The 58,171-nt window shown below is 35.1% G+C and overlaps 3 protein-coding genes and 1 pseudogene across 4 annotated transcripts; 3 read left to right on the forward strand and 1 right to left on the reverse strand.

Moving 5' to 3' along the window:
- Positions 1-27,451: 27,451 nt before the first annotated feature.
- On the forward strand, positions 27,452-42,106 carry LOC120155017 (acyl carrier protein 1, chloroplastic-like). Of its 2 annotated transcripts, XM_039166608.1 has the most exons (5): positions 27,452-27,566; positions 32,178-32,288; positions 32,736-32,858; positions 33,033-33,179; positions 42,095-42,106. In XM_039166608.1, the coding sequence occupies exons 1-4, from the start codon at positions 27,516-27,518 to the stop codon at positions 33,159-33,161; spliced, it is 414 nt and encodes a 137-aa protein (XP_039022539.1). In that variant the 5' UTR covers positions 27,452-27,515; the 3' UTR covers positions 33,162-33,179; positions 42,095-42,106. The 2 variants fall into 2 exon arrangements, with proteins under 2 accessions (XP_039022539.1, XP_039022538.1); XM_039166607.1 differs by lacking the exon at positions 42,095-42,106 and having other exon boundaries at positions 33,033-33,447.
- On the reverse strand, positions 37,285-39,216 carry LOC120155016 (beta-hexosaminidase 2-like). The gene is made up of 2 exons (XM_039166606.1): positions 38,436-39,216; positions 37,285-38,365 (listed from the first exon to the last, which is right to left on the reverse strand). The coding sequence occupies exons 1-2, from the start codon at positions 39,214-39,216 to the stop codon at positions 37,416-37,418; spliced, it is 1,731 nt and encodes a 576-aa protein (XP_039022537.1). The 3' UTR covers positions 37,285-37,415.
- On the forward strand, positions 41,829-43,890 carry LOC120155015 (annotated as a pseudogene).
- A 4,756-nt stretch (positions 43,891-48,646) lies between these two features.
- Positions 48,647-49,920, forward strand: LOC120155001. The gene is made up of 4 exons (XM_039166595.1): positions 48,647-48,807; positions 49,088-49,145; positions 49,351-49,491; positions 49,777-49,920. The coding sequence occupies exons 1-4, from the start codon at positions 48,647-48,649 to the stop codon at positions 49,918-49,920; spliced, it is 504 nt and encodes a 167-aa protein (XP_039022526.1).
- Positions 49,921-58,171: the final 8,251 nt, after the last annotated feature.

The raw sequence follows: 58,171 nt of genomic DNA on the forward strand, positions 1-58,171 counted from the left end.
GACTTATTACATGCCAACACTCTATACACGCCAAAATATATACTTGTTGATTACTTCTGATCTGATCTTCAAGTAATAATAATGTCCTTGCTACTTTTATTCTTGCTCTTCACGTTTCTTGGTACCTACGTGTAAATCACTTACACGCTAAGTCATAGACTTAGTGAGGCAATAAATAAACATTTAACAATAAATTCATGAATGTGCATTCATATCATTTGATCACGACATTTCAACATGCATGTATCTATTACATGATAACATATATAAGCATGTCATGCACATGTAACACTTACCTTCTTGTGCCACTTTCACTTTAATTTATCTTTCAATTGTACTGCCCATGTATATTATTGAGAATAGAGGTATGTGAGTACATTGAGGTTGTGCACTAATGCTGTCACCACAGCTCGTATAAATTCCCTCATGGGGCACCGAACATTTGTTCAGTATTCGTCCCGAAGGACTGCTATATATGTCCCGTAGGACCATTACGTCCCGAAGGACTACGTCCCGAAGGACTACAGAACCCTCGACTCTTGGCATGCCAACTATACCTATAGCTCTCGTATCATATACTATGGGCATTTATGATGAATACATTTCTCATCACTTGTTCTTTCTCTTCTGTCACATACCACATGTATGTGTAACCATGTATTTCATATCATATCACATGTATCACATATTGCATATTCATACGTCATTTCATATATTCTCATAACTTTTCTCATTTCACATGGTCATGTCTCATAACATAATCATGTATGCATGTATATCATGTAACATTTATAAAAATCATGAAATCAAATAACAATTTAGGAGTCACTTCTTACCGTAGTAACTCCATCACTGGCTCATCGCAAGCCAATGTTCGTTCAATAATATAAGTACAATAAAAATTGCACTCACCTTAGCCTTGTTTGATTTGAATCGATTCTAATCCTTTGATTATTCCAGAACTTGTTTAGGCTCAATATCTACATAAATATAACATTTCAAAACAACTATCAGAAGCCTAAACCTTAAACTTGATGTTAACAACTTAAGCCAGATTATTGAACCTAATTTCATTTTTCCTTTAGGGGGAATCGATTCCCTTCATAGGGTATCGGTTCCCTCTAATCAGAATTGGTATTTTAACCCCGAAAATCATCAATTCTTCACTTAATTTTTCTATTTTAAACCCCTATCATGTCATTAAATTCAACTATCATCACTTAAATCAACTTATATCCATGAAAATCATCTATAACTTCAAAATCCTATCCTTCAGATGAAATTCAAGAATCATACTCAAATTTCAATATGTTCTAAATACAATTCTAACACTTCATATTCCTTAATTAGGATGATGACAAGTCAAATTTAACTTTAAATTCTACTTATCAACTCTTTTCCATAATTTCATATAAAAACTCATTTTCTTTAATCTCTTATAACTTCTTCATCTTTTGATTATAAGACAACTTAAGCTTTCCTTAAGCTTAGTTATCATCTAATGATCAAAACCTAATCTTTAATTTAACAAATAACCAACAATTTAGAAAACCTTACCTTTGCCCTGCACGTTGGAGAAGAAGAGAAAAGAAGAAGAAAGAGTTTTCAGAAACTCTTTCCTCAACTCACGTTTATCTCTTAATAAAGAGATAAAAAATATCTTTCATGCTAAATGACCATTTTGCCCTTTAATTCCTTTGATAATTACTAATAACTTTCAGGAAATATTTCCGAACAAATCATTGGACTGTACAAATATCCTACTTAAATCACCAAACTCTGAAATTTTACAATTTAGTCATTAACCCGTATTTTGGGATGTTACATTGGGGGCAAGAAGAAGAAATAAGAATTCACTCGAAATAATTATATCATGCATTAATTACACTGTTTTCATGTGAATAAAATTAATCCTGAAAATCTATCCCCCTGGGATACCTCTTCTGTGAAAGCTTCCATGTATGAAATGATGAACGACTTTCTTTCTTTACCCCTTCACAATAGGAGAAAATATATATCCCTTGTGTCCCCTTTTGAGCCTATAGTATTTTTCTTCTGATTCAACCCTAACCAAGGATCACCCTCCACACTGGGGGGTAAGGTGGAGAAAATCTGCTCGCATGAGTGAAGACATTGATTCAGATGAGATACCGAAAGGTAAACCAAATGCCAAGTGCGAAGATCCAATCAAGAACAAAAAGAAAAAAAAATAGAAAAAAACAAAGAGAAAAATAAAAAGAGAAAAAACAAAGGAAAATTGAAGAAAAAAGAAGACAAGATGCATATACAAAGATTCTCTCAATTCAAACGACGCATCGAGATTCAAACTATGAGATTGATCAAGCACAATCATTTCTGAATCACTCCACTCGAAGATCATAGAGCATCAAGAGAGAGACACATACGAGCAGATTCAAATTGAGCAAGATATGATTGAAGACATCAAAATGAATTGATCCTTGGTTCAATCACCATTAAACACTTGTTTAAGCCTTTTATCCCTTTCTTTCATAACCATGAACCATGACCTACGTTACGTGCCTTAAAAGTCCCTTCTAATCATACATGGATTTCTAAACAGAATAGACTATCTTCAGATTTCATCCCTCCCATCAGGATTAATCTTTATTTGTAAAAAACAATGTAATTAATGTATGATAGAGAAAAAATAACAAGGGGATTCAAGACGTAAATTACGAATGACGTTTTGAAACCAAATGAGGATTCGAGTTGAAAACCTGAAAAGATAGCTCGAATACAAAAATTGGGCAGCTGAGGCGATCGCACAAATTCATTGATAAGGCATCGCACAATCCGAGCGTGACCATGAAAGCTGGGAATCAGAGACCACTTCCAATAGAGGAGCATACAAGCTACCCCATCAAACCTTTGAGAATCAAATAAACAAAAATGTCAAACCTTTGACCAAACAAAATAACCTGAGACTTTTTTATCATTTCCTTACTTAACCATTTCCCAAAAATATATTTGATCTTGGCACGTGTCAAATAACTATAATTTATTGAAGGATTAACAATGTAATTAATTCTTTGATAACCAACGACCTCTAGTTTTATGATTTGTCTCAATTGTAAAACCGTGAAAGGGGCAATAGTTTCAAAACTTTTGATTAAACATTTTTCGAAACTCTTTTTTGATATTTTCAGGACTTTAAAAATAAAAGTGAAAGAAAAACATTTTTTTTTCAAAACAAGACAATCTCTCTAGAGTGGATATTGTTAAATGACATGTGACTCTCAAACACAAAGCTCATGCTTAGAATCAATGCTGAAGCAAGAAATGAGGAATAATGAAGGCATCTTTGAAGATTCAACATCAGATATTGGGGCATTTTTTGAGATTTAACATCAAATGTTGGGGTATTTTTTGAGATTCAACATCGGATATTGGGGCATATTTGGGAATTCAATATCATGATGTGAATTATCAGATCTTTCGAAGGTCTTTCCTCCACGTGCAGGAACCAACAGGCAAAAAATGAGATTCTGTCCGATGAATAAAATAAGAACTAATTCATTATGCATGCATTGTAGAGCATCATTTTTTCACATGCATAATTTTTGCAGCTTTAGAGTCAAGTTTCAACTTCAAGACGTAAGATACTCGATTTAAAGCACATTCAGAAATTGATGGTGGTTGCTCAACTTCACAGCGAAGGGGCAACTGTCTGTCGACAAATAACTTTCCAATTTCATTCAGAGTCAATTTCAACTTCACAGCGAAGGATATTGGACTCAAAGAGACACAATTTGCTCGAGAGTAGATTTCAACTTAATGACAAATGATATCTAGCTCGAAGCCAAACTTCACAATAAAGTGGTCATCCACGGTTTCAACTTCACGACGAAGGGAATCGTGTCCACCTGCAACATACAATACTTGGATTTCAACTTCACGACGAAGGATATCCAAGTCAAGGCTCAACTTCAAAACGAAGGGGCCATCCGCGATTTCAACTCCACGACGGAGGATATCGTACTCACACATCCACGATTTCAACTCCACGACGGAGGATATCGTGCCATTTTGAGGCTCAACTTCACGACGAAGAGGCTTCCCAGTTTCAGAGCCAATTTTAACTTCACAGTGAAGGATATTGGACTCGAGACAACACAAGTTCAACTTCACAACGAAGGGACGGCTGGTTGTCAACAAACAATTTCCCAGTTTCAGAGCCAATTTCAACTTCACGGTGGAGGATATTGGACTCGGAACAATACAACTTACTTATATTTCAACTTCACGACGAAGGATATCCAATTCCTGGCTCAACTTCACGACGAAGGGAATCATACACACAAGCAGCATCCATCTCCATATTGGATTTCAACTTTACGGCGGAGGATATCCAACTTGGAGAAGGAGTGTATGTCAACAAACTTTCCAGTTTTGAAGTCAATTTCAACTTCACAGCGAAGGATATTGGCCTCGAAATAGCATACTGGATTTCAACTTCATGACGAAGGATATTATCCTGAATATTATCCTGATGCACCCAAATTTCCAATTGATCCTGGAGTACTAATTCCTAAATGTCTGAATCGATTCGTTAGTAATCGAACTCTTTTAATAGGGGTATCATTTTCATAGTCTGGTCAATTTAAAAAAGTTCGTGTTTCTCTTCCTGATAATTATTGTGTGCCTTCAAAAATATCTAAATCCTCTAGTGTGTTCTTATCTTCTCTGTTTTGAAAAATACGACTCTGATTTTTAAAACAAAAATATGATCTTTGTTTTCTGATACAAAATACATCTGGCTCCTCCTTTTTGATATTACATATAACATGTTTTTACTGAAAAATATGTTTGATTAATGTGTTATGGAATTACTGTTACTGTCTGATCTGTTGGGATATTGTCTGGGTAGGTGTATGGAGTTTTGAGGTTCAGTTAGCTGGTAATTCCTTTCTATTTTTTATATTGGGTACTGCATATTAGTGTTCGATTGGAGGGCACGATCTCTGAACTTTGTTTTTTTATTTACAAAAATATTTACCTCTTAATTTCTACCATTACTGGTTACTGTTAAACTAATTTATGGTAGGGTATTGATTGGGTAGGATTCTGGAGTTATGAGGTTCAACTAGCTAGTAATTCATTTCTGTCATGTATATTGGGTAATACATATGGAGTGTTCAGGTGGAGGGTATTATAGTGATTTTAAAAACCTGTTTTACTGAAATAAACTATTACTATTTTAAACTATGATTACATTTTATTTTGGTTTTGAGGAGCACCTAGATATCCTATTTTGATCTTATGAATATGTTCCTCTGAACGTTTCTTCTCAGTTGTACGTTTCTTGACTGATACATGAAGAATTAATTATGAAACCTCAAATTCATCACTAGAAATTGAGTATTCTTGAATAACTAAAGAAATTTTATGCTTTTCCATTTATCTACATGTCATTCAGCATCATTTAGTAGTTATGTATTACTGAGCTTTTTCAAATCTCACTCTGTTACTCACCATTTCAAGTTTTAAGGAGTTGATATTGTGATGTGTTGACATTAGTAATGAGAGTTCCCTCGATGTTGCTCGTGAGTACGGTACCAATATAATTAGGGGGCATGTATGTCATATTTGTTTTTATACTGAGTCTGAAACTTGTAAGATATTGGGTATGATTAAAATTTTGATTTTAATATTTGAATGATTTCTGAACTTGTATTTTTTTTATAACGTTGTTTTACGGTTTTACATATTTTAATAAAAAAATTTAAATTTTTCGTATTTTTATTGTGGACCTCTCTGGTGGCCCTATTGTGACACCTTGAATAGGTTCGGGCCACCCGTATCAGTTTGAGGGTGTTACATACATATTTGCTAAATTTAAATATGAAGTTATAACATTATTTATTTAAAGTTAAAATGGTTTTTAAACTTTTAATTAATAATATAACGTTTTATCTTTTCGGTTATCGTTAATATGAGAGTTTAATATCGGTTATAATGGAAAAACCATTGAAATTTTCATTTACAATGGTTTTAAAACTATTTATAAATGTGATATAAATGGTTATTAAAGGTTTTAATAGCTAAGCATCATTAAGTGGCTATTGTTCGACATTGAAACGATAGATCTATATTAAAGTCATAAAATTATATATTTACCTTTATATTTTATAGACTTCAAGATGTTCTCATAATTGAATATTAAAAGTATATTCAATGTCTTGTAGAATAACTATCTCTCTCTGATATGAATATGTGTTTACATGTTAATATGTGTGCATAATGAAGTATTAGAAAGTATACAAATTTTGCATGTAAACATATAACAAATGTATAGGTTTTTGTTGAAATTGATTATAATGTTATGAAAATTGGTTAACAGTTTATAGAGATGATGTTTGTATGATAGTTGATATGCGGAGATATACAACCATTTATTTTTCATGTGGGGTAATTTATTTAGCTTGGAAGTCTAAGGTAGAAATAATTGTGGTTTTCGTACTAATAATTTCTTTTGATAAATTTATAAAGATAATTAGGGGTGTAAACAAACCGAGTCGAGCTCGAGTATTGCTGAGCTCGACTCGACTTGAAAACTCTGAAATAGAACTCGACTCGAAAACTCGCGAACTTAAAATTTTCAAGCTCAACTGTAACTCAAAATCCCTGAACTGAAGCTCATGACCAGCTCGAAAAGGGTCGAAATGAAAAAAAAAATTCTTAAACTTAACTCGATTGAAGTGTCAAACTCGAACATGAACCTTAACTACATGAAAATATTACTATATATATATTTTTAAAATCAACACATAAATAATTTATTTAAAAATAAATAAAATCTTAATATATTATATTTTTGAGCTGCTCACGAGCTTTTTTGAGTCGAATATCAAGTAGCTCGTTTCTGCTCATTGAGAATTCGACTGGAGCTCGAGTCGAGTCGAGTCCATTCGATTCGAGTATTTATCGAGCCTTGATCGAGTCGATATTTGAGTAGTTCGTGATCCGTTTCGTCTCATTTATAACCTTAAAGATAATAGGATAGTTGCAATTTTGGAAAGAGTGAAACTGACCATTCTGACTTGAGAAAACTCTCAAAATCAAGTAGTTTTCAAATTATGGTTGATTTAAGCAACCTCTTGAAGATAAGGATTTTTTTACTATTAGTATTTTTTAATGAAAATTTATTATTGTTAGTATATTTTAAAGACTAATATTATTGAATTTATTCTAATTCGGTCGATAGATTTCGAAGTCATTTTGGTTAAAGATGATGATGCAAATGTTGAAGTTGCAGGCGTGGTAAGAAAGAACAAGTTTGTTTGAGAATTATGATTCTACCTGTGAGGTTAGACTATTAAATCTTAGTGGAAATATTATGAAATGAGATAAACCACTAGTAAAGACTAAGGTAGTGAAGGATAACTAAGGCTAAGACAATAGTGAGCCCAAAATGTGTATGCTTAATAAAATAATGTTGCGAATAAAAGTATCAAGCATAATTCTTTAAGAGACCTTAAGAAAGAGAAAATCCATAAAATGATTTATTGGAAAGTAGTGTGATAAGTATGAAAGTGCATGTCTAGGATTGTTTCTATAAAGACCTGGTACTTAAGCATGCCTAATGCATTACCTCTCTTTCATAGAAATCTATCTGGTGTACTGTTCATTGTTATGCACATTATTCCAATTTTATAAAATATTATGACGAGTTATGATCTCTTTAAACCTAGTACAGAAGTTAAAAGAGTATAATTTAATTTGGTTGAGTAGAATACCAAATTCAGATCATAGTAAATAAAGTATGTGAATGAGAATATGATAGACATTATTGCTACTAAAAGATTGATTTTAACTATTAAATATTTTTGAGTAGTTTTTCCTAAAGTAGAGAAAAGAAAAGAGATTGTCTATCTCATGAGTTATGCTGAAATCTCTTAGTTTAAAATTGAAATAATTTTTCCTATTGTTAGGAAGATTTGAAACTCCTCTTAAATTATATTCCTATACATTTCTTATAAATAAATAGGAAAAAACTAAAACTCCTTTCGAGATATAAGAAATTTCATGATCATTCGAGATTATGAATACAAATCTTAATGATTAGTAACTTCTCAAAAGTTTGAGAATATAAATCATGTGTAGACAAGATTTGAGTTTGTTAAAGCATAGTTTTACTATTAAAACTCATAACAAAATTTACTCTAGTATGAAAAATGTGCAAGATAATTTGGTTACACGTTGTTCAAGATACTTGTAAGTTTATTTCTATCCTAAAAATGTTAGAAATGTGAGGGTGTCTTAAATGATGATTAAAGTTGGAGAGGAACCTAGTTGATCCGCTTACCAAATATTAAAGTAGGAAATGGTTCTTGATTCGTCGAGAGGGATGAGTCTAAAGCCCGTTAGTTGAAGAATTCATGGTGGATACCCAACGTAGTTATCTTAGTTCAACTTAGTTTTCTATGACGACTAATGTACATACAATGGATGAGTTAAATTGCTCTTCAAAAATTCATAGCCTGGGCTTTGGGTGGCCATAGTGAGAAAAATTTGATGAATTTACTGATTTTGGTTGAATGTCTACTCTTAATAAGTTCATAACCCAGTGTTGAGTGGGTAGTTCTATTTCAAAGGACTATATGAAATTACCGCTAAAGAGTATGACTTTTCTTAAACTCTTAATGAATTCAATCTCAAGAGTTTGAGTGATCCTATTTGAGAAAGACTTATTGAATTCACCGATAAAGAGGTTGAGTGTTTATTCATAATGATTTCTTATCCTAGAGTTTGGTGGTTCATTTAAGAAGAATTTGAAGAAATTCACCTTACTTATTATGAGGTTGAGCTTAATTATTTCATAGCCCAGTTTTGGGTAGTTTATGTTGAGGTAAACTTGATGAAATAACCTACGTAAGTGAGAAGAACTAGCCACCTTCTATAAAAAATGTTGGGCCATTTTTCTAGAACACTTACTAGAATCTTGCGAAAAGAGGGCTATATATATACTTTGTAAACACACGGCAGGCTTAGGTGAATGAATGAGTTAGTTGTTTGTTATGAGTTTATACTAATCTTGGAAAGTTCAAGATTTGCTCACTTATCTAAGAGAAGAATTACTCATCATCATTATGCACTAATTCCATATATGTTCACAAGTGCTTAAGCAATCAATCTCGATATTGCTCTTCTCACGTTTTAAAATTCAAAATTATCTTTTTGATTTTCAAAAGAATTCTTTCGAATTAGTGGGGGAATGTTGATAATGCTTAATTGTGTATGACCACATATCTCGCATTAAGAAAGTACTTAAGAGTACCCTTACCCTTCCTTAATGAATGTGAGAAGTTATTTAGTATTTGAATTTTATAGACTAGGAAAATAATTTGAAACATAAAGAATGTTGTTATAGTTAATTTATTTGTTGTAATTGACAAGTAATTTTTAGAGAGTTGTCTGGCTATTTCTAGTAAGGATGTACATGGATGATTTTACAGTCTTGTACGATTATTTATTACAGTTGTTACATACCCTTAATTCCAACCACTTATCTGCTATTGAATAGTTATTGCAACAACTATATTTTATGGAAGAATTTGGACAGATATGAGGTCTGGTTCATCCAATTGTAACAAATTAATTATAGAAATTAATTAGCGGTTTTTACGAAAATTAAATCAGAATTCATTACTGATTTTGGTTAAATCACATTTTTAATCTCGTTTTCATCTTATAAATAACTGATCATTTTCATCTTTTTAAATCATCTCAATCATCTCCTCATTTGCTTAAAAAAATTCTTTCCTCCCAAAATTTTCTTAAAAAAACTTTGTATCATTCTTCCAGTGCTAAGAGAAGAGCATTATCACAGCTAGTCAATTTCGGTTTCGGGTACAAATCTTCGGAGAGACCATGTTAATATCGGAGGATGTTCGCCTATTGCAGCGTTTATACACATCAAGATAAATTCATTTTTAAGACGGTAATTAATACCATGACACAATTATTGTTCTATTTAATTATTTTATTTAATATTTTTTGATCAATATTAATGTCTCGTTTTGCAATATTCTATTTTCTAATAAATTTTTTGGTAACAAGGGAGCAGCAATTTATCATATCAAATCGTGGAAGAGTTCGACATTATTAAAATTCTATTTATGAATCAATTCTAAAAAGGTTAGGAATTTTGAGAGATTCCAAAACATAGTGCATAAAAAGAACAAAAAAGGTCGCCACTAACATACACGAGTTACCAACATCTTTTTTTTAATTAAAACAATATATATAATTTATTAAAAATGATTAAACAATATCTTATTGATTTCTTTTGCATGCTCAATGAATTTTTTTTAATAATTACACAATCACCATGTCTTATATTATCCACAAATATTTAAGTCGACGTATTTTGTCGGTGAAGCAAAGCAAATATTTAATAGAACTTATTTTATCAATTTTAAAAAGGTTGACCACTTACTTCTTTTATATTGCACGTGTCATATTGGATTTAATTATTAATCTTTGGGGAGCTAGCTAGTCTTGGCATAAAAATGAAGTGTAAATTACATATTTTGTATATAAATTATCAGTTTTAGTATTTAAATTTTTAATTTTTAAAAATTATATATAAAGTTTATTATTTGTTTTATTTTAGTACTTCTCTTTTAAATTTAACATGAATTTTTTTAAAAAAATAAAAGTTTAGGTACTAAAACGGATTAAAATTAATAGTTTAGGTACTAGATATGTTAAATTTTTAACGGTGAGTACTAAAAAATAAAAATTAAATATTAGGTATAGTTTTAAAAAAAATACAAAAATATAGATATAAAAATGAGCCAAAATTAATAATTTAAATATTAAATGTGTAATTTATCATAGAATAAATGAGGGATTCTACGTGGAAAAGTATGCCAAAAAGCCAAAGTTCCCCATAGCTTTGATTGCAAATAGTGGAACAGAGAAGAAAAATAATACTAATGCCTTATGCCCCACAAAAGATCTACTTCTCAAAATAATATGATATATTACAAATTAAGTCAAACATTGATCAAAATAGCACATTAATTATGACCAACTATAACAAAATATATTAAAAATAAAAAAATTTGTATTAATTGAACATTAATTATTATGAATGTTTAAATACAACTATTTTCTGTTTACTCTCTATTTTAAATATATTTATTAAAATTTTAAATGTGTTTATGGAATTAATTCTTTCAATGCATTAAATAATATTTTATTTGTCAATAAGTGTTGTCACAAGCGGTTTGAATATAAGAATTTGAGCTTGTAAGGTCAAGTTCGAATCCCACCAACGTAACTCTTTGTGGGCAATCTGTAAAGTCTCATGTAAATCTCAATTGGGTCTTAATCATATATTATTGACAAACATATACTATATTTTTCATCTGATGAAAATTTATTTCTTAATGTGTAAAATGAATGAATCACTGGATTTGAGAATTGGCTTATTTAATAAACTGATAATTTTAAATGATGAAAATTAAAGTATTAAAATTTAAATTTAAATTATAGACTAGGTAATAAACTATTGATTTTATTTTATTTTGATCATTAAATTAAAATATTATCAATTAAATCATTAAATTTTAACTCAATTTTAATCAAGTCATCAATAAAATAACATAATGACTGATATGGCAATGAAAAAAATTATAAAATAATATTTAAATCTTTATTATTTATATATTCTATTAGTTTAATCATAATTAATATAATAATATATTTACTTTTTTATACTTAAATATGTATTCATTTTAAGTTTAATTTTTGAAATAATTTAAAAAGTTAGATTCTTTTAGAATATTAAAATTTTATATATATTTTTCAAATGAAAGGAAATTAAGAATAAGATACGTATTATTAATAAATTTCCCTCTGTGTTAGGGTTTTGCTCAGCCGTTTTGTACGTCTATCCCTCTGCTCGTTGTGGCAGTTTCCTGAGATTTCGTAGTTTTTCTAGTTCTGATAGTGGTGGTTTCTGGGTTGACCTTTTCAGAATGGGTGATATAGAAAGGGAATACAAGATCTAAGGATAGAAGATGAGGATGATAAGGGTTTGGCCTGGTGAATACGGAACAAAAGGCACAAATTTCATATGCTTTCTGTTTCATTGGTAAGTTCTTGACTACAAGCCAAATCAATTTTCCGACGATAAGGACGACTCTGGAAAATGTATGGTACCCGATTGAATGTATATCGATCACTAATTTAGGCGAGAATATGTACCTTTTCGTTTATACAATGAGATTGATTTTTCCCGAATTGTTTTGGGGGCATGGTATTTTAATTCACATTTCTTAGTTTTTCATTGTCTGGAGAGGAGGAGAATTCGATGCATGTTTCGCTGAATTAGGTTGATTTTTGGGATCTTGCTCTTGATTTACCGGTTGGATTCATATTGAAACATGTTGCGAAGTAATTGGGTGACTTTGTGGGAACATTGGAGTATGATGCTTTGATAATCTCTTTGGATTACAGGGAATATATTCGAGTCTGAGTGAAAATTGATGTTCGTAGGGCGTCGAAACGAAGGAAGAATCTTGTTACTCCATTTAGTGAGTCAGTTTATGCCCGGTTTCAATACAAAAAATTAAAGTTGTTCTATTTTCTTTGTGGAAAACTTGGGCATGGGAGAGTTATTGTCTATTGCAAGAAAATAAGGAAGTGGTAGCACAGTGGGATGTATCCTTGCTTGTACCTCTCAGACGTGAGCAGTTACGAGTAGCCCATGGTTGAGAGAATATTCATTGGAATAGGAGGTGGAGAAAGGAGAAGGTAGGGAGTCGGGTGTAGAAAAATATGGGCAAGAGAACATTGTTAAAAATAGTCAGAGGTGGATAATACGAAAAACAGTTGTGAAGGAGGGAGTAATCTGAAATTCAAACATTGTTATGACTTCGGCAGAAGAGAATAACACGCTGACAAAGATGGTTTGGTCGAAGAGGCAGTGGAATGGGTAATAGTGCGAACCTAGTATTCTTGCTCTAGTGGATAAAACAAACAATTTATCGGCATGCCTAAATTCACAGGCCAGTCGGAAGCAATGAGGCTCTTAATCTGGAACGTTCAGGGTTTGGGTATACCCCAGACGGTACGCCATCTCCAGTTCATACTGAGAGACGTAAACCCATCTGTGGTCTTTCTGATGGGGACCAAGTTACATAATGTGAGTATGGAGAAGGTTCGTAAATATTGGGGTTATACAAATGAAATTAATATGGACCTCAAGGTACTCAGGGAGGTCTTTGTTTGGTATGAAAGAAAAATTATAGATTTATTTTTGTTCTTTTTCTTTGTCACATATTGATGTTATTGTTTTAGATGATGTAGATGGCCCTGGAGATTCACGGGTTTCAATGGTGCTCCTGAGGGAGGTAAGCGTTAGGAGTCTTGGGATTTGTTGTGTAGTTTAAATGACTGTGTGGACATGTCGTGGTTATTGATAGGGAATTTCAATGAAATCATGTATGCTTATGAGAAAGAATGTGGTGTAGTTCGGATGGAGAGACATATGCTGATATTTTGAGCTACAGTTGACGCCTGTAACTTACAGGATGTTGGATATAGTGGAGTGTGGTACACTTGGGAGAGAGGGAGGAAGGCGACAAATAATGTCAGAGAACTGCTTGATAGGGGTTTAGCTAATGAAGCATGTTTGTCTCTTTTTCCTTGTTATTCCCTTCGTTATCTTCAGCATTTAATCTCTGATCACTGCCCCCTTTTAATGTATATTGTTATTGCAAACCCGACAGCCCGTCGTTGGCATTTTAAATTTAAAGCTTCTTGGTTGCTTGAGGAGTCGTGTGAGGAGGAGGTTAGTTGCTTATGGAACAGTAGGTCAAGTACGGTGTTGGGGAAGTTGCATGGCGTAAGTCTAGGGCTAGATCAGTGGTTCAAAACTTTATGCCATTCTAAGCACTTAACGATAAGAGATTTACATTGGAAATTGGTGCATTTAACCGAATGAGCCCCTTCTAATGAGGTGTTAGGGGAGATCGTTGATGTCAAACTACAGCTAAATCTGGAAATAGATAAATCGAAACTGTAATGAGAGCAACATACTAGAGTAAATTGGCTCTGACATGGTGATAATAACACTGCTTTCTTCCATAGGTACGCCACTTCCCAAAAGTGAAAGAATAAAATTTTTGGCCTCGAGCAGAATAATGGTTATTTAGTGTATTCCGAGATGGGCATAACTGAGCTTGTAAAAAGTTTTTTTTCCAATTTATTTGACTCTACTTCACCGATGATCAATAACGAGATATTGGAGGGTATTTCTAGTAGTGTTATGTTGATATAAATTCCCAGTTGAGTTATGTTTTCACAAGGGATGGGGTATTGAGGGCTGTTAAGGCAATGTCTCCTCTAAGGGCTTCAGGAGAGGAAGGTCCTGGTGCCCTTTTTTACCAACATTTTTGTCATATTGTTGGCCCAGAAGTAGCTAATTTCTGCATAGATTTGATCCATAGAAGGGCGAGCATGGGTGAAGTAAATCACACCTATATTGTATTAATTCCTAAAGTGGAAGCTCTAAACTCCTTACGTCAGTTCAGACCAATCAGTTTATGCAACGTTATTTATAAGATTATTGCGAAGGTGCTGGTTAATTGAATGCAGCCATGTTTAGATTCATACATTGATGAGGCACATAGTGCCTTTGTTCTAAGAAAAGAACGGGAAGAAAGGGTTTTTTTGCTTTAAAACTCAACATGAGCAAGGCTTATGATAGAGTGAAGTAGGACTTTGTATGGGCAATCATGGAAATTATGAGATTTGATTTAGGTTGGATTGAAATCTTAAAGGATTGTATGTGTTCGGTGACTTATTCTGTAATCATTAATGGAGTCGCAGGAGATCGTATCCAACCTAGTCGAGGTTTGTGCCAAGGAGATCCGCTCAATCCTTACCTTTTTCTTATTTGCAGTGAAGGGTTGTCATCTCTTATAAGGAGAGTTGTTTTTAGGAAGAGTTCGGGGAGTTAAGATTAATCAATATGCTCTGAAGATCTCTCATCTTTTTACTGATGATAGTCTCCTTTTTTATGAGGCTAATTGACGAGAATCTTTGAAAATTAAGGAACTTCTCATGGTGTATAGGGAGAGTTCGGGTTAAGAGATAAATTTTGACAAATCGGGGATTCTTCAGTACAAATGTAATTGAGGAGAATCATTGGGACGTTTGATGTATATTAGAGGTCTCTAATACTTCGAACCCAGAGAAGTACTTGGGTCTACCGACAATTACAATAAGAGGCACATTTACGTATATGAAAAATAAGTTCCACAGTCGAATCAGAGGATGGAGTGTTCGGGTTCTATCACATGGAGGTAAAGAGATTTTTATAAAGTCGTGTTGCAAGCTATTCCTCTTTATTCTATGAATTATTTTCTTATTCCACGAGCGTTTGCAATGAATTAAATAATATAATAGCCCGATTTTGGTGGTAAAAGTCTGTAGACAAGCGAGGAATTCACTGGTGCTCGTGAAGAATGTTTTGTCAGTTGAAAGATGATGGTAGTCTTGGGTTTTGTGATATGGCTAAATTTAATGTTGTTCTTCTGGAAAAACAAGGATAAAGATTATTTTTCCAATCCTACATCTCTGGTTAGTAGATTGATTCGAGCTAAGTACTCTCTCATTGTAACAACCCGACTATTTACAAAATAATATTAATTGAAATTGGAGGTAAATTGTGAAAATGGGTGAAATTAAGTGACTAAAGTATAATTTATGAAAACTTGTATGTCATTTTCAAAGTAAAGAAAATTCAGGGACCAAGTCCTGAATTTTCCCTAAAAGTGTCGGCAGGTTTGGTTATAACTAACGTGTTTTCTGATTTCAATCAAAAAACACAAGTTTTTCTTAAATTTTCACTCCTCCCGCACCTCGATTTTCAAGTCCGATTCCGACGCCGTTCGACATCCGATCGTCAAATTGAAACCACCATCGTGTTCGTTATCGAGTCAGGAACAATTCCCTTAAATTAATTGAAGCGAAACGCTGCTAAACGTCAGAAATTTCAAGTCAAAGCATCGACTTTTTTTTTATCTCTATCGTCGAGAAAATCTCAAATTCACCGCCGATCGTTGCTCAGTTTACGACACCTCCTGCACTATCGTGTTCCTTGTGTCGTTTCGAGTTCACTGGTGTCAACCTTGTCCGCCGTAGACGGCGGCGCGTGAGGAGGTGGTGCAGTCAAAGATTCGGCCGATTTGAAATCGAGCTCTCCACCGTTCAAAAATTTGAACCGATCGTTGTAAGTATCTCGAAATCGCTCAAAATAATTTTTAGAAATTTTTTCAGGATTTTTAGGGCCCCGGAGGACGCCTCACGCGCCACACGCGCCGCCGCAGGGCGAGTGGCTGCTGGAAACCGGTTTAACCGGTTTTCAACCGGTTCTGACCGGTCTGAACCGGTTTGACCGGTCTGACCCGACCGACCGACCCGACCCGACCGTTGACCCAACCCGACCGGACCGTTGACCGTTGACTTTCTTTGACCAAAACTTAAAATGGCTTTGACCGAGCATTAAACGACCGTTAATCTTTTCCGAGTATACCTATCCTGATAGTTTTCGACGTGCCAAATCCGTTTCCGCTGTCTGTTTTGTCAAATTCGAAACCGAAGGACTCCAAATCGACGGTCAAAGTAGTTGACTTTGACTTTGACTTTGACCAAGAATCTGAATTTTCGAAAAGTCATACTTTATGTTTTTCGACGTCCTGGTTCCGATTCCGCAATTCGTTTGGCCAAATTCAGACTCGAAATACCCTAAATTGATAGTCAAACCCGAAAAATGCTTATATACTTAAGAAGTCTAGTTTTGAACAATTAAATAGGATTTGAGACTGATAGATTATTATTGTTTGAAAGTACAAGAGACTCTCCGGATCGTTCGACAACTCGACCCAGCTCTTCTAGATCAGTTAAACCACGTGTGCCATTATTCACGCGTTCGAAAACTGTAGCAGAGCGTGGTGAAACCATCAATCAGTAGATTTGCTATTTGAACCTATTGTCGAGGTGTGTTCCCTACTTATTACTGAACTGTTTTATTGGTTTTAATATGTGGTACACCGAATTCATTGGTTATTATTTTATGGATGCACCAATTTAATGTGACAATTTATGGAATATGTCTGCTATCTAATTTTTGTTTTGAAATGGTATATGATTACCATGTTTTTGGATTTATGGAATTTATGTCACGGTGCAATTGAATTTTGGAATTGAATTACGATGGAATAGCTCTGATCAAGCTAAATGGGCCTAATGTGACTCTTGAGGGCCCCAAGATGTTTCATTAGGTCGGCTTTCCTTTGCTGTGTGCTTTGGGTAAGCTATATGGACTTATTGACTTGGGCTTAAGGATACAAGCTTCAGAGCCTATCCTTAAGTCGGCTTTCTTTTTGCTATGTGCATAAAGTAAGCTATATGGAAAATAATTTTGGGAACTACTGATGGTGTACCAGAAAAGGGTTTAAACTATGATTTTCAAAAGTTAAACTCTTTTACGAATTTGTGAGATTACTGGACTATGATTTGTACCTATTGACATTTTATGGAAATGTTGGGACACACTGAGCCTAGCTCACCTTTTGAAAATGTTTTCCCCCTTTCAGATACTGTTGGTTAGATACCTCGGTTCGAGCACTTGGAGGATAACATCTCTTGAAGTAAATCAGATTGTAATGTTTTTATCTTGCAAGTTGACTTTATTTTGGTGACATGGACCTTATTTAAATATCGGATTTATAATGATGACTTTTGCTATTACTGCTCGATTTATTGTGATTTTGAATTTGAAGACATGTTTTAAATTAAATTATTATTTATTGGTACTATATTTACGAGTTGGATTTTGATAGTATAATTTGTTTATAATTTCATGTTATTTATAATGTGATTTTATATTGATAGAATAACGATTTCGGAAAATGTCTTTAATAATCTAAAGGGTTACATTTATTGGTATCAGAGCTTTTGGTTTTTACCCTCGGATTGTGTATGAGTCCACATTGAAAATACAATTTTGAAATATTTTACAAAACGAGTTACTAAGGCCATGTCACAAAGTTATTAAGATTTTAACTATGTTCGAGACTCCAAGTGCTTATCTAACCTTAAGTTTATCTTATGTAGTAATCTCGAGATAGACCAAAATGAGTGCTAGACGTGGTCGTCGAACTGGTCGTGGACGAGGTCGAGTGGCTAGATTTACAGATCCGATTGATGAGATACGAGTAGATCCCCCACCTCCGATAGGTGATCCTGCTCCTACGACCCCAACGAATATGCCACCTACCGATGGTATTGGCATGACTACACCGATCATAGGAGCGACCGATATTGAGTCAGAGTCTACTGGAGTTGCATTGGATGAGAATTTTAGTAGACAGTTTCTGCAGTTAATACAGGGAGCAGTTAGAGCTACTGGTGTTATATCTGAGGTTCCTATTTCACAGACGTTGATTGCCAATGGAGTTAGAACTTTTGGGGGACAGATTGGTGGAGCTCCTACTGAAGCTGAGGATTGGCTCCAGGATACAGAGAGACGCATGGATCAGTTGGGTTTGGACTCAACTAAGAGATATCTGGGTGCTGTAGCAATGTTAGATGGTAATGCCTACACTTGGTGGGAGGTAGTGTTCCTACCGATCGTTTGACCTGGAATTTCTTTAAGGATCGCTTTCGGAGTCGTTTTCTGGAGAGCGCTACTTAGCTCAGAGACGACAACAGTTTCAAGACTTGGTTCAGGGAGACATGACTGTTTTTGAGTATGAGATCGAGTTCTTGAAGTTGCTGAAGTATGGATTCAGTATGGTACCTACTGAGAGAGATCGATGTCGTAAATTTGCCCTTGGACTCAGATACGAGCTGCGTAGGCAAGTTGTAACCCATCAGGATGAAATATTTGATGTGCTGGTGGGCAGAGCCAAAGATGCTGAAGAGGTGGAGGTTTTAGCTTCTGGTAGAGAGCGTGTTGATCAGGAACGATCTAAAAAATTTTCAGGCCCGATGGAGTCATCAGCACAGTCCGGGAAGAGGACTCGTACTTCAGCCCCTCAGAGAAGCAATACACGTTTCAGGCCTGCAGCATCCTCACCGTTAGTTGGCAGTCGAGGCGGTTACTCGTCGTATTATAATGGGCCCCTTTGTGAGTATTGTGGTAAACAGCACTCAGGAGAGTGTCGTAAGAAGATTGGTCTTTGCTATCAGTGTGGATCTAGTGGTCATTATCGGAGGGATTGTCCTCAGCTAGTTTCGTTTGAGCAGACCACTACCCAAACTCTTGTGCGTTCGCAGACTACAGTACAGACCCCAATTAGAGATCGTAGTTAAGGAAAGACTCGAGGATCAGCGTCCAGGACAGACAGTAGAGCCCGACCTCAACAAAATAGAGGGCCAACAGCTTCTGAGGCTAGACAGTCAGCTTTGGTTTATGCAACTAGACGTCGTGATGACAGAGATGAGCCTGAGGTTATTACAGGTACATTTACTATTTATTCTACCCCCATACTTTGCATTATTGGACAATGGCTCCACTCACTCCTATGTATCGAGCTCAGTATCTCGAAACTTTCAGATTCCAATCGAGAACACTGAAAATACTGTTACAGTTACAAGTCCAGTAGGACAAGCGGTATTAGTGAATAAAGTATTTCGGAGTTGTCCTCTCGAGGTTCAGGGAGAAATTTTTCTCGCTGATCTTATGGAACATCCTTTAAGGGAGTTCGATCTAATTCTTGGAATGGATTGGTTGAATAAACACATGGTAAAGCTGGATTGCGAATACAAGCGGGCTACTCTGAAGACTTCAGATGGTCGGACTGTTGTGTTAATTGGTGAACGACGTGGTTATCTCTCCAATATAGTTTCAGCGATGGAAATTGATCATATGATCCGGAAGGGATATGAGACCTTCATTGCTTGTATTTTGAACACCAAAGGTGCATTGTCCACGATCGAAGAGATTCGTACAGTTAGCGAGTTTCCTGATGTTTTTTCAGAGGAGTTGCCTGGGTTACCTCCTGATAGAGAGGTAGAGTTCGAGATTGAGACTTATCCGGGATCTTCACCTATTTCTATGGCACCTTATCGTATGGCTCCAAAGGAACTTAAGGAGTTGAAAGTCCAATTGCAAGAATTATTCGATCGAGGATTTATCCGACATAGTACTTCACCATGGGGAGCTCCAGTTCTATTCGTGAAAAAGAAGGATAGGTCGCTAAGATTATGTATTGACTATCGGAAATTGAACAAGATGACGGTCAAGAATAAATACCCATTACCCAGGATTGATGACTTATTTGATCAATTGCGAGGAGCTACTGTATTCTCTAAGATTGATCTTCGTTCGGGGTATTATCAATTGAAAGTTAAAGGATCTGATGTTACAAAAACGGCCATTCGCACTAGATATGGTCATTATGAATTTTTAGTGATGCCTTTTGGTTTGATGAACGCTCCTGCAGCTTTCATGGATTTGATGAATCGGGTGTTCCGACCATATTTGGATCAATTTGTGGTGGTCTTCATTGACGATATTCTGATCTATTCTCGTACTGAGGCAGAGCATGACTAGCATTTGAAGATCGTTCTGCGGACTTTGAGAGAGCATCGTCTATATGCCAAACTAAGCAACTGTGAGTTTTGGCTTCAAGAAGTGTCATTTCTGGGGCATATTATTTCTGCGCGAGGTGTTCAGGTTGATCCCAACAAGATATAGGCTATTATGAATTGGAAACGACCTAAGAACGTATCTGAAATCCGCAGTTTCTTGGGCTTGGCTGGTTATTATCGACGTTTTGTTGAGGGCTTCTCGATCATTGCTTCTCCTTTGACAAAGTTGTTAAGGAAGAATGTGCTGTTTGACTGGGGCGAGGCACAACAGGAGAGCTTTGAGAAATTAAAGGCGGTTTTGACTCAAGCACCGGTGTTGATTCAACCAGAGTCCGGAAAGGATTTTACAGTGTATAGTGATGCTTCACATTCAGGACTTGGTTGTGTTTTAATGCAGGAAAGTAAGGTGGTGGCTTATGCATCCCGTCAGCTGCGGCCGCATGAGAGTAACTATCCTACTCACGATTTAGAGTTGGCAGCAGTAATTTTTGCCTTGAAGATTTGGAGACACTATCTTTATGGAGAGAAGTGTTACATTTTCACAGATCATAAGAGCTTAACATATCTTCTGACCCAGAAGGAACTTAATTTGAGACAGCATCGCTGGTTAGAGCTTCTAAAGGATTATGATTGCATGATTGATTACCACCCTGGTAAAGCTAACATTGTAGCAGATGCTTTGAGTCGAAAGACGGTATCGGAGTTGAGGTCTTTAATGGCCAAGATGAATTTATATGACGATGGCACTTTGTTAGCAGAATTGCAAGTTAAGCCGACCTTGGTTGATGAGATCAAAGCTAAGCAGCCCCTTTATAGCTCCTTGCTTTCCATCTTTGAGCAAGTAGAGCAGGGGACAAACTCAGATTACGCAATTGATCAGGATGGAGTTTTATGCTTTAAAGGTAGATATTGTGTGCCTGATGATGTTGAGTTGAGGCAGACTATCCTTACTGAGGCTCATAGTAGTCCATATGCTATGCACCCCGGAGGAGATAAGATGTACCGGAATTTGAGAGAGATGTATTATTGGATTGGTATGAAGAAAGACATATCTGACTTTGTGGCTAGGTGTTTGACTTTTCAGCAAGTTAAGGCAGAACATCAACATCCACCAGGTTTGTTACAGCCTATCAAGATTCCTGAATGGAAATGGGAGCGTATTACTATGGATTTTGTTACTGGCTTGCCTATGACTCCTTCGAAAAAAGATTCAGTTTGGGTGATTGTTGACAGACTTACAAAGTCAGCTCACTTCATTCCTGTGCGAGTAAATTATACTTTAGATAAGTTGGCAAGATTGTATATTTCAGAGATTGTCAGATTGCATGGTGTCCCATTGTCTATTATTTATGATCGAGATCCGAGATTTACTTCGAGATTTTGGAAGGTGTTACATACGGCTTTGGGAACAAGATTGGATTATAGTACATCCTTTCATCCACAAACTGATGGTCAATCTGAGAGAGTAATTCAGATTCTGGAGGATATGTTGCGGGGTTGCGTAATCGATTTTCATGGTAGTTGGGAGAACTTTTTGTCGTTGGCTGAATTTGCTTACAATAACAGTTATCAAACCAGCATTCGTATGGCACCCTATGAAGCACTCTATGGGCGTAAATGTCGCACTCCGATCTGTTGGACTGAGTTGCGTGATAGGAAAACGTTGGGACCTGAGTTAGTGCGAGAGACGGAGGACACAGTCATATTAATCCGTGACCGTCTGAAAGAGGCATTTGATAGGCAGAAATCTTATGCAGATCAAAGAAGGAATGATTACAGTTTGAAGTGGGGATCAGGTCTTTTTGAAAGTTTCACCCTGGAAGAAAGTATTGAGATTCGGGCGTAAGGGTAAATTGAGTCCAAGATTTATTGGACCATTTCGTATCTTGAAGAGGGTAGGACCTGTTGCATATCAGCTTGAGTTGCCTTCTTAGCTAAGTCGTATTCATGATGTCTTTCATGTATCAATGTTTAGGAGATACCGTCCAGATCCAGGTCACATTATTCAGGTTGAAGAAGTAGAGCTGAGACCTGATTTGTCATATGAAGAGGAACCCATTCAGATCTTAGAGAGAGATGAACGAGTTCTTCGGAATAGGCGAATTCCAATGGTCAAAGTTCAGTAGAGTAATCGAGGCCCCTCAGAAGCTACTTGGGAGACATTGGAGTCAATGGAGGCTCAGTTTCCTCAACTATTCTCATAAGGTAAATTTCGAGGACGAAATTTCTTGTAGAGGGGGAGAATTGTAACAACCCGACTATTTACAAAATAATATTAATTGAAATTGGAGGTAAATTGTGAAAATGGGTGAAATTAAGTGACTAAAGTATAATTTATGAAAACTTGTATGCCATTTTCAAAGTAAAGGAAATTCAGGGACCAAGCCCTGAATTTCCCCTAAAAGTGTCGGCAGGTTTGGTTATAACTAACGTGTTTTCTGATTTCAATCAGAAAACACAAAAGCTTTTCTTAAATTTTCACTCCTCCCGCACCTCGACTTTCAAGTCCGATTCCGACGCCGTTCGACATCCGATCGTCAAATTGAAACCACCATCGTGTTCGTTATCGAGTCAGAAACAATCCCCCTTAAATTAATTGAAGCGAAAAGCTGCTAAACGTCGGGAATTTCAAGTCAAAGCATCGACGTTTTTTTAGCTCTATCGCCGAGAAAATCTCAAATTCACCGCCGATCGTTACTCAGTTTACGACACCTCCTGCACCATCGTGTTCCTTGTGTCGTTTCGAGTTCACCGGTGTCAACCTTGTCCGCCGTAGACGGCGGCACGTGAGGAGGTGGTGCAGTCAAAGATTCGGCCGATTTGAAATCGAGTTCTCCGCCATTCAAAAATTTGAACCGATCGTTGTAAGTATCTCGAAATCGCTCAAAATAATTTTTAGAAAATTTTTCGGGATTTTTAGGGCCCCGGAGGACGCCTCACGCGCCACACGCGCCGTAGGGCGAGTGGCTGCTGGAAACCGGTTCTGACCGGTTTGATCGGTTTCGACCGGTTTGACCGGTCTGAACCGATCTGACCCGACCGACCGACCCGACCCGACCGTTGACCCGACCTGACCTGACCGTTGACCGTTGACCGTTGACTTTCTTTGACCAAAACTTAAAATGGCTTTGATCGAGCATTTAAACGACCGTTAATCTTTTCCGAGTATACCTATCCTGATAGTTTTCGACATGCCGAATCCGTTTCCGCTGTCCGTTTTGTCAAATTCGAAACGGAAGGACTCCAAATCGACGGTCAAAGTAGTTGACTTTGACTTTGACCAAGAATCTGAATTTTCGAAAAGTCATACTTTATGTTTTTAAACGTCTTGATTCCGATTCCGCAATTCGTTTGGCCAAATTCAGACTCAAAATACCCCAAATTGATAGTCAAACCCGAAAAATGCTTATATACTTAAGAAGTCTAGTTTTGAACAATTAAATAGGATTTGGGACTGATAGATTATTATTGTTTGAAGGTACAAGAGACTCTCCGGATCGTTCGACAACTCGACCCAGCTCTTCTAGATCAGTTAAACCACGTGTGCCATTATTCACGCGTTCGAAAACTGTAGCAGAGCGTGGTGAAACCAGCAATCAGTAGATTTGCTATTTGAACCTATTGTCGAGGTGTGTTCCTTACTTATTACTGAACTGTTTTATTGGTTTTAATATGTGGTACACCGAATTCATTGGTTATTGTTTTATGGATGCACCAATTTAATGTGACAATTTATGGAATATGGCTGCTATCTAATTTTTGTTTTGAAATGGTATATGATTACCATGTTTTTGGATTTATGGAATTTATGTCACGGTGCAATTGAATTTTGGAATTGAATTACGATGGAATAGCTCTGATCAAGCTAAATGGGCCTAATGTGACTCTTGAGGGCACCAAGATGTTTCATTAGGTCGGTTTTCCTTTGCTGTGTGCTTTGGGTAAGCTATATGGACTTATTGACTTGGGCTTAAGGATACAAGCTTCAGAGCCTATCCTTAAGTCGGCTTTCTTTTTGCTATGTGCATAAAGTAAGCTATATGGAAAATAATTTTAGGAACTACTGATGGTGTACCAGAAAAGGGTTTAAATTATGATTTTCAAAAGTTAAACTCTTTTACGAATTTGTGAGATTACTGGACTATGATTTGTACCTATTGACATTTTATGGAAATGTTGGGACACACTGAGTCTAGCTCACCTTTTGAAAATGTTTTCCCCCTTTCAGATACTGTTGGTTAGATACCTCGGTTCGAGCACTTGGAGGATCAACATATCTCTTGAAGTAAATCAGATTGTAATGTTTTTATCTTGCAAGTTGACTTTATTTTGGTGACATGGACCTTATTTTAAATATCGGATTTTATAATGATGACTCTTTTGCTATTACTGCTCGGTTTATTGTGATTTTGAATTTGAAGACATGTTTTAAATTAAATTATTATTTATTGGTACTATATTTACGAGTTGGATTTTGATAGTATAATTTGTTTATAATTTCATGTTATTTATAATGTGATTTTATATTGATAGAATAACGATTTCGGAAAATGTCTTTAATAATCATAATGTGATCCACTAGACTTAGTCGAAACGCATAGGCCGGGTCTAGGGGGTTACACTCATGACTGATTTCGTGCGTTCGAAGCTTGGTTCTACCCCTCTTATATTTGGCACAATATTTGGAGTGTTAGGGGCCTTCTTGAGAAATGACTGCAATGGTAGGTCGGGAACGGGATTTCTATTTCAGTCTAAAATGTTTTTTTGGTTACCAAACAACCTTCACAGTCTTGTTAATTTTGACTGTGATGATGATGTTTTATTAGTTTTCGGTGTCATTGATGAAAGCATGAGATCGTGAAAATTTAATTTGGTTAATGGTTTTTTTCTCATGAGGAAGTGAATCAAATTTTAAGTATTTTGTTATCCAGATTTCCTCATGAAGACACATGGGTCTGGAGTGGTGAAAAAGGAGGGTTTGTTTAGTGTTCGGAGTGGATATCGTTTACTTACTATTTGAGACAATCTGATTTAGTTTGCTAATAGAGTCTATAGTAAGGTGTGGTCTTGTGCATGTCAAAGAAAGATTAAGTTGCAAATCTAGAAGTTCATTCATGATTTTATTCCAACTATGAAAAATTTATTCACTCGACGAATATCAAACAATCCATTTTGCTGGAGGTGTGAGGATGTGGTTGAGTCGGAGGTGTATGTGGCTAGGGATTATGGCATGAATAAGGAGGTTTGGGGTAAGTTAGGTTGTCAATGACCAACTCAAGTCTCTCTGTTAGATTTTTGAAGTTGATTAGATTGGTTAATCAATAACAATACAGTGAGTAATCATTCAAAAATTCTAACCACAATTTGGATGTTACGGTTTGCAAGAAATCGACAGTATCATCAATGTAATCAGATGAGGAATGAAGAATTGGTTACCTCGATTCGAGCCTGCCTCTTTAACTATTCCCGAGCAACTGAGAGAATTATTGGGCCTCCTTCCACGGCTCATATTTGATGGAAACCCCTCCTGGAACCACTATCAAAATCAATTTGGATGCCCAATATCTACAAAGTCAAGCAATTGCGTGGTTGGGGGTCATTGCGAGGAATAATGATGGACTACTAATGGGAGCTTACAGATGTTTGTAGTGAGGACATTACCTCGACATCTATGGCGGAGGCAATACACACGGTGGACATGGGGTTTTTGAATGTGATTGTTGAAGGCGATTCTAGGATGATTATTAGAAAACTAACTTCAACGGGCTTGGATCGTCTGGAAATAAGCTCTTACACTTGGAAAGCTTCCAAAGATCTACGTCGTTTCATGCATGTCGTTTTTCATTCACTCCCATGGCAGGAAATGTTAAGTTCATCTTCTAGCTTCCCAATCGGATTTGGGTTCCATCGACAGATACTGGGTGGAAGAAGCTCCTTCGGCAGTGGAACTTCAAGCAGCTGAAGACAGACGGTGGCTCGATCCTCCTTGAAGCTTCAGTGGTTGAGATGGTTCGTGGATCTTCAGGTTCCATTTTCTGTTCACAACTTCCTTGTTGGAGCGTTCATCGAAGACTTGTAGAGAACAAGGAAAGAGAAGGCTAACTTTGTCTTTTGGATTTCTTTTGTTTCTATTTCTTTTTTGTTGTTTTAGCTTTTTGTGGTGTGTGTTTTTATAGTTGTTTTCCTTAACCTTTTGTTTTTCGGGGGTTATACTTTGTGTTCTTTTTTTTTTAGTTTAATTAATGGGCTGACATTCATTGATTAAAAAAAATGAAATAATTTAAAATTTTTGTTCATTCAATTATATGATGATACTATTAAAGATTAATAATAATTTTCTAAGGCAATTGAACTTTACTCATTGTGTTCACTACAACAAAGTAGATCTTTAACTGCAGTTTTAGCGGCGTTTTAAAAATAAACGCTACTAATTTTTGTACATAACATGGCGTTTATGGGGAAAATGCCACAAAATAACAACATTAGTGGTGTTTTAAATAAACGCCGCTATATCTCGTACTTTAGTGGCAGTTTTGAAGAGAACTCTGCAATTTCACGTTACATTAGAGGTGTTTTGTAAAATCGCCACAATTTCATGTTATATTAGTGGCGTTTTTTAAAGAAAATGCCGCAATTTCACATAACATTAGTGGCATTTTTGAAGAAAACACGCAATTTCACGTTACATTAGCGGGGTTCGTTTAGGAAACGCCGCAGGTGTTCAAAACTTTTAACCTAATAGGTTCCAAATCCCATCCCTTTTTGTTTTGCCCTATTTTACTTCAAGTACCAATCTTCTTCACACTCCCTTCGTGCTCTCCCCCCTATTTTACTTCCCCTCCCATCCCTTGTTTTTCCTCCTTCAACACCACTCTCTAATGGCTTCCCTTGCTGGTTCTTCAATCTCCATGCAACCTCGCCATTCCCTCGTATTTCCTCTCTTTTATCTGTTTCCTTCTTCGGATTCAATTCCTCTTGTAGTCGATCTTGCTTCTATTTTGCCTTTTTTTTTAATCGTTTTCTAACCGTCCAGAATGAGGATTTAGAATTGATTTTGTTAGTTATACTCTTTCATTGCTGATTTTAAGTTTCGGTAATCTGAGATTTGAATTTTATTTTCGGATTTAAAGAGGTAAATGCTAAAATTGTTATTGTTTGAAGAACAAAATGCGTGGCCCGACTTTTATATCCCACAAGTATGTTGAAATTTTTTATCAATTATTATTTTTCTTAACTACTTTTTAGAGGTGAAGAGCAAGTAGATAATGTTTTAATATTCTTTTTCCTTTTCGTGTGAATTTAACTGAATTTACTTATAAAATACTCAATTTTTGGAGAGATCAAGATGTTAGACTCAAAGTTGGATATGAAGTGCTGGTGAAGGTAATACCATTTTAGAATGCCTTTTGCAAGATCTATTCCTAACTGAATATTTCCATGTATGATATGGTGTTTATCATGTATGTTTTTAGTGATTAGTTTCTTTATCTTGATCCACAAAACATAAAGTCCATTCATGCAATTAATCTTATAAATGCTTATTGTTTTCTTTACAATTTGTTGCAGCCGATGGCTTATATCCCAAACATAACAAACTACACGCAGCTCTGGTGGGACAGAAGCTGTTCATTTGGCATCTGGTCGAACTGTATGCAATGTAAATTGCCACTAGAAGAACGTTTTTTATTTTATTTTATTCAACAATATTTTTTTTAATTGAAAGAGAGAACATACACAAAATTTTAGTGAACAATGTTGAACTATTTTACATTTCTTTTTAATTTTATAAATTTTGATTTATTTGTCTACATAATATGTATCGTAATTATATTTTAAGTTTATTTATTAGATAATACTACATGATACTAAATTTGGATAAAATAAAGTAGAAAATGTTATATACGAAATCAGTTAACCAAGCGGCGTTTGTGCCACCATAAGTCATGTTCTTTTGCGGCGTTTAACAAAATAAACACCATAAAAGACAAGGTAATTAGCGGCGTTTATAAGAAAAATGCAGCTATAAAGCTTAACCATTCACGGCGTTTGTAAAAATGCCGCTATAGAGTTTGACCTTTCGCAATGTTTGTAAGAAAAATGCCGTTATAGAGCTTGACCTTTTACGGCGTTTTGTCTTCACAAACGTCGCTAACTGTTACGATGCTTATCGGTGTTTCTTGGCGATATTTTTACTTGCTTCGGGTATGTTTTTAGTGGCGCTTAAAAACGCCGCTATAACACCGCAAAAACATGTTTTGCTGTTAGACGCGTCATACCACTAAAAAATTCACTACTTAATTTTTAATTGATATTATATACATATACACACCATGTTCATGAGTTATAAACACCAAAAAAATTTTGATCCTAGTTTAATGTTTTATATATAATTTAAAGAATTTTATTGAATAATCTCAAATAGTTATAAGATAATATTTATTAGGAATGTATTCATATTTTATGACACAATTATTCGAACTTATGATCTTTAAAAAACAATACTTCCTTTTATTACCAGTATCTCAATGGGTTAAATGAATTATTGTTATTCTTAAATGTACACGTTCAAGCACTAAAAACTGTAAAACAATGTTTATTATCAAATGATTAAGAGTATTTAGAACATATATAATAAATATTTGAAACTTATAAGTGGACTGAAATGTACAGAAATTGAGGGCCATCATTAATTCCCCCCCCCCCCACAACCAAAAGAAACAAAGATGTATGAATCATTGAAACCAAGTATGAGATATTAGGTGCGCAAAGCAAGGGAGTTGAAGGGTTAAGATCGAGATGATGGTAAATTGAGAGAGCATGAAAATGAAAGCAGTTAGGTGAGGGGGGAAATTAAGGAGGAAGACAAGTTGGGATGTGTACGTGAAAACCTCCAAATTTCAACTGCCATTCGTATCGTTGGACGCATTTAATGCTAGATAATGAAAGCATCCCCCTCTACGATTATTACACGAGAAACTAATGACTGCTTTTTTAATCCAAACCAGGCAAATCTCAACCTTTAAAAATAAAAGATCTCAATGATGGTCGACAAAATATAAAAAAGTTTTAATATATTAAAAAATTATCATTTTTAACCGTCTAGACGATTACAATGTAATATCTGTTTAAAAGTTTCTTAACTAATTGATAATGCATGCACACTTTACATAGATAATCATTCGAACTCAAAATTTTTAAAAATAATAATATTTTCTTTTACCATTAGTGATACAATTTCATACTTCTCAATAATTTATAATTCAATCTCGACTTTGAAGCATAAGTGTGAGTATATTTTTATTATTATACAAAATTTGTTTATTTATATTATAGTATAAACAATTGCTGTTATAATTCAATTAGATATCAATTTAATTAAAACAATATTAAAGTATTTTTATTATGAATAATGATTATTAATAGTATAATAATATTTTCTAATTAATCTAAAGTGATTACAAATAATATTTGTTGTAAAGATTTTCAACCATTTGATAATGAAGGCTCAACACTTTTACAGTTTATGGTACTCGAACCTAAAATCTCTAGGGATAAAAATTATCCCTTTAACCATCGAGATAACATAATTAGTACAATATAATAATATTTATTTTTAATTTTTATAAATATTTTAAATAAAACAACTAAAAAACAATTTTCGAGAATCAAACACAAATGAATTTCTATAAAATTCGCTCACCATTAGCCCATAATCGTTTAACCTGGTACGAATGCACTTGGCTACTTAAGGGTCAAGTGTATACCCATTATTTTATATATGTGATTAAATATAGTTTAATATAACAAGGAAAGAAGAAAAACTAAAAAAAATTACATATTTATTTTATTGAAAAATAATGATTAAAATTTGTGGACCCTTATTTTTAAATTTTTGGATCCTTATTTTATTGAAAAATTACATATTTTATTTTATATATTTTTAATATAAATTTGTGGACCCTTATTTTATTGAAAAATTACATATTTTATTTTATATATTTTTACTCGTAAGTATGAAAAAAAATCTAATTATGTATTTTATTTTATTTTATTTCTTTAATATAACCGACTGATATAATTATAATAAATCTTTATTATTTTGGATGTGATAACAACTCATAAACTCCTCTAAACCTTAATTTTGTAGGTCTTATATAACATTATCTACCCCTTTAGATTATAATAATGATATCAATCGAAATAAAATTCAATATTAAATTCAATTATTTATCCGAAGCAAGAATTCGAATCCTTTCTCTCGAGTTATTTTAAAATAATAATAAGATGTGATATTTATTTTATCCTTTTACTATAGTAAAACTTTTAAGGGTAAAATACACGAATGATTTCTCGGGAATAAGGTGATACGTTGTTGAACCTCAAAACTATTAAAAAAATATAAAATGATCCTTTAACTATTAAAAATTACAAAATGATCACTCGATTACTCACATATTATAACTCATCTATTTCCATTAAAAAATTATGGTAGTATGAGATAGACTTTAACATGTTGGCCATATTATAATAAAATATGATCTCATAATTGTTTAAATTGTATTTTGTTGATAGATTCTCTATCTATATTATACCATTAAATCGATGCTTAAAATATTATACCATCAAACTAATTCTTAAAAATAATGATAGTATTTATTACTATCGTTAAAATATAATTTTATCACGTAATTATAAGTAGGATAATGTCCAAAGTCTAAAGGAAAGATGAACCCAACCCGTTTTTTGATGATGATGTTGAAAATAGGTTAAAAGTCCAAAGTCCAACCTTATCAACAAAATCCACTTGGTTAGCCGTGCACCACATAATTCCATCCCCTGCCAGCTAGGCAGTCCAGTCAGAAGCCAACCCACCACGCTAGTTGCCGTCCCTATCCACAAACTACAAATCCCTTCATCAATACCATAAATAGGATAAAGCCTACTACGTACAACTACAATTCTCACTTCCTTTCGTTTTCCTTCTTCATCGCAACTATCCAATAATGGCTTCCCTTGCTGGTTCTTCAATCTCCATGCACCCTCGCCATCCCTGGTATTTCCTCTCTTCTCTCTTTTCTTTCTTCGCATCTTTTTATTTACTACATTTTATTCATTTCTTTTAATTTTTTTGTTAGATTTGTTCTATATCTGCTTGTTCTTTTACTCTATCTTGCTTTCTGTTTTTTTTAACCTTTTGTAGCGTTTGTTTACTGTCCAAAATGAGAATATATATTGATTCTGTTAGTTCCAACTGTCGTTAGTTCTGGTAATCTGTGATTTGAATTCTTATTTTCAGATGTAAAGAATTATATGATGAAATTAGTATTATTTGGAGAACAAAATGCATGACTCGACTTTTATATCGTACAATCATGTTGAAATTGGTGTGCATTATAGTTCTTTTATTCATTTTTAATCAATTATGATTTTGTTTTTTAGTAATTTTTTAGGGAAATATAACAAGTGGATAATGTTTTGATTTTCTTCTTTTTTATGTGAATTACTGACTGACCTTCATTCTCTTGAACACATTTTAACAGGCTACAAGCAGGGTTCCTGGATTGAAATTGGTTTCATTTATGGACCAGGGAAGAAGCAGCCTCGCCTTCAGGTTGCGCCCAATGCCTGCTCGCTTGCGGATTTCCTGTGCTGTATGTTCATCGTTGAATGAAATGATAGTTCTATGTCTTTTACCTATTTATGAGTTACGTGTCTATTCAACCAATACTAAGGAAATAACATGTGGAATATTCAATTAAATAGAAATGTGCAAAGATATAAATCTACTTGTGGACTGTCTTCTGAACATGTTTTTCTTCTCTTTGATAATTCTCATATGGGGTTGTTGGAAATATGGTTAGCTGTTTATGCTATTCTTCCTCAACTTCAAAGAGTGTAAGGAATGGTTAGCAATTCACTTGCCTCTGGTATCTGCATATATGTTATATTTTTGTGCTTTGCGTGAAGTCCTTTGTGCTGCACATGCGGGGTTTGTTATAAATATGCCTATTATATTCTGGTCATTTATGTAAAAAGTGAGTGTTGTGCTCTTTGTGAATAACATGATGTTGATGATCGAGTTAAATTTCATTCGGCAGGCCAAACCAGAGACAGTGGATAAGGTATGTGAAATTGTAAGGAAACAACTAGCTCTGCCAAGTGACAAACCAGTCACTTGTGATTCAAAATTCGCTGAGCTTGGAGCCGATTCTCTTGATACGGTACTCTGAACCGTCTGTAACCATCTGGAGTTTTCGAATGTTTGGTTTTTTGTTCATTTTTACTACTATTTCGGGTAGGATAGGGTCCTTGGGATCATCCCTTTTCCCTGAGCAATCTTAATTTTCTTTATGAAGATTGGCATAGGCAGTTCTATGTGATGCATTTGTTTTCAGGTTGAGATCGTGATGGGGCTTGAGGAAGAGTTTGGAATCACTGTGGAAGAGGACAATGCCCAAAATATAGCGACTGTTCTGGATGCTGCCGAGCTCATCGATAAACTCTGCAGCGAAAAAAGTGCCTAGAAATTAACCAAGAACCAAGTTGGGAGGTACATTGGCCATTATTTTCCCATATTGATGTCACCTAGACCATTTGTCAATCATGTTGTGAACTCATCAAGTCTATTTATTTGTTCAAATCCAGTTAAGCTCTTAAGTTGTTGGCATTTTTAGTTAAATTGAGGATTTCACTTTTTGTGTTGTATGCCAAGAAAATACTATTTGAGCGTTTTGTTTCCGCAAGCTGCTAGCTTATGTAGTTGTAACGAGTAATGTAGACCTTAGCCGAGGGTCAGTTGATTTGAGTCTTTGAAAATGTTTACATGTCCATGTCCTATATCCAATATTCCCAACTCATTTTTGGCCCATGGTTTAAATCCATCCATGAAACAGAAGAAGCCATTTTCTTCAGTTAAGTTCTTAGGAGTATGAGTTCGGTGAACTAATGGGCATACTCATTTAGTGAGCGAACATGTTTCGAGTAAAATTGCTCCTTAAACTCGATTTGGAACTCTCTTCATATTCCAGTGGTAGTTCTCACACGCTTCTTGTAGGAGCATCTATGTTGCCACCACGAAAGAGCGACATTAGTTGAATAAACGCAAATACTCTTCACCTTTTTGGTATCCTTCGCGACGCTCATGGCTTGGAAGTATTGTCTCATTCCCCAAAGAAAATTCTCCGTGTCTTGCGCCGACCTTGCCCCCTTGAACTGTAACACCCTAAATTCGGGCGCTATTAGATGGGCCAAGCACTAAATTTAAAATATTTTTCTATTTCAATCTCAAATCACAATATGAGTTAAATAAAATAGACATCCATAATTATTATAAAAATCAATACAAATACAAAGTTCCATGGCAATTTAATTTAAATCAAAATAATACAAAACCTATAAAGTTTATAGACCAAATATATAAATAAGAGTTTTATGAATACACAGGTTCACTAAAAGTAAATAGTACTGTAATTGGATACGACGGCGTTTAAATCCTGCTACGACGATACTCCTTGAACAAGCACAAGCAATTAGTCTGCGAATAAAAAAAATCCAAACGTTAAGCTTTATAAAGCTCAGTGGTACACTTCTATCTTGTTATACGGTAAATTATGCGTTTAATACCTAAACTATCAGTTTTTATTCGTTTTAATACCTAAACCGTTCGAGCATTGGTTTATTACACCGCCGACAGCATTGTGTTCCTTGCGTTGAGAGGAGTAGGTCGGTGGTCGAGTTACCGTCGAAAGTCGTGGCATGAATGCGGGTGAGCGAAAACAAGTTTCGATTGGGGTAAAAAGCTCTCCTCCGCCGTTCATCATCACAAAGTAACACCGGTAAGCAACTCCCTAGCCCTTAAAATACAAATTTGAAGAAAAAAAAGGTAGTCGTCCGATCGCCGTAGGACACCGCACGTGTCGCCACTCGTGCATGGGCTTTGTCCGCAACCTGGGGAGTTTCTAGAATTGGTCTGGACAAGTCTAGACCGCCTGAACCGGTCCAAATCGCCCGAACTGAGTGAGTCGAGTCGACCGCCGAGCTGAGTCGATTTTGCATCGAGTCGCCTTGACCGACGTTGACTTTTTTCAGGACCACATATCCTAATGTTTTTCGATGTTCTGAGTCCGTTTTTGAGGTATGTTACGCCAAGTTTAAACTCGATAAGATATTTTTCAACATTTTATCTTCCGATTCGATCCATTTTTCCTTTTTAAGATCCATTTTTGATGTAAATTATATTATTATATATCCGAGATATTATGGGAAGTCGAAATCAAGTGTGAGGGAGATAGAATGGAGTTTAATTGGTCGGTCGATCGATTTTCATAGGATGTATGTTCAGTACATGCCCCTAGATTATAATCGTACTTCTCTAAGCTGAAACTCCAAGGTCGAGCCCCTATGTAATAAGCTAACTTAAGTATTATGTCCGTTAGGGCTTGACCTGTGCATAAAATGAATCACAAATAAAATGAGGAACACAAGAAAATGAAAAACCTAAAGATTTGACGTTTGGGATTTTTAGGATTTTGTTTTGTAATTTTGAAGGGTTCGAATTTGAGTAAAATTTGTTTTTGTTGATCGCACTGAGTCGAATCACGAAATCAGGTTGCTGACTGGTAAAATATAGTGTTGGGCATGGGACCCGAACCCGACGGGTTCCGACCCGACTTAGTTTTTTTAAACAAAATTTGGGTTCGGATCGGTTTTTTAAAATTTGATGTTCGGGTTGGGTCGGATTCGGGTTTAGGGTGAAAAATACCCGACCCGAACAAAAAAATATATAATTTTACCTTATATTTAGGAATAATTACAATAATACCCTCTATATATTATTTTTTTCAATTAAATCGATGTTTTTATTGAATAAAAATAATATTTTATTATTATTTTGGGTCGATCGGGTCGGATTTTATATAAAAAAAGTCGGGTTAGGTGAAGGGTATATATTTTTCGGGTCGGGTGAATGATATAAAATTTTCGGGTCGGATTGGGTTGGCCCAAACCCGACCCATGCTCATCCCTAGTAAAATACAAACAACTATTAGTTAGATTCAATGTTATTAAAACCGGACCGGGACCGGCCAGTTCGACCGGTTAAACCGTGAACCGATAGCCTGTTCGGTCCGGTTAACTCCCAAAACCGGATGAGCACAGAATCGGTAATGAACCGGAAGAACCAGTTGAGAACCGGCAAAACCGAGGTGAACCAGCTGAAAACCGGTGTGAACCGCCAGTTCTCTTTTTTTCTTTAAAAAAAATTAAACCAAATGACGTCATTTGTTAAACGAGCCGAGTCGAACTCGAGTACTGCTGAGCTCGACTTGAACTCGAAAACTTTAAAACTAAGCTCAACTCGACTAAAAAACTCACGAGCTAAAAATTATCAAGTTCAACTCGAACTCGAAATATATTATTGAAAATTGAACTCGAAAAGGCTCGAACTCAAAAAAAATTTAGAAGCTAGATTGAAGCCTGAAATTCGAGCTCAATTAAAGCAAAATAATAGTTCGCTCTATGCTCACTAAAAGGCTCCATAATTTGAATTTCAAATTACCTCTAGTATTTATAGAAGTCAGTTGGGATGTTTTTCTATGTTTCTTAGCCATGTGAGATTGTTTTGTTCTCATATTTTTACTCTTTAGACTTTTGGGATACTCTTCTATGTTTTTTAGCCATGTGGGATTGTTTTTTAAAAACAAATTAAATCAAACGACATCGTTTGTTATGATTTTTTTCAGCCCCAAATTTATTTTTTGATTATAGTTATATAATTATATTTATTATTTAATATGTTTTACCTTAAATATTATGTTGTAGTTGATTTTAATCATTTTGTTTCACTTGATTTTATGTTTTTTTTAACTTATATATGTTATGACTTGTGATAATTTTATATCTTTTAATATTGTAAACTTAAAAAAAATGTTATATATATATATCAATATTGTTTTGAATTTTATGTCAAACTTAAAAAAATATATTATTTTATATAAAATCCGGTTGAACCGCGGTTGAACCAGTGAACCAGTACCTTCACCGGTTCAAGGTCCGGTCCGATTTTAAAAACATTGGTTAGATTACAATTTAATCAATTAAAATATTATTATCATTAAAAATAAACAAAAGTCTAACATGACCTCGTATAATAGTAGTTTTAGTCACTAAACTTATATATTCTATTAATCCAATTCTAATTTAAAATAATTTATTCATATTTAAAAATTCTATTAATTCAATCTTTTTCACGATATTATTAAACCAAACAAGTCTATCCGATCAAATAAACAGTTAGATAGCTACATTCTACCATAAATTAACAATACGTTAATCTTCCATCAATACACATTATCCAATTATAAGATGAGAAGAAGGATGATTGATGCCATTCGTTTCTAGCGATGGCAATGAAGTGGAATGGTATTTACTTTACAACTACATTTAGCATGAGGCTAAGGTACATAAATAGTGGGATGGATATTATTTTTTAGTCTCTTAACTATTAAAAATTACAAAATGATTATCTGACTGTTCATATATTCTAAATTCGTCATTTTTGTTTAAAAAAATTAGCGGTGAATCTATTAACTGTGATATAATAAAAGCGTCCTACAGTCAGAGATCATTTGTCTACTATACCCTGAGCACAATGCAAATGCGTAAGGCATTTCTTTTACTAATCAATTGAAACATCAATTCAAGTTGTAAAAGGAGAGGCGTTCTCAATGTAAACCTAGTGAAGTACAGAATCATTTTCCTTTTTCCCCTTGCATGAAAAATCACATTGGCTTGGATGCGTTACACATTCCTGGATTCCTAATGCACCACAGTGGTTGGATTGGCTCAGCCTTCACCCCTCTGCTTACCATCCTATACCTCCACTCGTTCAACCTCTCAGTTGCCTCGGCAGACCTCTTTCTCCCGGCCTCATCGCGGTTCCCCGACCACAATGTCTCTGCCATTGCCGATGTCCTTGGCCATAACCTTCCGTCCAAAACCATAGGATCGGTTTGTTCCGACCACAATGCCACCTCTCCACCTAGCACCAACCTGGCTTCTTCTTCACTCAAACCAAAGGCAATGTCATAGTTATAAATAGTTTGCCATGCTTTAAATGGATCACACCAAGACTTTCCATCTTTCGGGTCGCGACCTGTTGTTTGGGGATCATATAGGCTATCATTCCCCAGAAAATCTCCGTGGCCACAGTCCAAAAAATAGAATTCCGAAGACGATACGATCGTCTGATACCCGGCTTGGACAATCTTTTTGGTGTTGTTCGAGCCGTTGTTCCATGTTTGTAAGATGGTATGCTCCCTTGGAAGAAATGAGGAGTCCACTTTCACAACATCATCTAATAGAACATCCTCCCAATAGACCACGGTACGATTGAGGGATATAATGTAAGGCAAAGTAGAGTTGATAAATTTTTCAAGGAGCTGGCTGAGGGTTCCACCATTTGAAAGGAAAGATTGAATGGTTGGATCAGCTTTCCAGCATCCAGGAACTATCTCATCCGCTCCACCATGGTACAATGTTTCGGGGAACAAATTGGTTACATCGCGAATTACGTTCTCAAGAACTTTGTAGGTTTTCTGGTTCAAGGGGTTTAGCTGGCCGGTTCCCGGCTCGTCTGCTAGTCGGTCGGCCATGTCATTTCCCGGCAACCAGAACATGTTTGCACAGGCAACTATTTCCGGATAGGCTTCTGCCCATGATCCTGTATGCCCTGCAATTGCAAAGTAAAATGAAATTCATCATCTAATTTCTTTTGTCTTGCACTGTAATAAAAAGTTTACCAGGTGAGTCAATCTCTGGTAGGATCCTGACCCCATGTTCCAAGCCAAACTGAACAATCTTAACCACATCCGAGGGAGAATATATCATGTTAGGACCATAGGATCCCTTGGCAGCGAGCTCCGGCTCCGAAGGCACCATTAGAGGAAACGATTGCGAATCGGTAACATGCCAATGGAATACATTAAGCTTGTTAGCACTCATTGCCTCAATAGTCCTTAATATGTCTTCCACCTCATAATAATTCCTTGATGTATCCAACATGAGTCCCCTGTGTGCAAACAAGGGAGCATCCCATATATTCAAGCCGACGGGGATAGCCAAAGGATTGCCCCATACCAACTGCGAAAACGTCTCCAAACCCCTCATTGCGCCCCATGCCGTCTCGGCTGTCAAATAGGCTGTTTCTCCTACTTCGGAAATGGAGAGGGAGTAGGTCTCAATGACCCCGTGCTGGAGGGGCGCAACGAGATCGGTTATATCAATTGAAAGAGTTTGCAAAGGAGGGACCGAGGCGGAAACATTGACGGAAGGTGGGATGAGGGGATGGTAGTGCTCGGTCCGGACGAGGCCAAGGTAGCGGGTGACGGCCGTTGCAAGGTGTTGATGGTAAGGAGAATCAATGGTGAAGTTTGAAGAAAGGAATCGGGCTAGTGGTTTTGGCCATGAAACCAGCCTTGGTTTAGGCCAAACATTGACCGCAGTTTTCTGGGACAAGGTAGGGAGTGGAAAAATCAATGTTAGGCAGATTATGATGGCAAATTTTGAGCTACAAATTCTCATTTCAATTGCTTTTTTTTTATAAAAAAAAAACCTTGGTGGTTGAGAATTGCAAATTTTGCTTGCAAATCTGTCTTCTTTATAACTCTGTTACTTCGTTTTCTTGCCATTTGGAGTTTTGTATTTTACTTGTCTGATGCCAAAGACTTTCACTTTTCTATTGTCTTTGTGTGATATGGCAAAGCAGCAGTAAATACATTTTGGTAAGCTCTGGTCATTATCAAGCAAACTAATCGTCCAAGCTCACTGATTTTGAAATCAGGGAAAACCCACTTGTAATGCTTCAATTTTGTTGTATTCACTGAAAATTTAAGGCATGAACTAATCCTGGATTCATAAGCACAGTCTTTAGAAGTTTCGGGTTCGAACACAACATTTGTAGAAATATTAAAATGTTTGTTGTCAAATTATTAAAAATTACTTGGCTTTTCCATGTGAAGACAGTGCATGGCGGCTCTGCCAATTGTCAATGAAGAGTGGAATCCTATGGCCGGCTCTGCCAATTTTGTTTTATAAACTCAAGTAAATTTGCATAATACACAGCCCTATCCTAAAAACTTTTACATATTTTGTTTCCAGATCGTCGTATTTATATGTATGGTATAATCTAAGTCAACCTTGTTCCATGCATTCTCATCTCAAATTATGAACTGTCATGTGAACACTAACATGTATTATGTAATAATACGATGTAACGTAAACAATAATCAACATTAACTTTAAATAAAATAATAATTTAAAATATAAAAGAAGTATAAATAAATTGAGTGAACATAAATAAAAATCAAACAACTTTTCAATTTCATTCTAGTTAATAATTTCCGGGGACATGATACAATATTAATTATTATTTGCGTCACATCCTAATATTTGTATAATAGACATCAATGTTTACATGGTAGCTAACAATTTTTTAAATGACTTCTTTAACAAGGGACATGATTAGCATATCGATACTTTGAGATGAAATTGAAACGTTCAAGAAATTGTGAATCAAATTATAATGAGAGTTATAGTTTGAGAATAAGATTAGAAATGAGAGTCAAAAATTTAAAAATAGGGTAAACTACCTATTTAGTCATCCACCTATCACTTCGTTTTTGTTTTGATCACCTAGTTATTATGTTTTTCCGAAACCATACATAATGTTACGTTTTGGTCACCTACCATTAAAAAATTAATGGTGATGCTAATTTGTCATCATAAGGTAATGTCATGTCAACATTGAAAAATAAACTAAAAAAAATATAATGTCAGCATCATGATTAATTTTTTAACGGCGAGTGACAAACCATTATGTTAGATATGCTTTTGAAAAAATTAATTGAATGGCTAAAATAAAAACTAAGTAATATGTGAGTGACTAAATTGATAGTTTACCCTTAGAAATATGTAGTATAATTAACTCAAAATTGAAAATCGAAGGACAGACAAGAATCAACTCTATTTCCAATGTTACACAAGAAAACTATAGATTAATCTTATGCAGAAGTTGGCTGAATAGAAGGGGCATTAACACCTTCTACTTTAATATAAAAATCATTCATTAGGTGTATGATGCAGACAAGTCAGACAGCAATGGATATTTAAGCTGTGGGCATCCATCTGGCAACACCAGTGGGGATCTTGACAAAAACATATTGGGATTTAATTGAAATTTTTTAAAATTTTGAAATTTAATGAGAATTTTCAAAAAGGAATTAGGAGTCTAACTAAAAGTTTCAAATTTTTTAGATTTAATAAGAATTTCAAAATTCTAGGGGAACCAATTAAAATATTCAAAAACCTTAGGATTTAAAAAAATTGGAGAGTCTAATTGAAAGTTTAAAAAATGTAAAGTAGCTAAAACAAATTTTCTTAATATGAGGGCCTTGTCGTTGTTACCATCGGCTTCTGCAACAACTCAATCATTCTTCTTTGGGAAATTCGTCTAGTCATATTAGACCTGAAGACGAGACATATGGTGGGTTATTTGGGTTTGATTAATGTTTAAATTAAATAAATTATATAATCGAGTTTGAGCTCGATTCAAAAATTTTATGAGTAGTTTAAAAATATAATATAATATTTTTTTATTTTTTAAATTAAATTAAACTAATAATAATATTAATATTTATAGGTTGTTTCTTTAAGAGAAATAGAATATAAGATTTTTATGCATATAATATTTTAATTCTAGTTTGAGTTTAAGATAGAACTGAGCTCAAGTTTGAGCTTTAATCAAATTAAATCCGAACATATTTTGAATTCGAGTTGAGTTTTAATTTTTAATTTTGAACTCGAATCGGGCTTAATAATTTTAAAATCACAAGCTTTCAAGTCTAGTGAGTTCAAATTTAAACTTTTCAAATCATGTAGAGATCAACAATATTCGAGTTTAAATGACTATTTTACGGCCCGAATTCATACAACAACAATATTGGGTTTTGATTTCTGGGGTAGAAGAAAAAGATATTGCAGACATTGGGCCATTTGATTATGTAAGTCAACGTCTTTAGTTTTAAACCCTAAAAACCTGTAAAATACAAACAAATGAGGAACGAGGCACACTGTTCGTATCTAATGTAATGTTAAACTGATTGAAATTCAACGCAGTCTATTTCACTTCATCCTCCCTATTCTCCATTCTTTTCCTCTGTTTCCCGACTCCACTCAGCAAAGATTAATCGATCTAGAGGGCCTGTTCGTAGTCTCAACGCCGTATTCCTCACTAGAATCACTGCCCTTTTTTTCAAAGATTATTATTGCTTGTTTCGTTTTTACGAATTGGGATTTTGTGTTGGTTTTTTGATAGATTCCGTCAGTTTCACGAGATGGCAACAGAGGGAGGCAAGAGCTTTGCAAGGAGAGACAAACTGCTTGAAATCGAGTCGAAGGTTAGAGTTTGGTGGGATGAGAAAGCTGTTTTCAGGGCAAAACCCGGCGAGAAACCGCCTCAACCAGGTGAAAAATTCTTTGGAAACTTTCCTTTTCCCTACATGAATGGTTTTTTGCATCTGGGTCATGCCTTTTCTATTTCGAAACTCGAGTTTGCTGTTGCATACCATAGATTAAGAGGTGCCAATGTGCTGTTGCCATTTGCTTTTCACTGTACGGGTATGTCGATCAAGGCTTCCGCCGATGAACTTGCTAGAGAAATCCAAAAATACGGCGATCCACCGGTTTTTCCTCACGAGGTCGTCGAAGAGGAACCTATTTCGAAAGAAGAATCTGACCCGAATGAAGGTGCCAATGGGGTGCCTGATAAGTTTAAAGGAAAAAATCTAAAGCAGCCTTAAGTCCAGTGGACTGATGTTTCAGTGGGAAATTATGAGGAGTTTTGGACTTTCGAATAGTGAGATATTGAAGTTTCAGAACCCGTATGAGTGGCTGAAATTCTTTCCGCCATTGGCTGTTGAAGACCTTAAGGCATTTGGCCTAGGATGTGATTGGAGAATGTCGTTTGTGACCACGGACATGAATCCGTTTTTCGATTCATTTGTTAAGTGGCAGATGCGTAAGTTGAAATCCATGGGTAAGAGATTTAAAGATATGAGGTATACTATATATTCTCCCTTGGACGGTCAGCCTTGTGCTGATCATGATAGGCAACTGGTGAAGGAGTTCAGCCTCAGGAGTATACTATTATTAAAATGGAAGTGGTGCCACCTTTTCCTGCTAAAACGGGTGTTCTTGAAGGGAAAAATGTGTTGTTGGCTGCTGCAGCATTGAGGCCTGAGACCATGTATGGGCAAACAAATTGCTGGGTATTGCCTGATGGGAAATATGGAGCCTTTGAAATCAATGACACTGAGGTATTTATTCTGACTGAGAGAGCAGCACTCAACCTTGCTTATCAGAACCTCTCCCGTGTCCCCGAAAAGCCTACATGCCTGGTTGAGCTGATTGGATATGATCTGATTGGTCTTGCTGTGAGGTCTCTGCACTCATTTAATGAGATCATATATGCTCTTCCAATGCTGACTATTTTAACAAACAAAGGTACCGGAATCGACACCAGTGTTCCTAGTGATGCTCCTGATGATTACATGGTCTTACATGATTTGAAAGCAAAACCTGCTTTTCGGGCCAAGTTTGGGGGTGAAAGATGAGTGGGTGTTGCCCTTTGAGATTGTTCCCATTATTGACATTCCCGAATTTGGCGACAGAGCTGCTGAAAAAGTTTGTCTGGATCTTAAAATTAAAAGTCAGAATGAGAAAGACAAGCTTGCCGAGGCAAAGAAGTTGGTGTACTTGAGAGGTTTTACTGAGGGAATCATGACTGTTGGAGAGTATGCTGGAAGAAAAGTCCAGGAAGTGAAGCCACTGATAAGGACCAAACTGATTGAGACGGGCTAGGCAATAATTTATAGTGATCCTGAGAAGAAGGTCATGTCAAGGTCTGGCGATGAATGTGTTGTGGCTCTAACTGATCAGTGGTATATCACATATGGGTAACCAGAATGGAAAAATTTGTCTGAGGAGTGCTTATCCAACATGAACCTATACTCTGATGAGACAAGGCATGGTTTTGAGCACACTAACAATTAGTCCACGGGAAGGCGTGTAAAATTTCTCATGTTGTTGCTTTGCCCTTTTTTTTAAAATCAACTAAACATGGTAAATATCAGATGATGGGGTTCTGAAAGCTCAATTTTGGGAGCTCAAAGCTTAAGCCAGGTCATGTAGGGATGGTTATGGGTTTTTGGTCGACTTGACTCGGGTTTAGGATGGTTTCACCTGAGTTGAAACTCGATCTGTCATTTGAGATAAAACTTGTACTCAACTCGACACAAGTGTGTATATATATATTAATTTTATTTGATAAAATAAAAATTTAATTGAAAAAAATAATACAGAGATGGTTATTATTATAATTATCTTTAAATATATAAAACCATAATTATATTATTTTTGGGTATAGTAAGGTTGAATAATTTTCTTGATCCAAACTTATAATCTAAAAAACTTCACAAATTTAAACCTAATTTTTCTTTTATAAAAAATTAGATCCTATTGGATCGGCTTTGGTTTGGGTCCCGTACCCATTCCTACGTACATCATTGGTATCTATCTTAGATATGATCAAAGTGAGAAATAGGGCACCAGTTAGTAATAAACTAATTTTATTTAACAATTATTAATTGTTCATGTGACCTAATTTGAATGAGGGTAATTATTTCATGGACTGATGATCGATTTTTATTGTTTTTTCCCTTAAGCATGGTTTTTAATATTATTATGTGTCCTAATTTGATAATTCTAAATCTTAAAGGTTTAATTATAAAATAAGTGTCTACACTATACTTTTTTCTCAAATAGGTCCCCAAACTTTTTCGATTCATTTAGGTGCCTAACATTATCACTTTAGGTGTCTCGGTCATAACATCCATTAAACTATTTCGTTAAATAACACGCGTCATGTTTTGGTAATTTTAAAAAATATATTTTAAATTAAAAAATTAAAATTATATTTAAAAACCCACAAAATTGGAAAAAAAATTAGAAAAGCATGAAAACTTTAAAAACCACAATTTCCCAACTCGAAAATTGACCCGACCCGATCTGAGTTATCGTACAACCGAACTAGATCTGAACCATATTCGATCCAATCCGAACAAAATTAAACCGAATTTAATATAGACACGAAATGAACTGATCCAAATGACCTGTTTGCCACCTCTAGATGAAGGGGTTGGGAAACTTTTTAGAAAAATATTTTTTAAATAATATTTTTTTATTTTTAATAATAAAAATTTCAAAAAATATGTGATATGTGTCACTTAACAGACCTTTTTAACGATGGTTACAGTCTGATACCTAAAGTAATAATGTTTGTATCTAGATGAATTGAAAAAAAAATTGGACACCTATTTAAAAAAAAGAGCTATAGTTTGGACATTTATTTTATAATTAAACCAATCTTAAATAGTACATATAGAATATTAAAATCTAGTTAGAAGTATTACGGTGGTAAATGAATTGTTATTATTCCTTAAGGTATTGGGTTAGAGCACCACCAATGTTAAGGGTATGAACGTTCAATGTCAAATGATTGAGAGTTATCTATGAACAGATACTATCTTGTACTTACCACATATTAATAAAAAAATCTTTTTATAAATTTTCTTTTACCTCATTGTATGAAAATTTTCCTTTTGAATAAAGATAAGAACATATAGATTTTGAACGAACCAATCTATCTTAGTGATTAAAGAAATGAATGTTATTCTTACAGATTCCAAGTTAGAGCACCAAAGATTATAGGATATTTGAGTATTCACAGTCAAATAGTTGAGAATCTTTAAAACATTTACTACCATTGTAAGCACCCTAAATTAATAATAAAAATAACATATTGTTTCTTTTTAAGAGTTTTATTTATTTATACTTGAATTTATCTTTTTAATTTCAAAATTAAATTTGCATTAATTATTATTAAAAATAATTTATTACTCAAATAAATGTATGGTATTTATGTTTTTGAAAAGTTTTGCATTTGTATTTTTGCATGGCTAATAACGAGGGATGTTCAAACGATCGATCAGCCACCAATTAAGACAAATTCTTTAAAATTGAATTAATTAAATTTTTTCTTCAATCATTAATCAAATTATTTTCTTTTAAATTATTAATCGAATTGAATATATTTAGTTAATTTGATCCGAATTTACCAAAATTTTCTATAAATTTTTAGTTAGATTAATTTGAGTTTAATGAAGGTGTTTCTTTTTTGTTCAAATTTAATTAAGTATTGGCAATTTAATAGATGTAGTGTGGTTAAAAAATAGTTGGGTCTTAATTCAAAATGAGTTTAAGCTTACAATATGTATTTAACATATATAATATAAGCAAAAAAGTACCTCAGACCCTTATACTTTTTTCCAAAAACATTTAACATATATAATATAAGCAAAAAGTACCTCAGACCCTCGTGTTTTTTTCAAAAAACTAATGTGATTCTCAAACTATTTTTGCATTCAATGCGTCCTTTAAAATTAAGAAAATAATCTAATGTGATACTTTGACCAACGATTTCCATCGTTAACAATTACGATGCTGGCGTGATATTTCACAGTGCTAATGTGGTGGTACGTGGTGGCGGGTGATGTGGCTGATGCGTAGCGAATGGGTTAAATTTATCGTTATGTTCGTACATGTCAATTCTAATGTGAGTTTTATCTCATTTGTATTTTGTGAAGATAAATTTGACATTCCTTATAAAAAAATATCGGGTGACAAAAAAAATCTAAACCGTGGAGTCCATATTCACATTAATTTTATAAACTTGCATCTAACATAAATTGGTGGGTAGGTCGATTTTCCTATTTTTTTAAGATTACGTTTAGGTGAAGTTTACTTACTTCTATCATGTTATGTTCATTAAAATACTCATCTTAATTGTATAAATATTTTTACTTATTTTTAATCAGAGGTAAATATATGAAATAAGATTTATGCAGGATGAACGAGTTTAAATTTATATAAATAAAATTCATGTTAAATTTGAGGTATAATACTAATATATATATAATTTTAATAATTTAATTTTTATTTTTTGGTATTTTTATACTTATTTTTTTTAATACTTTTATATTTTAAATTTAAATTTTTTTTATTTTTTTTATAAAAAACCAAATAATCTCGTGAACTTTCAAAAACAATTAATTGACATTCGAATTCAACAAAAAAAAACTAATTTAATCCATAAACCACTCATCAGCCACTGTAGACTACCACGTTAGCGTTATGATGTTTTACGTCAGCAGCGTAACGATCAACAACGGAAATCATTGGTTAAAGGGTCACATTAAATGTTTTTCTAAGTTTGAGGGTCACATTGAGTGCAAAAATAGTTCGAATGTAACCTTGATTTTTTTGGTGAAATATAAAGGCCTTACGTATCTTTTTGCCTATAATATATTAAATATTTAATTCTTTTAGTTAATTAATTGATTTTAAACCGAATTAATTATTAACAGAATATTAAGGGGTTGTTTGTTTACTTCAGAATGATTAAACGTTGAATGATTCAAATGCTGAATGATTCAGAGGCTCTGTATGAATTAACTCTGAATGTGACATGCTATTTGATAATGGCTTTGAATCATTTAGAATGTACTTTGATGCTGAATCGTTCAGCACTGTTTTACTGAATCAGTCAGCACTGAATCATTCAGATGTACGACCTAAAAAATTCAATATTTGAGTTGCTTTCAGTGGCCTGACCATTTAATTGAACTAATTCTATTAATAATGGTGATAAGGAGCATGAATTACGACGCACATACGTAAAAAACATTATTAATTAGTCTTACAAGATAATTTCATTTTTCTTATAAAAAATAGATCACACAATGAATATACTTTAGTAAAATAAAATATACATTTAGGTGTGTTTGGTTGGGGGAATGTAGGATTTTCATGGAATGGAATCCACACTCTCCCGTTTGGTTGGTCGAGAATGTCATTCCTGATAATGTTTTATTACCAATAGTAAATTTTTTGAAGTATATTACCGGGAATGTCATTACCCCTTCCCTTAGGTATTGTTGGATTACCGACGTTTTGGACTAAAATGCCCTTAAATTTTTTTTCTTTAAAAAATATTTTTATTCTGTCATTAAATAATAAAAATTAATTAAATAATAAAAATTATACGAAGGTTAACTTACAAATTTATACTTAAACTATTTTAGATTTACAAAAAAATCTATAATTAAAATTTTATATAAAATTCAGGAGTTAAAATAAAATTTTACCATTTCATTAAATCTTTTTATATTTTCAATTTTATAAAAAAATTATAATATATTTTATGAATTTAAATTTTTTTTAAAAAATATATAAATATTTTCTAATTTGTTAAAAAAAATAAATATATATAATAAAGATAATTTGGTCAAATATACATTCTAATAATATTTTATTTCTTTAACCAAACATGATAATCTTACATTCATGCTTAACCAACCAAACACAAAATACGACATTCTCATTAATTCTATTCCTTGATAATTTTTAATCTTACATTCCGTGAACCAACTCCAAAAAGTAAAAGAGCACATTGACCGTTAAAAACTCCCCATTTTCTTGCCATAACCATCGGATCCTTTGTGTTTACCACTTTAAATGTTTCCCGCAAACTGTTCCATACCAATCACACCTTCTCATTATTTTCAGTTTGGTGTCAAAGAAAAATGCTCGTTTTCCTTACCATTTACTGGATTCCAGAGTCTGTTTTGATCATCCCGGTAAGATTTATGCTCGATCCTGTTTATTTTTTGCTATCGACATTGATTGATTTTCTTTTTTCAAATTCTTTTAGTGACCATGGATAAGAGGAGGTTACAAACTGAGAGAAGACACGGCACCTCGGCGGCTCCAGGGGTGCCGTCATCACCATTGACATCGGCATCCCCGCTGCAGCGCCACACACGGTCTGGATCAAGCTATGGAGGCGCTGGGAATCCGAGGAAAGCGCAAACGAAAGCCGCAGCGCAGAGGCTGGCGGCCGTTATGTCAAATAAGCAGGACGATGATGATGGTGATGATGATTATGACCAGCTTGATAATAGTAGTGTTGGAAGGCCAACGCGCCCTCCCTCTCCTATGGTAATGTGTTGTTACATGGATATCTGATTCGAGTATGTGTGTGAAGTTGACATTTTTTTCACACTATTTTTGAAATTAAATTTTCATATCAGTATGAATGATGAAGTGTTCAAGAAGTATCAGATAAAATACTATTAGGCTATGCTAGGACTTGACATTTGGAAATAAGTAGTTCTTATTTCCTACCAGCTGGGTTTTTTAACTTGTAATTTGCAGGCTTAAAGTCGAGTTCCGCAATCAACACAAGCTGATGACGACAATGATGAGGATGATCCTATAGTGAGTGGCCAAGTATAGGACTTGCTGGTGGAAGACCAATGCAGGGGCGGTCTCCTATGGTAATCATATTGAAATCTTTTAATTCGAATTTCATTCCTTCGAGTAGACCTATTATATGTTTGTTAAAATGACACTTCCATTACTTTGATGATGACTCTTCAAGTATTCTGAAATTCTTTTGTTGCTCACATATGCTAGAGTTATGACAAGTTACGACATTACTAGTATGTATGTTCTCACCTGGGCTTGCATTTTAATATCCAGGCCAAAAATATTCCTCAAAGGAGACCATCACCATTAAGGAAACAACAACCATATGATGATGACAATGATGAGGATGCCCCAGTCAGTAACACAACAAGCATAGGTCTCACTGCAACGGCAAAGAGGTCACCCTCTCCTGCGGTAATCATCTGATATGAATTTGATTTTAGCTAAGACCGGCTGCTTGCGTTTGTCAAGTGAGATGCACAAACTTCTTGATGTAGTTCAACACATTCCATTTGACAAGTTAAAATAACACCTTTCGTTTTTCTTAAAATTACCACCATTAACAGTTTTATCAATTTATAACGCATGGTAATGTTTTTCAAACAAGTAACTGGTCTGAAATTTGTTCATGGTAGCATGTAGCTGGTTTCACATTGCATGTAAGTATGTTATTTCCTCGACTTAACTTGTAATATCCAGAGAAAAAGCTTAGCTCGAACTCGAATACCACCAGCAGCAGCTGATGATGAGATTGACGAAGATGACCTTTTAGTGAGTAGCACAACAAGAATAGGGCTTGGTGGAAGGGCAGCACGGCCTTTCTCTCCAATGGTAACTTTGTGACCTGATTTACTTATTAGACATGTGTTTGTCAAATGAGCCTCAGAGAAAGAAAATGAATGCAATTAGAGAAGTAATATTGTTAAGCTTAAGCTAATAATTGAGTGATCTGTTCGTCTTTGAAATCAGTAGTTGGTTCTTTAAGGACATTGGGGATACTCCATAATGTTTTGCTACTGAATAAAAAAAGAGTAGTTATTAACATTGTTTGGTGAACATATTGGTCCTATGTGCAAAATTTAACTTCATTTAATTTGCTTATCAGTGCTAATTTGGCAATAGTCACATGTTTAGAGAAGATAGTTTAATTAGTGAGTTGCAAAGGAATTTTCTGAATGGGGAATTTCGTAGATTTCTGGTTTCAAGTAACCTTACTGACTTGCTTATCACATGCAAAGGTCTGATACTACCAACAAATATGTTCTCAGTTGACTTACAGTGTATAATTTTGCAGGCTAAAAACATATATCAGAAGCGGATGCCACAAGCTACTGACAAGGAAAGTGATGAGGAAGACTTTTTGGTTAGTGGCAAAGCAAGCATCGGTCTTGCTCGTGGTAGAGGAATGCAGCCGCGCCCTTCTGTGGTAATTATGTGATTTCCTGTTATGAATCTGTTAGCTAATTTCTTGTTTGTCATGCTAATGTGAGAGAAGAACTACTTATGATGCGAGAGTAAGGTAACAACCTTACAGTTTTGAATGCAGGAGTTTTATGGTACCGATAAATGAATTTTTACATAGGCTTCCATTTGAAAACTCAGGGCAGACCCATGGCTCAAAGGCCTGTGCAACAGGAAGGACCACAGCCAAGTGATGAGGACAATGATGAGGATGACCTTTCTAACAGTTCAATGAGTGGCAAACCAACCATTGGGCTTGGTGGAAGAGCTAAGCCTTCATCATCTCCTTTGGTAATTTGTCTATTAACTAAGTTTGCTCAGTTGTCTAAATTGTTTGTTTGTTTAATGCTTATATGTCTGATTAATGTAATTCTTACTTGTAACTTCAAATTTGCTTTCAGTCAGTTCGTGTCAATCAAGACCAACAGCGTCCCACACCAGCGCATGCAAGTGGTCAAAACTCCATGGAGCAATCCACGTCACCTTCAGCTGGAAGATCATCTCTGCAAAGTTCTGTAGCTTTAAGTGTTGGCCGGTCATCGGCATTAACCAGTTCATCGGAACAATCTGTAACTCCTCATTCCACTAGTCCAGGTCGCCAACAGTTAGGAGTCAGGTCGTTTCCTGCGGAGAAGCGGTATTTTTATAGCTCTAAGCTGGACTAGAATGGCGATTGCACTGGTTTAGTTTCTTAATTTATTTTATCTCTAGTGTTCTAAACTTTACTGATTAAGCAGATTGGATTCAAATTTTCGGAGTATGAACAACATGAAAGTTAGTGGAACGCAACAGTCCGCTTCTGCTCTACAAAATGAGGTAAAATCATTAGTTAACCTATATACCGTGTTCCCTTCTAGGATCCATCAACTGTTTCGCTTAGTTTTTCATTTCTAATAAATCATTTGAAACCTAGTGTATACCTCACAATATTTTCTTTTTCAAAAATCTGTATGATATTTTTCAATTCTGAACACTTCAAATTTCTGTCTGTGTTCTATCACCAATATGAAAAATCAGTCTAAGTGATCAAACAATGAAGACCTTTAGGAAAACTATTACTTTTTTTAACAATGTGTTGTGAATATCATGGCAGCTTGATGTGCTACTGGTTGCAAATGAAAGTTTACTTCAAAAGGTGATTCCAGTAACTCTTTTTCTTCATTATCATGCAATTTTTTCCGTTGTTGAATGTAATGAGATCTTATGATAAGTTGTATTTAAAAGTTGATACTGTACTCGTGCACATCAATTTGGCTCTCCATCATATTCAAGCACTGAGCCAATATTCTAAGGTTGTTGCAACAGTTGTCTTCAAATAAACGTCATAACTCATAATCTATCTGAGCACTGGCATTTGGATATTGCTGTTGCAGCACCATCTCCCAACCCCCGCCACCCCCCAAAAAAAAAAAACTCTGATATCTTTAGGCTAGCCAAACAAGCGCTTTGGCTTATGGAAAATTTAATAATAGTCATGCACTATTTGTTTGGTTCTCCATCATGATATTTGCCTTCCCAGCTTCACCTTGCAGAGGAGAGGTGTGAAGAAGCAGAAGCAAGAGCTCAGCTGCTTGAGAAGCAGGTGAAGGAAGTAGCCCAGGTAGAGGAGGTTTGTTCTTCTATTGAGTGCCACTAGGAAGGATAGAGAGGCTTATTAACATATAAAATTGGCATGTGCATGAAATCTTGATTATAAATCTTAAAACGAGAACCTGATATGCAAAAATAAATGCCAAGGAAAGATTCGCAGAAGTCATGCTTTATTCATTCTTAAGCATCTTCAAAAGTTTCATAGGTTTTGTAAACCTACCTAGTCATGCTTTATTGCTTATAACTTGCCTCATTTCACCCAAAAAAAACTAATGAGCTGATTTCATTGCTTTACTTTTACATGGTTTTTGAACTGCAGCTGAGTAGCATGTGACATGGTCCTTCTTGCAGGCTGCTTCAAAAGGTGAAACACAAACTCAGTTCATTGCTGCTCTTCATATAGAATACCGTGTTCTATAACAACAAAACCAGATTTTATTGAGCAAATTTTATTGCTATAAAATATAGAGAAAATCGCTATAAAATATAGAGAAAAAAGATCAATTGATTAAATGAAGTAATTGCATTTTAAAAAATAAGATAAAATAAGATAAAAAAACAGATAAGATAAAATAACATATAACATATAAAAATAGAAAATATTATTAATAAATAAAGAATAAATTAAATAATTAATAAAATATTATTAATAAATAAAGAATAAATAATTAATACAAAAGAATTAACTTAATTCTTTATTTTTCATTGTATTTTTTATAGTCTTTTTTATATTCTTTATTCTTTTCTCAACTTTCAACATTTCTATTCAAAATTTACAATCATATTGACAACAGTGTATCGAACAAATATAATTCGATCATAGATAAATAGATCAATTTATCCCCCGCCCACAAGTTTGGCACTTCAATTCATTGAAATAATGGGCTCTTTCTATAGAATTTGTTGTGATACAATCAGGTTTTTTTTTATTGTATTGAAAAAAAATATTTATTGTATTGAAAAAAAAATAGATAACAATGGAATGAATAAGACCTTTAGGAAAACTATTACTTTTTTTAACAATGTGTTGTGAATATCATGGCAGCTTGATGTGCTACTGGTTGCAAATGAAAGTTTACTTCAAAAGGTGATTCCAGTAACTCTTTTTCTTCATTATCATGCAATTTTTATTGAAGCTCAAAGAAATATTACAAGAACACTCTCACTCAAAAACAAGAACTACAACTCACTCTTATAAGACTTTGCTTCTTCACTCACTTAGAAGCTATTGATTTTTCTTTATGCTTAAAACTAAAATGGGAAGGGGTATTTATACTACTCAAGAACAATCCTACACCACACAAATAAACTAATTTAAACCATTACAAATTCAACAAATATCTAACTCTCACCTAACTAAATTGATGTAAGCAATGACATCATTAATTAAATGATGTAAGCAATGACATCTTTAATTAAATGATGTAAGTAATGACATCAATTTAGTTTGGGTTTGGATTTAGGCTCTCATAATGGATCAAGTTTATGATCCAACACCCTCCCTTAAACTTGATCTCGTGACCCCTAGTAGGTTCCTTAATCTTAAGAAGTCTTCGTTGGTCAGTGGCTTGGTAAAAATATCAGCAACTTGATCTTGTGACTTCACATATTCAACTTCCACATCTTTTCTTGCAACACACTCCCTTATATAGTGGTAGCGAATATCAATGTGCTTGCTTCGATCATGGAATACTGGATTCTTCGCTAAGGCAATGGCTGACTTGTTGTCGACACAAACCTTGGTAGGCTCTTCTTGTATCAAACCAATCTCCTTCAATAGATTTCTAAGCCAAATTGCATGACAAACACATGAGGTAGCAGCAACATATTCCGCTTCACAAGTGGACAATGTGACAATCAGTTGTTTCTTTGACATCCATGTGAATGCAATATCTCCCATGAAAAATACGAATCCAGTAGTGCTCCTTCGATTATCTATGTCTCCACCCCAATCACTGTCGCTATATCCAACAAGCTTGTAATCATTAGAAACTGAATAGAACAAGCCAAAGTCAATTGTACCTTTCAGATAGCGAAGAATTCTCTTTGCAGCTTTAAAATGGGTGGTTGTTGGGGATTCCATGTAGCGACTAACCAATCCAACTGCGTGAAGAATATCGGGTCTCGTGCAAGTTAGATAGCGTAGACTTCCTACCAAACTTTTGAAGAATGTTGGATCTACACTTTCGCCTTCTTCATGTTTGGTCATCTTGATCCCGTATTCTGCCGGTGTGCTTATTGGCTTACAGTTCTCCATCTTGAACTTCTTCAGTATCTCCTTTGCATAGCTTTCCTGTGAAATGAAAATTCCATCATTTTGTTGCTTAACTTCAATGCCAAGGTAGTACGCCATGAGCCCCATGTCTGTCATCTCGAATTCTTTCATCATCACATCCTTGAATTCATTAAACATGCTTGGGTTGCTTCCAGTGAAGATCAAATCGTCCACGTAGAGGCACACGATCAAAATATCTTCATCTTTGATCTTGATATATAGAGCATGCTCGTAGGGACATTTGTTGAAGCCATTCTCTTGGAAGTACTTGTCGATTCGGCTATTCCATGCCCTTGGTGCTTGTTTTAGCCCGTAAAGAGCCTTCTTCAACTTCAACACCTTGTCTTCATGCCCTTTGACTTCATAGCCTGATGGTTGCTGAATGTAAAGTTCCTCTTCAAGAACTCCATTTAGGAAGGCGGACTTTACATCCATCTGTTGTATCTTCCACTTGTTTTGAGCTGCCAAAGAAATGATTAGTCTGATAGTCTCCAATCGAGCAACAGGAGCAAATACCTCATCATAGTCAATTCCAGCCTTTGACTATAGCCTTTAGCAACTAGCCTCGCCTTGTGCCTTTCAATCTCTCCTTTGGCGTTTTGCTTTGTTTTGTACACCCATTTGACACCTATCGCCTTATGTCCCTTGGGAAGTGAGGTAAGTTCCCATGTGTCATTCTTCTCGATGGCCTTGATTTCTTCGTCCATCGCATCTCTCCATTTCTTTTCTTGTACCGCTTCTTGAAAGCTCACTAGTTCACAATCGGCAAACAGACAAAATAATGTAAGATTATCTTGTCGTTCAGTTACCTCATAGAGATCTCTAAGGCTTCTTGTGCGTTGCACAACTCTTTCACTTTGACTCCCACTTGACGATGATGAAGGTGATGAGTCTCCTTGAGTGGTTGATGTTGGTGAAGTGGGTGGAGTTGCAAGCTCTTGTTGAGATTCATCTAGTTGCTCCCTCATTGTCTGCTCATCTTCTTCAAACTGAGGAAAGAAATTGAAGTCATCTGTATGAGAGTTAAAATCCCATTCTCCTTCTTCGTTGAAGACCACATCTCGACTAATCACAAACTTCTTATTGTCTGGATTGTACAACTTGTAGCCCTTCGAATTAGCATCATAGCCGATGAAGATAAAACTCTCGCTTTTATCATCAAGCTTCGTTCTTCTCTCGTCTGGTACGTGAACATGGGCTATACTTCCAAAGGTTCTCAAGTGGGAAATGCCAGGCTTTCTTCCACTCCATGCCTCTTGCGGTGTCTTTCCCCATACACTTCTTGTTGGAGATCGATTTGACAAGTAGACTGCACACGATACTGCTTCCGCCCAAAATTCTTTGGGTAGTTTCTTGCTTTTGAGCATGCTTCGTGCCATGTCGAGGATTGTTCTATTCTTTCTTTCTGCCACACCATTTTGCTGGGGGGATCTAGGAACTGTCATTGGTCGACGAATTCCATTTGCTTCACAGAACTCTTGAACTCCCTGGAAGTAAATTCTCCACCTCGATCGGATCTCATGGATTTGATCTTTCTACCGCTTTCTCTCTCCACTGCTGCTTTGAACTTCTTGAAGACTTCAAAAACTTCTGACTTCTGTTTCAAGAAATATACCCAGGTTTTTTTTTGAAAAATCATCAATGAAGAGAAGAAAATAGTTACTGTTACCAAGAGAGCTTGGCTTGATCGGTCCACACACATCGGTATGGATGAGCTCGAGTGGCTTCTTGGCTCTTGTCTCCGACTCCTTTGGAAAACTTTTCCTGAATTGTTTCCCGACTAGACACCCTTCACAAAGCTGGTCAGGATGGTTGATGCAAGGTAGTCCCTTCACCATCTCCTTCTTAGATAGTAGCTCTAGACCTCCAAAATTGAGATGCCCGAATCGAAGATGCCAAAGCCATGATGAATCTTTGTAGCAAGCTTTCAGGCACTTTGCAACATCATTTTGAATGTTGATCAAGAACATTCTATTCTTTGACATCGGCACTTTAGCAATGAAGTTATTCTTATCATCTTTTATAGAAAGATTATAATTATTCATATGAATATCATAACCTTTCTCTACCAGTTGCCCTAAACTTAAAATGTACTTTTCATATTGGGCACATAGTAGACATTTGAAATAAATTGATGTCTCCCATCTTTCAAACGGATAAGAATGTTACCTCTCCCTTTCACTGCTATTGTGGAATCATCTCCAAACGAAACATTTCCACTTACTGACTCGTCTAGCTCCACAAACATGTCTTTCCTTCCACACATGTGATTGCTTGCACCATGTCAAGATACCAGGAATTTGCTTGGCCACCATCAGTTTCCTTCGTGCTAGAAGAAGAGTTTCTTTGCCATCTTTCTTTTCCTCCACGTAATTGGCCTTCTCCTCAATTTTGTTGTTGGGAGCTCTACATTCTGAAGCATAATGCCCAAATTTTGACAATTATAACATCGAATTTGAGATTTGTCATACTTTGAGTTTGGATTAATTCTTCCACGGCCTCGTGTTGAGCTTTCTCCTTTCTCATAGTTGTTGTTGGAATTGTTATTGTTGTAATTCCAGCCTCGTCCACGACCTCGACTTCCACCTCGTCCATGGCCTCTACCTCTGCCTTGGCCACGTTGGTTTCTATCATTGCGTTGGCTCTCATGCATATCCTTGAGTTGCATCTTGAGGAGTTGCTCAGTAAACTCATGCTTCTTTTATGCTTCTCTTCGTATGCTTGCAATGATCCTTGGAGCTGTTCGATCTTCATTTCTTCCAAGTCTTTAGTTTCTTCAATCGTCACGACGATGTGCTCAAATTTGGGATCCAACGAACGGAGTATCTTCTCTATTATCCTCACATCGTCTAACTTTTCACCATTTCTTTTTAATTGATTAGAAACAGCTACTACTCTTGAGAAATAATCTGAAATAGACTCAGATGCTTTCATGTTTAAGGATTCGAATTCACCTCTTAATGTTTGGAGACGAACCTTCTTCACTTGCTCGGATCCTTTATAAGAGGTTTGCAGCTTCTCCCACGCTTCCTTGCTAGAGCTTGCACTTGAAATCTTTTCAAAACCATCATCATCTAATGCTTGATAGATGAGGTAGAGAGCCTTCTTGTCTCTCTTTCTTGAATCCTTCAAAGTTGTCTTTTGATCTGGTGTAAGAGTAGCAAAAACATCATCATCCGTAGGCTCATTATAGCCTTTCTCTATGATATCCCACACATCTTGTGATCCAAGAAGTGCCTTCATTTTGATACTCCAATTGTCGTAGTTGTTGTTGTTGAGTGTCGGAACTTGGAATGGTGCCATACCATTTGCCATATCTCTCAATATAATGAGATTTTATAAAAATCCGATTGCACGGATGAATCCGGAACGATGAAAAAAAACTTTGGAGGGACTTGGACAACTCGGTCAAGAGCTCCAACTCGGCTGACTCGGCTCAACTCGGTGAGTCAACTCGATTTTCTGGCAGCAGTCTTCCGGCGGTGCGTGGCGGTGCGTCAGAACTCAGATTGAGAAAATTCTGGCGGCGTCGTATTCCTCTCGTCGAGACCTTCGATCTTTCCAACTCGCTCTGATGCCACTTTGTTGGAAATAAAACGCTCACACAAGCAACTTTTTATTGAAGCTCAAAGAAAATATTACAAGAACACTCTCACTCAAAAACAAGAACTACAACTCACTCTTATAAGACTTTGCTTCTTCACTCACTTAGAAGCTATTGATTTTTCTTTATGCTTAAAACTAAAATGGGAAGGGGTATTTATACTA

Source organism: Hibiscus syriacus, unplaced genomic scaffold (genome assembly GCF_006381635.1).
Source record: "Hibiscus syriacus cultivar Baekdansim isolate YM2019G1 unplaced genomic scaffold, ASM638163v2 tig00111157_pilon, whole genome shotgun sequence".
Lineage (NCBI taxonomy): Eukaryota > Viridiplantae > Streptophyta > Magnoliopsida > Malvales > Malvaceae > Hibiscus > Hibiscus syriacus.

Excerpts from the sequence above, each read along its gene's own strand:
- LOC120155017 (XM_039166608.1), top strand. The coding sequence starts at position 27,516 with ATGGCTTCCCTTGCTGGTTCTTCAATCTCCATGCAACCTCGCCATTCC. Across the intron at positions 27,567-32,177 it reads TGCAACCTCGCCATTCCCTC|GCTACAAGCAGGGTTCCTGG; the intron begins GTATTTCCTCTC and ends ACATTTTAACAG. Across the intron at positions 32,859-33,032 it reads GAGCCGATTCTCTTGATACG|GTTGAGATCGTGATGGGGCT; the intron begins GTACTCTGAACC and ends ATTTGTTTTCAG.
- LOC120155001 (XM_039166595.1), top strand. The coding sequence starts at position 48,647 with ATGGAGGCGCTGGGAATCCGAGGAAAGCGCAAACGAAAGCCGCAGCGC. Across the intron at positions 48,808-49,087 it reads CGCGCCCTCCCTCTCCTATG|TGAGTGGCCAAGTATAGGAC; the intron begins GTAATGTGTTGT and ends ATGATCCTATAG. Across the intron at positions 49,492-49,776 it reads AGAGGTCACCCTCTCCTGCG|AGAAAAAGCTTAGCTCGAAC; the intron begins GTAATCATCTGA and ends TGTAATATCCAG.
- LOC120155016 (XM_039166606.1), bottom strand. The coding sequence starts at position 39,216 with ATGAGAATTTGTAGCTCAAAATTTGCCATCATAATCTGCCTAACATTG. Across the intron at positions 38,366-38,435 it reads ACCAGAGATTGACTCACCTG|GGCATACAGGATCATGGGCA; the intron begins GTAAACTTTTTA and ends TTGCAATTGCAG.